General features: G+C 45.6%; 1 protein-coding gene across 1 annotated transcript; it reads right to left on the bottom strand.

Moving 5' to 3' along the window:
* Window positions 1-2,119: 2,119 nt before the first annotated feature.
* LOC144511727 (acidic mammalian chitinase-like) lies at window positions 2,120-37,050 on the bottom strand. The gene is made up of 8 exons (XM_078241950.1): window positions 36,824-37,050; window positions 35,816-35,872; window positions 17,149-17,314; window positions 16,143-16,267; window positions 13,450-13,573; window positions 13,151-13,333; window positions 7,952-8,068; window positions 2,120-2,299 (listed from the first exon to the last, which is right to left on the bottom strand). The coding sequence occupies exons 1-8, from the start codon at window positions 37,048-37,050 to the stop codon at window positions 2,120-2,122; spliced, it is 1,179 nt and encodes a 392-aa protein (XP_078098076.1).
* Window positions 37,051-62,077: the final 25,027 nt, after the last annotated feature.

The raw sequence follows: 62,077 nt of genomic DNA, 5'->3' as shown, positions 1-62,077 counted from the left end.
GGGGGTGGATAATGGGGACACACACAGATCACTGTCCCCCTTATCCACCCCCCCACTACCCAGTCCAATCGTCACCCCTGTCCCCCTCCCCCCCCACCGATCACCCGCAGAGTGGCAGTGGATCCCCCTGCACCCCCCCCCCCCACCAGAGATCCATCTGCCCCCCCCCCACCAGAGATTCATCTGCCCCCCCCCGAGATACATCTTACCCGCCTCCCTCCTCCCCCCCCGGAGAATGGTCTGGCCTCACTCCCCCCCCTCCCCATACAACGATCTGGCTCACTCCCGCCCGCCCCCCCCGACGATGGTCTGGCCCACTCCCCACCCCCATACAATGATCTGGCTCACTCCCGCCCCCCCAGATGACGATCTGGACTCACTCCCCCCCTCCCCCCGACAACGAACTTGCCTCACTCCCCCCTCCCAGGGAATGGTCTGGCCTCACTCCCCCTCCCCTCCAGAGGAACATCTGACCCGCCTCCTCCACCCCCCACCACCAGACAATGATCAGCCCTCCCCCCCATCACCAAATGATCAGCCCTCCCCCCCACCACCAGACAATGCTCTGCCCTCCCCCCCCATCCCCGCCAGAGATACATCTGACCTCACTCCCTTCCTCCTCCCCCCAACCAGAGAATGATCTGACCTGCCTCCCTCCTCCACCCCCCCAACCAGACAACGATCTGACCTCACTCCCCTCCTCCCCCCCAATCAGAGAGTGCTTTGACCCACCTCCCTCCTCCCCACCCCCCACTGACCTGAGCCGGAGAGCCGTTGGAAGCTCGGAATGCGCTCCTCAGAGGCTGGAACGCCCGAGTCAGATTTTTATTAAGCAGGTCCGTTACGACGCGGTTCCGGATTGGCAAACGCGGTGGTAAAGGGGGAAATGCTGATAAAGTTGGGCGGGCAGTTCATTATTTCAATTTAAATGCATGCAAATGCATTTAAATCGCCATTGTGCCCGTTTTGGGCGCGGATCGAATCGCCGCCATTCCCGGGTTTCGGTAAAGTGGCAATCCACGCAGATGGGTGCAGATCGCGATAATGGCCTCACACCCGACTTTACCATGTTTTTGCACCCGAAAACGGGCGCGAGGCAATGGTAAAATAGGGCCCAGGGCATTTGTGGGATTGTTGCTTGTGTAGGCTCGATGGGCCGAATGGCCTCTTTGTGCACTGTGGGTATTCTATGATTCTTCCAAACTCCAGGGAATATAGGCCGGGTCTCCTCAATCACTCCTCAATTGGATAATCCCTTCATCCCAGGAATCAGTCTAATGAACCTTTGTTGTTCAAAGATGTGCGGGTTAGGTTGATTAGCCATGCTAAAAATAAAACTGCCCTTAGTGTCCTGAGATGCGTAGGTTAGAGGGATTGGTGGGTAAATCTGTAGGGATATGGGGGTAGGGCCTGGGTGGGATTGTGGTCGGTGCAGACTCGAAGGGCCGAATGGCCTCTTTCTGTACTGTAGGGTTTCATGATTCTATGATACTCCCTCTCGGATAAATCCTTCATTCCTTAGGTAAGGGGATCAAATCTGCACCCAGTATCTCTTGTGCATAATTATAGTAAAATTTCTTTACTGTGATATGCCATGTAAGAAAAGCTAATGTGCCATTCATCTTCTCTTAGTTCTTTGCAATAATACTACTCAACCTTGCAAGACCTTTCAGCTGAACAGTCAGCATAAAATGTAGCCGTTAGGAAGGAGTTGGATTAGTGAGATAATTGGACCAAGGCTGGTGATTCAATGCAGTATCATGAGGACTCCCACGGAATGGTTACTCAGCTAGTGAATAAGGTATTGTTTGTTACAAGTCCTGGTTGTCAATGTTTGGGAACCCAGCACTTCTATAGAGCTTTTGGAAATTCATTGCAGCACAAATTCAAGTTTAGTTGGTTGTCTTACAATTACTTATTCATTCAGGCCATTAGATGTCCCCTGGAGGCAGGCCCTTAGTTTATTGTTTGTTTTACCCTGAGTTGTTTCCAATGTCAGTTTTCTGTCAGTGAAAGATTGCCAGTGCCTTTTATTCTCAGGGGCAGGACAAGTTGACCTCAGCTGGAATGGGAAGCCAACCCATGTTGTTGGCCTAAACTTGAACCACTTGCTCACCATCTAGCCAGTGGAGCTTTCTGGCCCTGAGAATAATTTATACAAACCACTGATGTTAAGCAGTGTCTTCAATGTGTTGATCAAAGGGTAAACTCCTTGACTGCATTTAGCTCCACTGAAATCATCCAGATCTAAAGTCCAAACCATGGCACCTCCGAAGTTGTTATCCTTCAACCACTGAACCTACAAATGTAAAGGTATAAAAACACCAGTAAAAAGCATTAAATAAAATGGGCAGCTTATTGGAGACCTAATGCTTTCCCTTGGGGCAGCACGGTAGCACAGTGGTTAGCACTGCTGCCTCACTGCGCCAGGGACCTGGGTTCAATTCTCAGCTTGGGTCACTGTCTGTGTGGAGTTTGTACGTTCTCCCCGTGTCTGCGTGGGTTTCCTCCGGGTGCTCCGGTTTCCTCCCACATTCTGAAAGAAGTGCTGGTTAGGTGCATTGACCCGAACAGGCGCCAGATTGTGGTGACTCGGGGAATTTCACGGTAACTTCATTGCAGTGTTAATGTAAGCCTTACTTGTGGCTAATAAATAAACTTTAACTTTTGTAAAAAATATAGTGCCTTTTAAATATATTTATTCATTTTGTGGTTAAATGGACAACAGCCTGAGAAATTAGGTGCAACTTAATACAGCTAAAACTGCTTCCACGAGGTTACCACAAGCCAAACGCCAACAGGGACACATAGCAGAACTATGTCGAACAGGGGTGATTCACTTTAACAGACAAATCATCATGACCCGACACCAGAACCGAGACCTCTTATATATTGAATAGAGAGGCTCAAATTTTATAATGGAAAGGTTGTTATGGTCCAAAACCCATCAGGAGGTATTCAGCCAGAAGACATTATGATTGTGTATTCCCTAGTTTCAGCCTGACTCCCTGTTATTAACCATCTACTAAAAGAGACATGTACAACTAGGATAGCCTGGGCTAACCTCATTGGGTGTTGTGACCCTCCTCACCCTGTCACCCCATTGGAATATTCAAAGAAGGAAGGGGCAAGTTTCAAGACAAACTCCAGCGAAGATGCCATCAAAGCTATTGTGACCTGGGACGATGCAAGAGAGCATGCGAGATCCACCTTCGTGCTAAGAGGACCCTAAGTTCATCTGTCACTGTGAGCTCAGTGAATCGAATCCAACAGCCCAATTGATTTCACCAGATCGGGTAGTATCTATTTCGCAGGCAATTAGCCTACTTTGGGGAAACATAGAAACATAGAAAAACTACAGCACAAACAGGCCCTTCGGCCCACAAGTTGTGCCGAACACATCCCTACCTTCTAGACCTACCTATTACCCTCCATCCTATTACGCTCCATGTACTCATCCAGGAGTCTCTTAAAAGACCCTATTGAGTTCGCCTCCACCACCACTGACGGCAGCCGATTCCACTCGCCCACCACCCTCTGTGTGAAAAACTTACCCCTAACATCTCCCCTGTACCTATCCCCCAGCACCCAAAACCTGTGTCCTCTCGTAGCAGACATTTCCACCCTGGGAAAAAGCCTCTGAGAGCCCACCCGATCTATGCCTCTCAACATCTTATACACCTCTATTGGGTCTCCTCTCATCCTTCGTCTCTTCAAGGAGAAAAGACCGAGCTCCCTCAGCCTATCCTCATAAGGCATGCCAGTCAATCCAGGCAACATCCTTGTAAATCTCCTCTGCACCCTTTCAATCTTTTCCACATCCTTCCTATAGTGAGGCGACCAGAACTGAGCACAGTACTCCAAGTGGGGTCTGACCAGGGTCTTATATAGCTGCATCATTATCCCCGGACTCCTAAACTCAATCCCTCGATTGATAAAGGCCAGCACACCATACGCCTTCTTAACCACCTCCTCCACCTGCGGGGCCGATTTCAGAGTCCTATGGACCCAGACCCCAAGGTCCTTCTGATCCTCTACCGTACTAAGAGTCTTTCCCTTTATATTGTACTCCTTCATCCCATTTGACTTACCAAAATGGACCACGACGCATTTATCTGGGTTGAAGTCCATCTGCCACTTCTCCGCCCAGTCTTGCATCCTATCTATGTCCCTCTGTAACTTCTGACATCCCTCCAGACTATCCACAACCCCACCAACCTTCGTGTCGTCGGCAAACTTACCAACCCATCCCTCAGCTTCCTCATCCAGGTCATTTATGAAAATGACAAACAGCAAGGGTCCCAGAACAGATCCCTGGGGCACACCACTGGTGACCGACCTCCATTTAGAAAAAGACCCATCTATACCCACTCTCTGCCTCCTTTGGGCAAGCCAGTTCTGGATCCACCGGGCAGCAGCCCCTTGGATCCCATGCCCTCTCACTTTTTCTAGAAGCCTTGCATGGGGGACCTTATCGAACGCCTTGCTAAAATCCATATAAACCACATCTACCGCCTTCCCTTCGTCAATGTGTTTAGTCACATTTTCGAAGAACTCCACCAGGCTCGTAAGGCACGATCTGCCCTTGACAAAGCCATGCTGAGTATTCTTGAGCATACTAAACCTCTCTAAATGCTCATATATCCTGTCCCTCAGGATCTTCTCCATCAATTTACCAACCACTGAGGTTAGACTCACCGGTCGGTAATTACCTGGGCTTTCCCTATTCCCCTTCTTGAAGATTGGAACCACATCCGCAATCCTCCAATCCTCCGGCACCTCTCCTGTCTCCATCGACGACGCAAAGATCATCGCCAAAGGCTCTGCAATCTCTTCCCTCGCCTCCCACAGTAACCTGGGGTACATCCCATCTGGACCCGGTGACTTATCTATCTTGATGCCATTCAAAGATTCCAGCACAACCTCTTTCTTAAAGTCCACATACTCAATCCTTTCAGTCCACCGCACGCCCGCAGTACATCCACCCAGGTCCTCCTCCTCTGTGAAAACCTAGGCAAAATACTCATTGAGCACCTCTGCCATTTCTACTGGTTCCGTACAGACTTTCCCGCCTTCACCTTTTATAGGCCCTATTCTGTCCTTTTACTCTTCACATATTTATCGAACACCTTAGGGTTCTCCTTAATCCTACCTGCCAGGGCCTTCTCGTGACCCCTTCTGGCTCTCCTAATTTCCTTCTTCAGTCCCTTCCTACAAGCCGTATACTCTTCTAAATCCCTATCTTCGCCAAGCTCTCTGAGCCTTTTGTACGCTTTCCTTTTCTTCTCGACTAGGTCCTGCACAGCTTTCGTGCACCACGGTTCATTTAACCGACCAACACCTCCCTGTCTGCTCGGAACGTTGTCCTGTAGAACTCTAGACAGACATTCCTTGAAAAACTGCCACCTCTCTTCAGTACATTTCCCCGAGAATACCTCCTTCCAATTTATTCCTCTAATTTGCTGTCTAATGTCTTCATATTTCCCCAGACTCCATATAAACACTTTCCTAGCTTGCCTGATCCTCTCTTTTTCCAATGCAAGCCTCAAGGAGATAGAGTTATGATTGCTATCCCCAAGATGCTCTCCCACTGAGAGATCTGACACCTGTCCAGGTTCATTGGTCAGTATCAGATCAAGTACAGCCTCTCCTCTTGTAGGCTTGTCCACATGCTGTGTCAGGAAACCCTCCTGAACACACCTAATGAACTCTTCCCCATCCAATCCCCTTACCCTAGGGATATTCCAATCTATGTTTGGGAAATTAAAGTCTCCCATCACAACAACTCTGCTATTACTGCATCTCTCCAGGATCTGTTTCCCTATCTGCTCCTCCACCTCCTTGTTACTATTGGGCGGCCTGTAGAAAACTCCCAGCAAAGTGACCGGCCCCTTCCCACTCTGAACTTCGGAGACTCGGTGGACAATCCCTCTACAGCATACACCTTCTCTACAGCTGTGACACTATCCCTAATCAGCAGTGCCACACCACCCCCTCTCTTGCCTCCCTCCCTGTCCTTCCTGAAACATCTGAATCCCGGCACCTGGAGTATCCAGTCCTGTCCCTGAGACATCCAAGTCTCCGTAATGGCCACCACATCATATTTCCAGGTATCGATCCACACTCTGAGCTCATACCCTTTATTCACTATACTCCTGGCATTAAAGTAAACACATCTCAATCCTTTGGTCTGAGCTCTCCCCTTCTCTATTCCCTGTCCATCCGCCCTCTTGCACTGCCTATAACCCTTCTCTGTTTGCGAGCTACCTTCCTCACTCTCAGTCACCTCATTTCGATCCCCTCCCCCCAACCTATCTAGTTTAAACTCTCCCCAGTAGCCTTAGCCAACCTTCCCGCCAGGATATTGGTCCCCCTGGGATTTAAGTGCCACCCGTTTTTTGTGTACAGGTCACACCTGCCCCTAAAGAGATCCCAGTGGTCCAGGAACCTGAACCCCTGCCCCCTGCACCAGTCCCTCAGCCACACATTCATCCTCCACCTCACTCCATTCCTGTCCTCACCTTCCCGTGGCATAGGCAGCAATCCTGAGATTACTACCTTTGCTTTCCTCCTTCTCAGCTGTCTCCCTAATTCCCTATACTCTTTTTTCATGACCCCTTCCCCCTTGCTACCCACATCAGCGGTACCAATATGTACCGCTACCTCCAGCTCCTCTCCCTCCCACCCCAGCGACATCCTGGATCCCAGCCCCAGGGAGGTTGACCACCATGCGAGAATCCCGCCTGCCTCCGCAAAATCGCCTGTCCGTCCCCCTGATTGTCGAGTCCCCGATTAATACTGCCTTCCTCCTCTTTTCCTTAGCCCTCTGAGTTACAGGGCTGGACTCCACCCCGGAGACACGGCTACTGCTGCTTCCCCCAGATGGGCTGTCCCCCCCCAACAGTACTCAGGCAGGAGTGCTTGTTGTGTAGGGGCACACCCACCGGGGTGCTCTCAATCACCTGAGCTTTACCCTTCCTGGCCGTCACCCACTTGGCCTCCTCCCGTGGCCCTTGTGTGACCACCTGATGATAGCTCTTGTCTATCACCTCCTCATTCTCCCTTAACAGATCCTCGAGCTGCTGTTCCAGCTCCCTAACACGGCCCCTCAGGAACCGCAGCTTGACACACCCCTCACAGATGTGGATGTCCGGGAGGCCAGGTGCCTCCAGGACCTCCCACATACTGCACTGCGAACAACACACTGGCTTAACACTCATATTTCACCCTTTCTACCAAGGTACACAGAGAAAAGTAAATTAGAAATTTAAAAAAAAGAAACTCACCCCTGCTCGCCCTTCCCCCGAAGCCCTGTGAGCCAAAGCCCTTACAGCTTTCACTCTGCTTCCCACTCACTCCCCTGCCCACTCAAAAGTGTGACCTGCTTTTATACCCTCCAAAAACCTTCCCAGGCTTCTCCTGGGCCTACTTCCTGTTTTGGATAAAAAAAACCCTCCGATTTCTTTACACAAATTTAACTGAAAAATAAATAAATAAATCACATGCACAAACACACTGCCTTACCCTCAGCCTGCTCCTGTGGAAAGTTAGCTGAATTTATTGTGTAAGGAGTGCTTTTAACAAAGATAAGTTTGAACCACCGTAAAAGCACTGGAGTAAATGTGTGATAAACTGGTCGAAGTGTTGGTATAGAATATTTCACAGACAACAGTTTTTGACATTCCTCTCCTATACATCTGAAAAATATTCCTAATCATTGAGGGCGGGTAAAAGGAAGGAAACCCCAGACATTTGTATATTGTTTTGAAATTTCCGCCTCCCTTGCAGAGGAGGAACAACACATCAGTAAAAATTGGACTCTATTAACAAACAGATCATTCAGAAAAGCTCCATTGATTAACACTTATTAATAAATACAATTATTTAACGGTGATCTATGATGGTCTTGGCTGGTATAGGACTGCATATAGAATAGACTTATAGTACGTACTTTAGTTGTATAGCTCTGCTGATTGTCATATCCAACCCACTGATTGTCTTTGAATGCATAAGGAACCTGCTGGTCTCCGATCATCACTGAGGTAGCAGTTTTCAAAAACGTACAGATCTGTTAATGAAAATCAATAAACATTGTTAACACATTGAACAGGTTCATGAGGTTTGCCCTTAGTATCAGTCCCATTTGCACTCAATATTTAGTCAATACCCTTTGTTAATTAATAAACAATATGTAATTGTAGCAACAGTTATTACAATAAAAGAAATATTGAATAGTTAATGAGTGTGGTTTTATCTTTGTAATGCTGATGGTGAGAATCAGTCACAAAGGGATGAGGGATTTATCGACCCTTTAAATCTTTTTTAAAGATACATACTGTAGAGGTTTTCAATTGTCATAATCCAAGATACAAAACGTATTATTGTTTGTGCCTTTCTAATAAAGATTATAAGCAAGGTGACAGAGGACTATTGAAATCCTTGTTCCTTTCCCAATTGTAATCAATACATTTTTGAGAGGAAGATGTGTGTTTTAAACCTCTGAGTGTGTGGGTGTTATGATTCAAGTCAGAAACTCTGAAGTGTTTTATGGAGCCTGCCTGCATCATATGTTTTGCACCTTGAATTTGGCTAGGATAAGCATGATATGTTTCACCTCAGGTATGATAGAAATGACCCACTAGGGAGTTTTTAATCAAACAAAGTTTATTTAAGAATATAGTTAACATGTATGGAAAGACAATTAGCAATAACCTTTATCAATTACAAACAAGAACAAAACAACCATGATATTGTATAAACCTTAACAGCTAAACACCGTTCCAATGAAGCAAATCCCATAAACAAAACCTTTACTATAGGTTTAACACAGCAAAGACTAATGCTCACGTGATATTGGAACTGAGTCCTTTGGTTGGAGAATTGAAACCCTGACTTCTCAGTCTTGTAACTTCTAGCAGTCCTCTGGATACACTCAGAACAGTTTGAAGTCAGAACAGCTTCCCAGAACACCAGGGAGAAACTCTGGTCAAGCTACCAAGAGAAGATTCTCTACTCCAGGAAGGCAATAAGCCTTGCTTTCAGCTAACCAGCAGAATTTCCAAAACCAGGGAGAGAGAGAGAGAGACTGCTTTCAGGCTGATGTCCATTCACTTCTAAAACTCCAATTGCAGCCAAACAAGAACAGAAAATGAAACCTTGAATTCCTTAGGAAGGAAAAAAAAGTCCAGAACCCAGGACCTTCTTCCTAACAATGCAGGGTCATAAAACAACTCAGAGTATAAAATAAACAAACCCCACTTAAACCACTGAAGGAGCAATAAAAGGGCTTCTACAATTAGCCTGGCAGCAACAAAACCAAAACAGCTTATAGCTGCAGAGGTCATGATTTTTAAAAATTATTTAAAGGTACACTAACATCACAGTGGGCAATCTGAATAGTCTGTAACAAGCTTTTTTGCCTGGGTGCAAATGAAGAAAGAGGATTGTTTATTTCATGCAGCAAGCTCAAAATTTAACGTAGTGGGCTCTTACTCACACAGTCACACACAGAAACACACTCAAGAAGAATATAGTTGAAGAGAATAGTGTAATTTTACAGCTTATAAGCAAAAAGAATAGTTCATAAATCACATGGCTGCCTTGCTCTAGAAAACATGCATCTGATAAGTTCATTTATTAGTGTCACAAGGAGGCTTACATTAACACCAGAATGGAGTTACTGTGAAAATCCCCTAGTTGCCACACTCTGGCGCCTGTTCGGGTACACTGAGGGAGAATTTTGTATGGCCAATGCATCTAACCAGCACATCTTTCGGACTGTGGGAGGAAATCGGAGCACCTGGAGGAAACCCATGCAGACACAGGGATAATGTGCAGACTCTGCACAGACAGCCACTCAAGCTGGGAATCGAACCCAGGTTCCTGGCGCTGTGAAGCAGCAGTGCTAACAACTGTGCCACTATGCTGCCTCATTCCCTATGTGTATTTTAGGCGAATGTCAAAGCTGAAATCATAGGCTAGAATTTCCAGCCCGTCCTGTCTGCGGAATCTTCCAGCCTCACCAAAGCCAACCTCTGCTATGGGTTTCCCGGTGACAGGGCAGGCGAAACCTGCAAATGACCATTGACTTTGGTGAGCCCGGAAGGTGGAGAGGTATGTGTGGTGGTGGTGTGTAATGGCGGTAGAGTGGCGAAGTGTGGTGTTGCTGGTTTCTGGTCAATATGCTAGTCTCAAAGGGATGGACTTTCTAAGGGTCATGAAGTTAGTTGTCACCTTGTTACCAGGAGATGAGTTTATTCTATTGGTGGAGCTGAAAAGGAACAGGCTTGGAAGCCTTCAAATGTTCCAGCCTCTGATTCCTCTGAGGCATATGTCTCACTGCCCTTTCTGCCCTGTCACTCATTCTGAAGGCAGCATTTATAGATTGGGTGATGTGGTGGCACAGTAGCTAGCACTGCTGCCTCACAGTGCCAGGAACCTGGGTTCGATTCCACCCTTGGTTGACTGTCTGTGTGGAGTTTGCATGTTCTCCCTGTGTTTGTGTGGGTTTCCTCCGGGTGCTCTGGTTTCCTCCCATAGTCCAAAGACGTGCAGGTTAGGTGGTTTGGCCATGGTAAATGCGTGGGGTTATGGGGAGAAGATGGGGGGGTTATGGTGATAGAGTGGGTGCTGGCCCTGGGTAAGATGCTCTTTCAGAGCATTGTGCTGACTTGATGGGCCAAATGGTCTCCTTATGCGAAGGAGGGATTCTATGATTCTATTAAAGAGGACAAACATGGTTCCCTTGCAATATGATTCCTCACAATTGCAGTTTCCATTCCAAATAGCTGGGTGGTCTTGAGTTTATTCAGCAAATCCCAATTTATTGCCTTAAGATATTTATCCTGAAGGGTTTTAGACAAGCACTTTCCTTGTTTCAGAAAGACCCATTCTATTTGGGAATATCTTTTGATGGTCTCAGGATGGATGTAGTTGATGGCTCCTGGACTGTGAGACAGTGTTCGAATACACAAGTCAGGTCTGACCTTTGGTGTCCAGTTATGCAGCACATTGTTCACATTTTAGAGGAAAAAGCCACTTTGAAAAGTCCACATTGAATAAGGTCTTAGAAGTTAGAAATATGATGTATCTTTACTGGACATGGCGATATCTTATATATTATCACATGTATACAGATGCAATATTTACTTTATTATAATATATCATTTCAGCGCAGGCATGAATATATTCATTTTCTTTAAACTATTGTTCTTTTGAAATGGACTCTGATGAACTGTAAGATGTCCACCAAAGAGTCACCTGACTTTTGCGACTTCAACAGCCTGGCAAGCTTTCTGGAAAGTTCCAAATAAGATTATAATGGGTATGCCTAATGGACTCCCCTGAATGGACATGATAAAAACAGCATCCTTCTGTGAAATTTCACTCCTGCTATTGTCAAGGTTTACTCGAAAAATAAGGACAATTAACCCCCTGAATCTCTGACTCTACGTTTGCCTGGTAACAAAGGAAAGCTATCGAGACAGATGATCTAAAATGAAGCACAGAAATCTTTATCCACCAAGAGGGTGTCTTCACAATGCAAGACCATAACTTGTATTCCATTGTCTATCAATGGCCATTCATCATGTGATTGAAACTGCCCTCTGATTTTTAAATCCTTTTATCCAAAAGCTGAAAGGCTGTGGGCCCAATTTTACCATCAAGTGAACCACCAAGTTACCATGGCGCACTTTTGAGCGCGGAAATTTGGGCGTGAGGCAAGTAGTGTGATCTGCGACTGCCTCCGTGCCCGTTTCCCCCTTTACCAAGGGCCTAAAATGGCCACCATCGGTAGCACGCCCGAAACGGGCATGACGTCAAGTTAAATGTATTTGCATGCATTTAAATTGACTGAATAGGCTAGACAGCCAAACTTAACAGCATTTCCCCCTTTACCACTGCATTCACCTATCCAGATTTGGCATGAAACAGACATGGTCCGCAAAAGTCCGATTCGGGCGCTCCAGCTTCTGAGGAGGTAAGTTTAGAGCTTCTGGTGGCTCTCTGATTCAGATCGGTGGTGGGACTCAGATCGGTGGTGGGGATGGGTCTGATGGCTCACTGGTGGTGGGGGGAGAGAGGCGGATCCGATGGCTCTCTGGTGGGGAGAGAGGGAGGTGGGTCAGATCGCTCTCAGGTGAGGGGGGAGGGAGGCAAGTCAGATAGCTCCCTGGTAGGGGGGGAGGAGGGTCAGATAGCTCTCTGGTGGGGGGTAGAGGGGTCCGTTGCCACTCTGAGTGTGATCGGTGGGGGGGAAGGGGGGCAGAGGGTTGTGATCTTTTTGGGTAGAGGAGGGGGATAAGGGAGTCAGTTATGTTGTGGGGGTGGGGCAATGTCTGTGGGGGTCAGGGGGAGGTATTAACTGGCCTGGGAGCGATGTGGCAGGAGAGCGTTTTTCAATTTTCTTTTACTGCGCATGTGCAGTTGAAGGCTCTGATCAGAGCTGCAGTGTTTCGGGTGCGATAAGCTCCGCCCACAGGCTTCTGCAGCGCAATTCAGAATTGCTGCTTTTTTTCAGGCAGAGTGCGAATATGGGGAAGCCTGAGAAGGGGTCTAAAAGTCGGATCTGAAACACTCCCAAATTCAGCACTTAGAATCAAAATGGTAAAATCAGGCCCTGTGGAGTCTGCAGCATGCCAACAACATCACTGCTACAATGAGAGGCCGTGTTTTCTTTGCTTTTCAAGACCGGTGAGCCTCAAAGTCTTTTAGAAGCCTCCTCCAATCTGTTTTGAACAGCTCTCAGTTCTCCTGTAAGAGATTCCAGCTCTGGTTACAGCAGCCATTAGGACCTGTCTACACAATCTGCTGAGCCATCATGAACTTGGAAGGAACACTGCAGTTAACCCGACTTGAACCCAGCCATCCGGGGGGGTGGGAGAGCTCGGGTGTGGGTGGGAAGGTGGTGAGGTGGGCAGCCGTCCTATCTTACGTTTCCCTCCCCCCAATGACCCCCCTGCTGAAAATGGGGGCACGCAAAATGCAATCACTTGACAGGGGCTCCGAACCCCCCAGTTGACCCTGATGTAAGGGTTATGAAGCATTGTGAGGAAAATCCTGGCCTATGTTTCCATGCAATTGAATACTGAATAATTTTTATTCACGACAAGCTTCAGAAAAGCGATAAACAAATGTCATTTGCAATTACCTCATAGTAAGCCCAGAATCCATCCTCCTTAGTCAATTGCCCAGGCTGACCAGCTCCAGATACTGGGGCACCAACACCTGTTTGGGAAGTGCTGAGGGTGAAGCTACGTCCATATGTCGGAAATCCAATGATTAGTTTCTCTGCTGGGGTTCCACCATCTTTCCAGTATTTTGCAGCATAGTCCTGCAAGATAATTTAGCTTTGATGCTGAGGTTTTACAAAGAGTGTTTTCTTATGTCTTATCAGGAAACTATTCCAGCGATAATGAAGAAGGATAAGACATAGTTACATATACTTACAACATTAAAGTAAACAAATTTTCCTTGGTCTGCAGAGCCATGGTACAAGGGGCTGTTGTGTCCAGTGACATCATCCCAGGCCCCATGAAAATCATACGTCATCACACAGATAAAGTCTAGAAATCTGTCGAAAAAGGTCACTGCATGAAACATTACAATGCAAAGCTCTTTTTAATAGTTGGTTCCAACAGACTGATTCTCAGTCAGAATTCTAGGTTTGCATCCTATCTTTGACTATTGGAGATAAGACAACAAGTTTCTTTATTTCTCAATGTAGCCACCAGATGGCAATGTTCACTCGGTTGGTAAATCATAGAATCCCTCCAGCGCAGAAGGAGGCCATTTGGCCCATCGGGCCTGCACCGACAACAATCTCACCCCGGCTATAACCCCACGTATTTACCCTGCTAATCCCCCTTGACATTAAGGGGTAATTTAGCATGGCCAATCAACCCATCCTGCACATTTTTTGGAGCGTGAGAGGAAACTGGAACACCCCGAAGGAAACCCATGCAGACATGGGGAGAATGTGCAAACTCCACAGAAAATCACCAAGGCTGGATTTGAATCCGGCTCCTTGGCACTGTGAGGTAGCAGTGCTAACCTCAGTGCCACTTTGCCACCCCAATCGTATCTCAGACAGTGGCCAAGCGGCCTCATTCTTCACAGTCAAACCTCCCCCTCCCCAGAGATCTGCGACATTGGGAAGTTTGACATATGTGACCAGACTGGAACTAAAATAAAGTAATTAAGCAGGGCTACGAATTGGCAAGTGCTGTTTTTAGGTGGAGTAGTTGGGGGTGGTTGTGTCAATTTGCAAACACTCTATGATTGTTCAGATGGCGGTAAGCACAACTTAAATTTGGTGTTGCCTCCTCTTGTAACTGAGTGTAGCTTTGGACTGAGTGGGTTCCTTGTTGTTGGCTGCCTGAATGCTCAGCAAGGGGCAATCGGCTGGACTAATATAATCCGCTGGGTGCATAAGAATATAATATCTAGGAGCAGGAGGAGGCCATTCAGTCCCTCGAGCCTGCTCCGCCATTCAATGCAATCAATGGCCTCAATTCCACTTTCCTGCCCATTCTCAATAACCCTTCAACCCATTACTAATTAAAGATCTGTCCATCTCCTCCTTAAATTTACTCAATGTCCCAGCATCCACTGCAGTCTGGGGTAGTGAATTCCACAGATTCACCCCGTGTGAGGGATGTAATTTCTCCTCATCTCTGTTTTAAATCTGCGACCTCTTATCCTAAATCTATGATCTCTCATTCTAGATTGCCCCACAAGAGGAAGCATCTGCTTTATCTCTACTTTGTCAATACCTTTTATCATCTTATATACCTCAGTTAAATCTCCTCTCATTATTTTAAACTCTAGAGACTATAGGCTTAAACTGCTCAATTCCTGCAGGGAGTGCAGATAGAGGAGCCAAGCTTCTGACACCACAAGCAGCCTGTCTGTACAGGAGAGGGGGAAGAGAAGCAGGGCAATAGTAATAGGAGATTCTATAGTCAGGGGTACAGATAGGTACTGCTGTGGCCATCAGTGTGACTCCAGGATGGTACGTTGCCTCCCTGGTGCTTGGGTCTGGGATGTCACTGAACGGCTGTGGGGCATTTTGAAGGGGGAAGGTGATAAGGTAGAGGTCATGGTACATGTTGGTATCAATGACATAGATGGAAAGAGGGATGAGGTCTTGCATCAAGAATTCAGGGAGTTAGGCAGTAGACTAAAAAACAAGATCTCTTGGGTTGTAATCTTGGGATTACTCCCAGTGCCATGTGTTAGCGAGCACACAAATAGGAGGATAGTACAGATGAATGCATGGTTTAAGAGTTGGTGCAGGAGGGACGGTTTTAGATTCCTGGATCAATGGGACCATTTCTGGGGAAAGTGGGACTTGTACAAGCATAAGTTGCAAAGATTCCACAGGATTCCTAGCCTCTGACCTGCTCTTGTAGCCATTGTATTTATATGGCTAGTCCAGTTCAGTCTCAGGTCAATGGGCCCTCCAAGGATGTTGATAGTGGGGGATTCAGTGATAATAATACCATTGAATGTCAAATGGAGCAGATTAGATTCTCTCCTGTTGGAGATGGTCATTGCCTGCCACGTGTATGGTGTGAATGTTACTTGTCACTTATCAGCCCAAACCCAAATGTTGGCCAAGTCTTGTTACATTTGGACATGGACTGCTTCAGTATCTGAGGAGTCGCGAATGGTGTTGAACACTGTGCAATCATCAGCAAACATCCCCACTTCTAACCTTATGATGGAGGGAAGGTCGCTGATGAAGCATCTGAAGATGGTTGGGCCTTGGACACTACCATGAGGAACTCCTGCAGCGATAACCTTGGACTGAGAACATTGGCCTTCAATCACGACATTCATCTTCCTTTGTGCTAGGTATGACTCCAACCAACAAGAAGATTTCCCTCCTGAATCCCACTGACTCCAGTTTTGGTCGGGGTCCTTGCTGTCACATCCAGTCAAATACTGCCTTAGCATCAAGAGCAGTCAATCCACCACCTCCCCCGCCCCATCCCTGTGCGCGCGCGCATGTGCACACACACACACACACACACACACACACACACACACACACCTCTTATTCACAATATATGAAACAATCCACAATGAAAGCTTTCCCATGGGTTGTATGTTTCAATCTCTCAACAAACTTCACTTACTTTGAAATCTCAGCTATCTCATATCCAGCATCGATAGTCTGCTTACCAGCAGCAACTGCAGCAGTGAGCAGGAGTCTGTTCTTCCCTGTAGATTCAGCTTCTGTTTTAAAGCCCTGTAGCAATTCCTACAAATGATGAGTACATTTTGATTTTTAATGATGATAAACATTATCCAGAATATAATTACCGTAATCATGGCTCCTGTGGTATTCTGCCTCTCTTTAATTGCTGTCATTGGATATGTATATGACAGGGGTTGTTTTCAGTCAGTTGGCTGGAAGACTTGCTTGTGACACAGAGCGACGCTAACAGCACGGGCTTCACCTTCAGTAGGACTGGAAGATCCCAGCGGTGGAAAGGGCTGGAAAATCCCACCCGTAACATCCACTGAATCACAGAACCATAGAGTGCAGAAGAGGCCCTTTAGCCCATTGAGTCTGCACCAACATATGAGAAATACCTACTCTACCTAATCCCATTCACCAGCACTTGGCCCATAGCCTTGAATGTTATGATGTGCCGATTGCTCATCCAGGTACTTTTTAAAGGTTGTGAGGCAACCCATCTCCACCACCCTCCCAGGCAGTGCAATCCAGACAGTCATCACCCTCTAGGTAAAAACATTTTTCCTCACATCTCCCCTAGACCTCCTGCACCCCACCTTGAACTTGTGTCCCCTCATGAGTGACCCTTCAAATAAGGGGAACGGCTGCTCCCTATCCACTTTGTCCATGCCCCTCATAATGTTGTACACCTCAATCAGGGAGCCCCTCAGTCGTCTCTGCTCCAATGAAAACAACCCAAGACTATCCAACCTCTCTTCATAACTTAAATGAGGAACTCAACATGAACAGATCAACAAAGATCTTATTGAATTGCAGAGAAGGCACGTGGGGCCAATTCTGCACCAATTTTTGTATGTTCGTAGCAAAGAAACATAAAATGTTGTCGCTGAAGAAGCTGTCTATTATAACATTAAATTAAATGTTAGGTTTACACCTTTCACCTTGACCAAGAGTGTGTAACGGCCTTTGTCTCCTGCCGGACTCTCTCGAGAGCCTGGATACTCCCAGTCCAGGTCTAATCCATCAAATCTGTGGTTCCGCAGAAAGGAGATTACGGAAGTGATGAATGTTGTCCGGGTTTGCTGTGTAGCTACCATACTGGTAAATCTAATTCCCGAGAACAAATTGGAAATAGAGAAAGGATTAAATTTATAAATATCCTAATATATTTATTTCCTGCTCCTTTGAACACTTAACATGCTCATGCTAACCTCCACTGTTTAACTGTTTAGTTTCTGCATTGTTTAAAAGAACAGCACAGAGAAATTTACTATTAGAGCTTTACAGATTAATATTGTCCTATGTTCTGACATTTCTGTCATCGCCTCAAAGTACTTACCGAATCATTTTATACTTAAATATAAAATTAAATATTAAACATGTGCAGTGGTAAATCTCTACCTTGGGTTTATTTTACATTCTGACGTTATGAGGCTAAATTTTGGGCAGATTGGAACCCAAACATGAAGTGATGCAGTGGTTTCAGAGCTGTGTTGTCAAATTTCAGATTGTTGCAATCTAGTTAGGAACTGTTACCATTTAAAAAGAAATCGAAATACCTCATTTTGACCAATAGAACTATGGCACAAGAATTCACTTTTTAACAGAACAAATTTTGGTGTAAATAAAGACTTAAACAAAATAAGCACTATTAATGATATGGTTTATAATTATATCCATTATGCACTCAGGTTTACTTTCTACTTCCCCCAAGAATTCTCTGAGAAAACATTTCAACCTTAAAGTTATATCCTTTTGCAGGGATCACATACATGTAAGTATGCCTCCATGGTATTTTTCTCAGCTCTAGATTATTATCAGAGGTAAAACTTTAATTTACCTTTTCTTGACTTAGCCTGTCTCAGTGCCTTGTTCTGGTTACTTTTCCAATACTTACAAGCTAATTTGCTGTTAATTTTCTTTTGCAATAAAACACTGTGAGACCCACTATAGATTCTCCAACTAGCTTCAAACGAGGCAATTTTCCATCTTCTATTCCTTACAAAATTCAAACAGCAATTATGACGCACCCATCTGCCACCTGGTTAATGATGAAGTTAATATTTTACTCTGCTTAGTGTCCAACGGGCCACCTAAAATGGCGATTTGTAAAGCACTCTGGGACAATTGGGCAAGAACAAAAACAGCAGGCTGCCGCCTAAAGGACAGAGATAAACAGGCTGCAACTCAGACGGCTGAATACACAGGATATGGGTCATCTCCAGGACAAAAGGGACTTTCTGGTCAAACTGAGTTGTTTACCAGACATAGGGCGCCGTAACCCCTTATTTGGGAGGGAGGTGTGTGTCTTACGTGCCCCCAGCCCCTACAGACATGGCCGTTGGGGACACACCCAGAGATTGGGGTGGCAGCACCCGATTGGACTTTATCGATCAGGGCGATCAAGCCCTGATCTATTGATTGGCAATGGCCAAAAGGGGCACGAAACCCAATGGGGTATAACGGGTGCTGTGCAACCAAGAATCTCTCTCTCTCTCTCTCAGACCCCACGAATGAACTACAACAACGGTGACCGTCGCCAGCAACGACCAGCACGAGGAGAGCCACCACACCCGAGAAGGAAGGAAGACCAGAGCCAGACTGTCAGACCAGACCAAAGGACCAGACTACGCAGAGGACGACCGAGACCAAAGCACAGATAAAGGCCAATATCTGCTTGGGTACTTGCCAGTCACGCAAAGTTAAGTCAAGGTCTAGTATTGGACTTGAACTTTAGTATTTTCTGTAAGATAACTTATTGTTGGTTGGTTGGGTGATTATTGATTGGGTGTTTAAATAAATATTGGTTGTACTAACAAGAAGTCTACTCGCAATTCTTTGTCCATCGTATAAGGGTTAAAAGAGACTGTGCGGCAGGCACAACAATTGGCGACTCTGGTGGGACATCGACAAGAAGTAACTTTGTTGCTCCGACAGAATCTATATTGAACGATTATTTAAAACTCAGAGCCAACAGGTGTAAACTCCTTCTTGGACAAATAACTGCTTTCGGGAAATTGTTTATTGTGCATGCATTGTTACTAATAAGGAGGATAGGGTAAACTCTGTAGGTTTACACTAGAATCCGGAGGGATTGGGACCGGAACATAGCCCAAAGCCATACCCGCAATCTGATCAACTCCCTACCCCTTGTCATTGAATATAGAATGGCAGGAAACAGCACAGAGACAGAGAAGTGTCCCATATGGGAAACAAAAATCAGGGAATATATTAAGAAGAAAGGGTGGCCCCTATGGGCAGAATCTTGCGCCAATACTGAGACGGGACCGGGATCCCTAGGGCAGAAGTATTGGGACGAACAGAGGAAAGTTCAGGGAAAACAGGCAGACTGTGAGAAAGTGACTGCCATTGTGAGCTGCTTAGGACAGCTGCTAGGAACAGAAAAGGAATTAAACACAGTTCGTAAGGAACTGGAGGAATCGAAGCAGGCACAGGAGGAAAAGGAGGAGGAGATTAAGAAACAGCAGCAGGAGAGGATAGAACAAATAAGAGCCGAAAAGGACAGAGAGGTAGATGAATTAAAGAAAACCAACCAGGCAAATTTATTACATCTGGGCAATTTTCAAACCCAGTTTGAAACCCAGAGAGCCGACCAAGACACCCAGCGCGCTGTCTTGGCGAAAGGTGAAGCCGAGCAGGCGGTAGCACGATTGGAAGCTAAGTGCACCGATCTGCAGGCAGCAATAAAAGCGCTACATCAAGCCAGTAAAGAACAGAGACAGGCAACTGCTGACCACTCCAAATGCCAGTGAGAAATTTCACGGCTGGAATCCCTATTATCGGTTCAAAATGGATTTATGTGAACCTTCGGGACAGAAGAGGAAGAGGGGATAGAGACTGTGGATTGGGGAGAGTTAAAGGAGAATGCTAAACTTTATGTTACGTGAACCGAGGGTTGGGGTCCACCACCATCTTTCCCAGGGGAAGTCATACCCATCGCGCCCCCAGATTCACCTCCAGTACCGATGCACCCAATGACGACTGAACGTCGGGTAGGAGAGTCTCAGGGCCCAGCTGTTACATACACGACCCCGTTTATGGTGGCACAATTGGCTGAGATTGCAAATAAAATCACAGCCTTTGAACCATCGGCTGATCCATACAGTTTCTTTGAGGATGTTAGGCAGCAGAAGATAAAGGTGAAAGGAAAGAAGTGAAGCTGATAGTCATGTGCTTAAGCAAGTCTGTACATAGAACATAGAACATAGAACATTACAGCGCAGAACAGGCCCTTCGGCCCACGATGTTGCACCGACCAGTTAAAAAAAAAAACTGTGACCCTCCAACCTAAACCAATTTCTTTTCGTCCATGAACCTATCTACGGATCTCTTAAACACCCCCAAACTAGGCGCATTTACAACTGATGCTGGCAGGGCATTCCAATCCCTCACCACCCTCTGGGTAAAGAACCTACCCCTGACATCGGTTCTATAACTACCCCCCCTCAATTTAAAGCCATGCCCCCTCGTGCTGGATTTCTCCATCAGAGGAAAAAGGCTATCACTATCCACCCTATCTAAACCTCTAATCATCTTATATGTTTCAATAAGATCCCCTCTTAGCCGCCGCCTTTCCAGCGAAAACAATCCCAAATCCCTCAGCCTCTCCTCATAGGATCTCCCCTCCATACCAGGCAACATCCTGGTAAACCTCCTCTGCACCCTCTCCAAAGCCTCCACATCCTTCCTGTAATGTGGGGACCAGAACTGCACACAGTACTCCAAGTGCGGCCGCACCAGAGTTGTGTACAGTTGCAACATAACGCTACGACTCCTAAATTCAATCCCCCTACCAATAAACGCCAAGACACCATATGCCTTCTTAACAACCTTATCTACTTGATTCCCAACTTTCAGGGATCTATGCACACATACACCTAGATCCCTCTGCTCCTCCACACTATTCAAAGTCCTCCCGTTAGCCCTATACTCAACACATCTGTTATTCCTACCAAAGTGAATTACCTCACACTTCTCCGCATTAAACTCCATCCGCCACCTCTCGGCCCAACTTTGCAACCTGTCTAAGTCTTCCTGCAAACTACGACACCCTTCCTCACTGTCTACCACACCACCGACTTTGGTGTCATCAGCAAATTTGCTAATCCACCCAACTATACCCTCATCCAGATCTGTACGGTCTGCCCTGCCAGCCCCTCAAAATGTCAGGGAAGGAACCTTAAACAAAATTAAGGAAGTGATATTGACTGAGGTAGGGTTTAATAAAGGGGATCCTGTAGATGGGTTAAGTAAATGTAGTATGAGTTTTAACAACACCAGGTTAAAGTCCAACATGCTACCTGGTGTTGTTAAAACTCTTAATGTGTTTACCCCAGTCCAACGCCGGCATCTCCACATCTTAAATAAATGTAGACAGAGGAAAGGGTCCGACTGCCTTTGCCGGTCGTTTATGGATCCACTTCACGCGAGTGTATAGGGAATTAGATTGGGCTAGATTAAATGAGGCTGATTCATCCAAATGGGCTAGGACATTAGTGTCACACACCACAGAGGAAGGCAAGAAAGCCTGCGCTAATTTTGCCCCCGCAGAGACCACACACAATGAAGCATGTGTTCTCCGACAATTAGCTCGAGCCTGGGAACAGGAAGTTCAGGGAGTCCCAATGTCACGGTCAGAAAGGGAGGCGAGAATGCTTCCAATGAGGGCTAGCCAGGGTCCAGTATGGAGAAACGAGGGTAGAGGGGATCACCAACACCAGAGAGGTACAGCTCCACCTTACACAGCAGCCCCGGGGAGAGATAGAGGGACATGTTTTAATTGCGGGCAGCCAGGACACTTTGCCCGAGATTGTGGGAGACCCCCGCCACCATATACATGGTCCCCGAGACTACCAGGACCACCGGCTCCACCAGTTAGGCCAGCTCCTAGGTCTGAGAGAGAGCACCGCCCACCACTGATAGAAGGTCCCGGTCACTCCATGCATACCGTAAGCACGAGCCCACCACTATATCCAACTGTCCCCGCCTATGGAACCCTAGATTAAACGGTGCCCAGCCTCCCCAACCTGGGTCTGTAGCACCAGGTGGGATAGCGTAGGGAGACCCCTAGCTAACGGTGAGGTAAGAGGCCACCTCGAAGAATTCCTTTGGGATATCGGAGGCTTCCGAACTACCCTGAATGTATCAAAATTAAAAACAGACATCCCTTGGCCAACTATGGGCACAATTACACTCAGTGGATTCCCAGGACACATGCAGGAGGGACGCATCACAGCCCCTGTATAGGTCCGCCTAGGTAGCATGGCGTGTGACCATCCGATGGTGTTAGTTGATCTTCCCCCAAATGTTGAACGCATCCTTGGGTCCGATTGCATGAATAAATGTAATCTTTCATTTGACCCAGCTAATCGATGCATTTGGCAGATGGCGATGATTAGCCGAGCGCCATCAGTCATTCCAGTCGGGACATATGCTAATAGGGTTAGCACAATAGGGGAATTCTGGTTTGATCTCTTAACGATTAGCAGCGATCCAGCCATCAGGGAGGCGATTCAAAGAAACAATGGGGTGTTTGCGCGGCATAAACATGATTGTGGCCAGATACCTGGGGAGGTGTTAATTGAAGGGCCGGACCCGAAACCACAGAGACGATACGGTTTTCCCAGACAGGCACAGGGGGAGGTGGCCAAAGTAATTGATAGTCTATTACAGCAGGGGGTGTTGAGACGAATGGCATCCACAAATAATGTGCCGATATGGCCTGTGAAAAAGGTAGATGGATCATGGAGGTTAATGGTCGAATATAGGGAATTAAATAAAGTTACCCCACTCATGGCCCCCACAGTAGCCACAAGCCCCGTCACCATGATGAGGCAGGGAGCCCAGGCAAAATTTTTCACGGTACTAGATATCAGTAACGGCTTCTGGTCCATCCCTTTAAATCGGTCTTGCCAGTACAAGTTTGCCTTTACCTTCCAGAGACAGCAATACATTTGGACTTGCCTACCACAGGGTTTCCATAATTCCCCGTCCATCTTCCACAGGCGACTAGCTACCGGGCTAGAAAAGTTTTCCCGACCCGAGTGCTTGGTCCAATATGTAGGTGATTTATTGTTACAGACTAACACCAAAAAGGAGCATATAACATTGCTGGATAAATTATTTGCACTACTCCACTCATTAGGCTGCAAAGTCAACATGAAAAAGACCCAAATTTTGCAACCCAAGGTTATATACCTAGTACAGTGATTACCCATGGGAAGAGGGAGATCGAACAGAAAAGGATAGACTCCATAGTGCACCTCCCACTGCCCCGAGATGTGAGTGCCCTCCAATCTTTCCTAGGTCTAGTAGGGTACTGTCGGAACCATATAGACGGCTTCGTCACCAAGGCAGCCCCACTTTCCGAATTGCGGAAGAATAACGTGACCTGGAAGTGGACTGCGCAACACACAGCTGCAGTAACTGATTTAAAGCGCGCCCTCACCACGGCGCCAGCCTTACTAGTCCCTGACCCAGATCTACAATACGCCTTAGAAGTTGCAGCCACTGACCACACACTTTCAGCAGTATTATTACAAAAAAGACATGGTAGACCAGGCCCAGTAGCCTACGCCTCATGACTATTGGACCCAGTCGAACAGGGCTTCTCCGGGTGTGAACGACACCTGCTTGCGGTATTTTGGGCCAGACAACATTTCACCTATATCACCGGACTGAACACAATAACCGTTCTCACTGAACACACCCCAACCCAGCTTCTGCTGGATGGCTTCCTTAAAGACGGCTCAGTAAGCCAGGTCTGCGCTGCCCATTGGACACTACTGCTGCAGGGTAGGGACATCACTGTAAAGCGAACCAAAGTGCCCACATTCCTGGCAGATAATTTAAATTATGGGGGAGATCGCATGAGTGTTAGGTTATAACTACGAAGGACCCCACAGGTCCGTTTATCCCGAAACAACAGGAGAGACGATCAGGGACAAAACAGAGAGCCACCCAATGGAGAGACTCAGCCATGAGAATTTAAGTAGACGGTTCATCCACCATAGAGAATGGGACCAGAATCACAGGATGGATGTGGCATTTATGTGGAAAATCAACAGGGACAGCCACTAATAAAACTCACCCTCAAACTACCCAGCCATTTGAGTGCTCAAGCTGTCGAACTAGCAGCAGTCACATACTTAGTGAGTCACCCAGACTTATTTCCAACCCCCGCCAACATACACTCCGATAGCATGTACGTGTGCAACAGCCTGACTGAGTTCCTACCGTTATGGGAAGCCAGAGGCTTCGTCTCTGCGGACAGAAAGCCCCTACCATCAGCCCCCTTATTAAAATATGTTCTGCAGGCCACCGAAGGGCGCACATATGGAATTATTAAGGTTAGAAGCCACCACAAGACCTCCCCACCTGGTAACTGTAAGGCTGATGTACTAGCCAAGGCCGGTGCTCGTACGGGACAGTTTTGGCAGCCACCTGTAGGAGAGCAAGTAAACGCTGTGGCCATCTGCCAAACTAATATAGCTGACCTGGTCCAGGTGCAGCGCACTGACAGTTCCCTAAAACACATTTTAGAAAGTATCTACTCAGCCCCATATGAGAAATGGAAAGACAAAATACAGATTCAGGATGGTTTGATATTAAAGGCAGGCACATACCCAGGACAGAAATCAGCTCATCGACCAGTACCATGACAGACATGGCCATCAGGGCATAGAGACAACAACCAAGCGATTAAAAGAATTATGTTGGTGGCCCAAACTGCACGATGATGTTGCCCATTATATCGACAATTGTTTAATTTGTGCCCAGAACAACCCCGATGGGTATGCCAGAAAAGTGGAGCAAAGGCACTCGTAGAAGGCCTCTAGACAAATCTCCAAATTGATTATATCGGCCCACTACCGCCATGTAGGAATGGATTTAAATACATCCTGGTAATAATAGACACTTTCACCAGATGGGTCGAGGCATTCCCCACTAGATCCAACACAGCTAAGGCCACCGCAAAGATATTAGCTCAGCAGGTATTTACACGATGGGGTCTTCCCCGCAGCATAGAGTCCGACCAAGGGACACATTTCACCTGGTGGGTGATGCAGAACGTTATGGCTATGTTTGGCATCAAGCAGAAATTCCATATCGCCTACCATCCACAATCCAGTGGAATCGCAGAGCGCATGAACCGAACGCTAAAAGGGATCATTAGAAAGACAGTGCAGCAAAACAACACAACATGGGATTCAGTACTTCCCTTTGCCCTCATGCAACACCGTTTCCAGTTCTACTGGATTCACCCCCCCACACATTAATGACTGGCCGACCTATGAGGGGAGCTGAATATTTATTGGGGTTTGACTTAACTGAGCCTGCTATCACAGCGCTCACCCACAAGAAAGCCGTCCAGCAGCTAACCGAAAACATTAAAGCAGCCCAGTTAGCCGCGGCTGTCCGATTAGGAGTTAAAAGGAAACGGAGCAAGGCATATTTCGATAAAAGGGTACACCCGGTAGAATATACGGTTGGCCAGCAGGTAATGATTTCCCTCTACAACCCCAGTTCTTTCTTGTCCCCGAGATATGCAGGTCCGTACACCATCACCGACAAAGTAAGCCCCTCAGTGTATAAGGTCCTGGTCGCCAACGGGAAAACTGGTTGGTTCCACGTCAATCAACTGAAAGCTTATGAGACTCAGAATAATCACTTCCACCATTTCACATTAGAGACAGGGGAGAATGACACTAGGCGACCGGAATGGCCTCACCCAGAAATGTATTTCCTCGGACACCTTCTCATCCTCTTTCAGGCTCAGACCAGACCCTTACCTCTACCACACTACAGCCCAGAGCCTCGTCCACACCTGAAGTGCCCCTAGGGGTACTGATTGACCCAGACATAACAGGAGACTTGCGCACCCTAGAGGACTGGCACGACTTGCCAGATATCGGCCCCCGCAGCATTATGGATTCCCCCATAAACATAAGCCTTAACAGCCCCAGACCCAACAGTGAGGCCCTGACTAAAGGACACCGGGTTTTTGTGATGGGGACACCCGGTGCTGCATCCCCCGCATGGGTAAGGGACCAGACACATAGATTAATTGGACTGGAAGACAAGGATGAAGGACCCCCAAACCCTGATTCAAACGCAGACCTCACAGAGCAGTCCAACGAATAGACACGGGTATGGAGACCAGGTGAGGAGATAATGATGGAACCCCATGAGACAAATGATTCAGAAGATGAGTCTCTGTTGGGCAATTTGTTAACGGGAATGCTAAATAAAGGAATCTAAGGTGCTCCAAATGATGAAATTCAGCCTGCAGTATAGACCAATGCAAGGTACAAGAATCTCTGATGGAAGCACCCACTTAAAATAAAAACCCCGCAACCTGTCGGTCCACCATGACCGACCGACAGTAAAATGTCCACGATTAAGTACAATCGACTCGTTTCTCATACCATTTGTACACTGCTAGTACGCTTAACCGGGTTATTTATACAATCCGACGCCGTGCTCTTTCGCCACCTTTCTCTAATTAAGACATCATTAAGGCAACTATGCAAATCTTTGAGGAAGCTATGCTAAATTTTAACATCATTGAGGCTGCTCTGCTAAATTTTAAAATCGTCAAGGCGAGTGGGCTACATTTTCAACTCTTAGACGCACTTGTGCTAAATTTTAAATGCGGCCCGCCTTCAAACTCCAAGACACTCATAGAACGGATACCTCTTCAGGTCATTACAGACCGACTCCAGTGCTATTCGAATCCCTATTGGCTAACGGTGACTGCCGCTAGAATAAAACTGGCCGCCTTGATTTTACTGGCCAGTTAAACAAGCTCTTTTCCGACCACCCCACGACTCGTCCATTTAACGATCTGAACAAAAATTTGCTCAGTAGTGGTTCACAATTAGAATTTTAAAAAACTACGACATGCAAATGACAATTGATATACCCGGGTCCTCCTGACCACACCACTGTCAATAGTGTTCAGAAAAAAAAGGGAGGGGACATGGACAGTTTAAATATATGTATATACATCAAATATTGGATGCGATAACAGCAGAAATTGCATTGATCTCCTCAGGACAACGACAGACGACGACAGAGATGCAACCTACAATCTACCTCATTGGACTCATCATCAGGATAAGTACACAGGACACTCCAAGCAAGGTGAACTTGTGGTATCCCGGTTACTTATAGTTTACCCCATTTGACGCGGGGGAATGTGAGGAGGGTGTGTTATGGGTGCATCCCGATAAGAGTATAATGTTTGGGTGTACCAACCAGCGGCTGATACACAAAAAACCAAATGACAGTTCAACTGGACGTTATCTGAGTGTCACCGTAGCAGGGGATTGGTGGGGATTTTCAAATAATGGGTGCCTGAAATTGGATGTCTAGCCAACAGCACAGAAAAAGGATTAGAGCTCGGGCAGCGGTGCCCCAGGACACTCATAGAGGGGAACTTTGCATTGTATGAAATAAGAAGCCAACCCCAAACCCATCCCACTCGATTTGTCCTGAAGCCACCCCCGGACCACAGAATGAATTGATACTAAAACACACAGGGAAAACCCTGTATGACAACATCCATTACGAATTGGTACCTGTGGTGGTGGATATAGCTGGGACCCAACTGCCAGAGTGGTGCTCTCCCAACTGAAGAGACTATACCTCCACTTAACTCGCAGACTGTTAGGACGGAAAATAGGAATGGATGAAAGACAGGAAAGATCCAAGAGGGAGTGAGTCAATGACATGGCCATAGCATACGTGGCAGGGATAGCAACCATCAACGCCTTTGATTTAGCTGACCTGGACAATAAGCTTAGGATTCCAACCCAACAGGTTAAACAGACACTAAGTTCTATCAATGAGGACAATCGGCAAGATGGTGAAGGAGAACTGACTGCGAACGCAGCCAGCAGCCACATGGTAGCTGTATTAGAAGAACATGCCAAGACAATCAATCAAATTATCAAGGAAAAATTAGAGGATGATGACCGACAACAGAACCGGACTTTATGTAGTGTATGGACAGTGGATGATAGAACAGCTAAGGGAAAACCTAGAACAGGTACGCAGTGGACAGGTTCCATCTTGGATTAGTGACGAACAGATGGAACACCTATTTACGGGTAAGAAACACCCTGAGTTATCTGGCTGCCAGATGCGACAGTTGACCAAAGTCTGGTTCAATGACGACTGCAAAAGGACGCCAGGGAAAGCCCTGGAAATGATATTAGGGCTTCCCATAATCACTGACGACCGGGTTGGACTGAGGGTCTTTGAAGTGGAAAATATAGGGACTATCCATGAGGATACTTGGATAGGGTACGACGGCACTTTACTCTATGCAGTGGAGAAAGAAGGGAGACTCATAGGCACTACTCTGGACAGATGTCAGCAAACTGACGAAATAATTGCATGCCCATACCCAGTTGACTTAAATGAGCATGCACTGTGTGGCTTCAGAACAAACACTAGTCTAAATTGCTCAGCAGAAGCTCGTAGCCTGGACACAGACATAACTCGGGTGGCTTACAAGGGGGCAGGGAGATACTGTCTTACCACCTCCCTGAAACAATATCAGTATAGCGCGACACATTGCGACATTACTAACACTACATTCTGCACCAAACCAGACATACCAGCCAGGGTGGGCCCCATTCAACTAATAGACATCCATAAGACAGAGAGGGTAGATTTGAACGCCACTGACGAGCTCCGACAGACTCCAGGGGAGTACCATGAGAAATATGACAAAAGCCTAAAACCCCTGCCGGAGGAGTTGAACAAGATTCGGGTAAAATTGGCTACAGCCCGCAAAACCTTCACCAAAGTAATACAGCAGACCCAAGAGGTGAAAAGGGGAATTAAAGAAATTAAAGTCACCTTTGGAATTGGGGCTCAAACATCCAAATCCACCCATTTGTCCACATATTGTCAGACCTGGTGGTATTACTGATTTTGTTCACCATGGTATATCTAATCATCCTCACAGTCCAATTCAGCTGATGGAAAAAGAGGATCACCCGGAGGCAGGACGTAGGGTCCGCCCTTGAACCATGGTCCCCTCTAATTCAGTAGAGCAATGTTTACAGGAAGCCTGCCATTTTGCAATTTGTACTAATGAGCCGTTGGAAATCCTACAACCAAAATGTGCCTCAGATCTGCGAATACTTTATTGTAATGTTTATTTGAATGTTGGTTTATAATTAGCTTATTGTAATAATGGTGTTTAGAATATGTGGTTGTTTATACTTGTAGAGTGTTGCTGTCTGTAGCTTTTGGAATGTCAATATGTTGTAGGGATGTATTATTACTGTGCATACCAATACCTGAGCCTTGCTTGACTGTTGAGTGATTGGGGAATTCCTGCCAGATACTGGTCCTGAGTTTGTGATCCATTACGCTTCGCGTTCAGGATCAAAGGGGAGACTGTGGCCAAATGGGCCACCTAAAATGGTGATTTGTAAAGCACTCTGGGACAATTGGGCAAGAACGAAAACAGCAGGCTGCCTCCTAAAAGACAGAGATAAACAGGCTGCAACTCAGACGTCTGAATACACAGGATATGGGTCATCTCCAGGACAAAAGGGACTTTCTGGTCAAACTGAGTTGTTTAGCAGACATAGGGGTGCCGTAATCCCTTATTTGGGAGGGTGGTGTGTGTCCTATGTGCCCCCAGCACCTACAGACATGGCCGTTGGGGATACACCCAGGGATTGGTGTGGCAGCATCCGATTGGACTTTATCGATCAGGGCGATCAAGTCCTGATCGATTGATTGGCCAAAAGGGGCGCAAAACCCAATAGGGTATAAAGGGTGCTGCGCAACCAAGAGTCTCTCTCTCTCTCTGACCCCATGAACGAACTACAACAACGGTGACCATCGCCAGCAACAATCAGCACGAGGAGAGTCACCACACCCGAGAAGGAAGGAAGACCAGAGCCAGAGTGCCAGACCAGTCCAAAGGACCAGACTACGCAGAGGACTACTGAGACCAGCGTACAGATAAAGGCCAATGTCTGCTTGGGTACTTGCCAGTCACGCAAAGTTAAGTCAAGGTCTAGTATTGGGCTTGAACTTTAGTGTTTTCTGTAAGATAACTTATTGTTGGTTGGGTGGGTGATTATTGATTGTGTGTTTAAATAAATTTTTGTTGTACTAACAAGAAGTCTACTCACAATTCTTTGTCCATCGTATAAGGGTTAAAACAGACTGTGCGGCAGGCACAACACTTCCATCTTCTATTCCTTACAAAATTCAACCTGCAATTATGATGCACCCATCTGCCACCTGGTTAATGATGAAGTTAATGTTTTACTCTGCTTACAGTATAGGTATGTCAGTCATTGGCCAACTTCTCTCAGTGATCTGCAAACCACACAAGATCCAACCTGCAACTAACAATCACTCACAGCAAACCACCAGATAAATTGAAACCACAAAGCCTTCCTAAGCTCCACCTATCTCCATGATGTTATAGCCTGCTCTGGACTATTCTCAAACTGAGTTTTAAGTTAACTAACTCTGATTTACAATTTATTTTTCGGTCTATTGAAGTAAATAGGTTTTATGACTATTCGGCATTCAACTTAGCTCAAACTCCCCAAAAAAGTCTCTCTGGATTAGACTTCTTTGATGTGGAGATGCCGGAGTTGGACTGGGGTAAGCACAGTAAGAAGTCTCACAACACCAGGTTAAAGTCCAACAGGTTTATTTGGTAGCAAATACCATAAGCTTTCGGAGCGCTGCTCCTTCATCAGATGGAGTGGAAATGTGCTCTCAAACAGCTTTGCCAGCTGTGCAGTCACCTGTAGTTCTCCAGTAAAGTAAGCCCATCTGCTGTTTTATGCTCTTATCTTTGCGACCTCTTAACACAACATGGTTCCAATTGTTTAAGTGTAGTGGATTCTAAGCTGCTTTAATTGCATTGATCTGATTTGTTTGCAGCTGATCTTTAACTCTTAAGACCAAAAAATAAATGAACAGTGAACTTGATATTTACAAGTTTTTTTCTGGCTTTTCTGGAAAATCTTTTTGGTGGGGCTCTTGATTGGGCATCATGTAGCTCATAAAGCTCCCTCCCGAAGGTAAATTCCAACCACACTAGAAAACTCCCATGCCCATAATTGTCCCCACCACCTCCTTCACCAGGGTCTGCCTGTTTGGCCTCGATAAGCCCTGACACTACTAACCTGCACTTGCCTTGAAGTCAGAAGATGGTGAGTTCAAGTTCTACCATAGAGGCTTGAGTATCTAATCTAGTCTGACACCTCGGTGCAATTCTCAGGGGGTGCGGCTTGTTGGAAGTGCTGACATGCCAATGAGACATTAATCTGAGGTCCTGCCTGACCTCTCAAATAACTTTAAAAATCCAATGGTACTATCTTAATAATAGTGAGTTCATTTAGTGACCGGGCCAGCATTTATCCCTTTTCTCTCAACCAAAAGTGCTCTCATGTCCACATGTCTGTCCTTGACCTACTGCCATGTTCCAGTGAAACTGGCACAAGTTGGAGCAACAGCATCTCATCTTCCAGCTGGGCACTTTGCAGCCTTTGGGACTCAACATTGAGTTCAGGATCTTTAAATCTTGACCTCTCTCCTCCATCTTAAACCCCTTTTCAAAAAATAACTATTATGCATCTCCATGCTCAAAATCGGAGTTCTGATCTTACAGGCCCCTTACCAGTGGAGTGGCATGAAACAGGCCACGAGACTGTGGAACGCTCATTTTAATACATTAGTGAGCGCTCTCTCCAGGACTACCCCCTCACTGGGTATTCAGAGGAAATCAGTGTGATGTAATGCTGGCACCATTTACAACAGGTCCAACTGGCCGTGAACCTCTGGTGGAGGTAAAGATAAGTATAGGGCAGGGTAGGGCAGTTGATGTCATATACATGGATTTTAGTAAGGCGTTTGAAAAGGTCCCCCATGGTCGGCTTATGATGAAAGTAAGGAGGTGTGGGATAGAGGGAAAGTTGGCCGATTGGATAGGTAACTGGCTATCTGATCGAAGACAGAGGGTGGTGGTGGATGGAAAATTTTCGGATTGGAGGCAGGTTGCTAGCGGAGTGCCACAGGGATCAGTGCTTGGTCCTCTGCTCTTTGTGATTTTTATTAATGACATAGAGGAGGGGGCTGAAGGGTGGATCAGTAAATTTGCTGATGACACCAAGATTGGTGGAGTAGTGGATGAGGTGGAGGGCTGTTGTAGGCTGCAAAGAGACATAGATAGGATGCAAAGCTGGGCTGAAAAATGGCAAATGGAGTTTAACCCTGATAAATGTGAGGTGATTCATTTTGGTAGGACTAATTTAAATGTGGATTACAGGGTCAAAGGTAGGGTTCTGAAGACTGTGGAGGAACAGAGAGATCTTGGGGTCCATATCCACAGATCTCTAAAGGTTGCCACTCAAGTGGATAGAGCTGTGAAGAAGGCCTATAGTGTGTTAGCTTTTATTAACAGGGGGTTGAAGTTTAAGAGCCGTGGGGATATGCTGCAACTGTACAGGACCTTGGTGAGACCACATTTGGAATATTGTGTGCAGTTCTGGTCACCTCACTATCAGAAGGATGTGGAAGCGCTGGAAAGAGTGCAGAGGAGATTTACCAGGATGCTGCCTGGTTTGGAGGGTAGGTCTTATGAGGAAAGGTTGAGGGAGCTAGGGCTGTTCTCTCTGGAGCGGAGGAGGCTGAGGGGAGACTTAATAGAGGTTTATAAAATGATGAAGGGGATAGATAGAGTGAACGTTCAAAGACTATTTCCTCGGGTGGATGGAGCTATTACACGGGGGCATAACTATAGGGTTCATGTTGGGAGATATAGGAAGGATATCAGAGGTAGGTTCTTTACGCAGAGAGTGGTTGGGGTGTGGAATGGACTGCCTGCAGTGATAGTGGAGTCAGACACTTTAGGAACATTTAAGCGGTTATTGGATAGGCACATGGAGCACACCAGGATGATAGGGAGTGGAATAGCTTGATCTTGGTTTCAGATAAAGCTCGGCACAACATCGTGGGCCGAAGGGCCTGTTCTGAGCTGTACTGTTCTATGTTCTATGTTCATAGCCCCCAGGGAGAGGGACATGGCTGGGCAATGGCCTGGCAATGCCTCATAGCACAATTTGGCACTGCCAGGTGAACACCATGCCATAAAATACTTGTAGTGTACATAGAATTTACAAACTAAGAGCATATTGCAATAACTGATTTAAAAATCAAAATACGTTGGTGGCGTGCTGGGCAAATGGATGCGTGCAAGTCACTGGATTTCTGCGCATGCGCAGACCAGTGCACATTCATCAACCAGTGCACATTCATCAACCAGTGCTCGTGCACAAGCAGTATCACTGGCCACCTTGCATGGTCATATTGTTTCATCAGGAGACACAGGGCTTTTTAAAAGGGACACTGTTGATCTTTAAGATTGCTGCCACAGGTCACCTGACATTTGGAACTGCAAGTTAGCTAAGCTTCTGGGAACTTCTAAAAGGTGAATTGCAATGAATATGCCTCGACCACATTTTTAGAGCTTACCCCAAACAGGTGATAAGGCCTCAGATTTTCTGTCTCTAGGACTATCAGGTAACAAAAGACAGCTAATGGGGGGAATCTTACCAAAGAAAGTGGCAGAATATTGGTTCTGGTAAGAAAAATGGCATGTTTCTCCCCAGAGTTTTGTATCCAGATTGTACCACAATCTGTCACAAGAAAACAGCTGAGCGAGTTCCACACTGTCATATAGGAGAGCGGGGCTTTAATATGCCAGCCAGGTCCTGCTGCACTGACATTGGCGGGGGGTTATGTTAAAAGGGCACCTGATCAGAGCAATGATATCTCCCACACTCCACTGTGGAGCTTTCAGGGACTCCCCCCTCCTGGGTAAGGAGCTCCACCCTTCACCCCCCTGCCCCACATGCCCCCATGATTGGAGCCAGCATTGACCCCTGGCGATGGAAGCTGTCACCCCCTCCCTTCTCCACAAACGACTTTCCCTGTTCCCCCGAACATCACGCACCTTCCCGCCCCCACCAGCTAGTGCCAGCACTCCCACCCCCATCCCCCTGAATATCGGACCCTGTTACCCCCCAACAGTCAGTGCTGGCAGCCCCCCTTCTCCTTGAACATTGGACCCTATGTCCCCCAGCAGTCAGTGCTGGCACACCCCTCCCTCGAACATTGGACCCTTTCCCCCCAACCCCTCACCCAAACAGCCATCGCTGGTAACCCCAGCTTTCATGCCCACTCCCAATCACCACTACATAAAATGAATTCCCCTTTCCTCGCCCACATGAAGCTGCCACTAGGGTCTGCCCCTGTCACTGCCTCCTGGCATTGTTGACTCTGCCAGGTTAGCATGTGCATGGTGCCTACCTGGCAGTGCTAACCTTTGCGGGGGACATTGAAAGGCCACTGCCATGTCCATGTATGTCCCTCATTCCTGGGGGATGTGCACACCTTTATGCCCCCAGGGATATGTCCACAACAGGTTCATGTCTGGGTATTACATCACCAATATTACATCACTTTCGCATAGTTTGAAAGCATGGTGGGGGCTCAATATCTGGCAGGGAGGTATGTGTTTTAACACATACGACAACGTATGTGTTAAAATACTGTACTATACATGTGCAACACCATGCATTCCTGGCTGAGATAACTTGCAAAACAAAAGACATCACTAAATATAACAGAAATACAATACTGTACAATGTAATTCTTTTGAAGAATTATGGTACACTCACCTACAGGACAGTACTTTTAAATTGACCAGGTTCCACCCGTTGGGGGGAAGTTAGTCAGTGCAGCTAGCCATCCTGATTGCCTCCACGGAGCAATGTCTGCCAGCAGATGGACTGCAGTGTGAGTTAAGCAGCACTGCCAGCAGCGGAGCTCAGAATGGAGCATCAACAACAGAATACTGGGGACTGAAGTAAACAGAGGCTGGGTGGTAAGGGCAGGAGGTAAGCCGGGGCGGGATGCAAAGCTGTAGTGGGAGGAATAGGGACTGACAGTAGGATCGGAGGCGCTGTGGGAAAGGCCATGTGAGCAGGCAAGTTCACATTTGAGTGACGAACAATGTTAAAGTGAAACGGTGAATGCTAAACCGACACTGTTTTATTCATGATGTTGAAGTGAAACAATGTCAAGCAAGGCAAGGTTAAGCAAGGACCTACTGTAGCGATAAACCTTTCTGGGAAAAGTGCATGAGAATAAATAAATCACCTGGTTTAAAAATCCATGGTAGTGGTCATGACTTTGTAAAAACTGACTACACACATATGGTGGTGGGGATTGAGGGCGTGGGGGGAAGGGTGGTGGTTTGGGCACACAGCTTATCTAAAATAAACCACACTGACAATGGACAGAAGAATTAGTGGCTTCAGTCTGCCTCCCTCCCTTTAGGTAACTACGTCTATTGGAGAAATCTAATAAGAAGCCTGGAATTACTTAAGCTTGGTGTCTGGTTGCCACAATCTGTTTCACAATTGCCAACTTCATTTTGTTACTTAATCGTAGCATGCTATGTGTAAAATCTTGGCTCTCACTGAAAGTTGGGGCTTTTTTTGTGAAAATTGACTATATTACAGATATTACCTGCTGGTACCAAAGTTCCAACCTCCTACAGCTATGAGTGTTTTCAGATTATTATTTCTGTTGAGAAAAAGAATAGAAACAATTATTTTCATTATTGCAGTGAGATAGGTGCATGTGAGAGGAACATTTACTTTCTCTCCACCATTATATTAGTTATCATGGCCACAACATTTTGTTAAGTAGCACAATGTGAGAAAATGCTGTAGATGGAGAAAGAACAGCTACAACAACGATTTTAACAGCAATAATGACAATATTGGCTTTAAAGGGTAATTCTGATTGAGAGTTAAGCATGCTGGGATTTTTGGTCAACTTATAATTAAAAACAGATGCAGGTCATAAAGTTGTTTTGAGCCATGACCTGGTCTGGGAACTGTGATCCTAAGCTGCGTTGTTCTGATCAAATATGGGAAGTTGTTTACTTTGAGTTAGACCCAATGGCACCGAGGTTTATGGGTTCTATGTGAGCTACATGTTTTCTGAAACAAGCATAATGGAATAATTTACAATTAATTTCATTGGCTGTTCAAGCAATGTGATCGATTTCCAGCTACATCATTGGCTAGGTGCCAGAGAATCTTCTGGAAGAACAGGAGAAGTTTAAGAGCCTTTGTCTGCAGTGATAACTCTAGAGATCAAACATTGCCCAGAAGTGTGCCCTGAAGAACATTAGAGAATGCCACAAGGATAGATTTTACAAGGGGAACGGACCTGGTTTGTTCTTTCTAAAGCAGGTAGTACCTATTTTCAGTTAAAGAATTAGAGGTAAAGCTCAGTAAAGAGTTAAAGTGTTGCGACTGTTTTGAGTTTGAGTTGGGTACCTAAAGTGTTAAATAAAGGAAGATGGTTAAATTAATTTTAATCATGGGTCGATTCCTGTCCATGTTTGTCACATTAAACTGGAATACTTGAAAGAGTTTGAATTAGTAGCTGAATAATAACGCAAAATTGTAAAATGTGTCCAAGGTTTGTAACTAACGTAAGTTCAAAGCGAATGATGTGGCTTACTTATTTTTCAGATCATTGAATCTCCGGTACATGGGTTCATCGTTCCATTCATAAGTGGCAATTTCATTGTTTGCCAAGCTGCCAAAGGCGTAAATCAGGTGGGTGCACATGCAGGGGTCAATATTTTCTGGAAAGAATTTACCACCTTCCGGTCTGTACTGAGCCCAGTTTGTGTAATAACAAACCAGCTTGTAGGTGGTGGCTGCTGTGTGAAGAAAACATTGCATTTTGATCAGTACAGCCGAAAATAGACTTGTCACAGAAAAATCACAATAAGAATTCACCACCTATGAGCAGCCGGATTTAAAATTCCTGAAAATTACTCATAGTAAATTGTACAGAACCAATCACTCCTTTATTTGTGGTCTCGTAGTCAATTCTTTCATAAATTAAAAATATATTTGAAATTTTTCAAAACATTCCTTTCAGTGTTGGTATGATGGCACAGTGGTTAGCACTGCTGTCTCACAGCACCAGGGCTCAATTCCGACCTCGGGTGTCTGTCTGTGTGGAGTTTGCACATTCTACCCATTTCTGTGTGGGTTTCTTCCGGGTGCTCCGGTTTCCTCCCACAGTCCAAAGATGTGCAGGTTAGGTGGATTGGCCATATTCAATTGCCCTTTGTGTCCAAAGATGTGTATATTAGATGGATTAGCCATGGTAAAATGTGCAGAATTATGAGGATAGGGCAGAGGAGAGGGCCTGAGTAAGACACTGTCAGAGTGCCGGTGCAGATTCAATGGGCCAAATGGCCTCCTTTTGGACACTCATAGAAGCGATTCTATGAGTGTCCAAAAAAGAAGCTTAATTTTCATAGCATCCATGATGCCCTGCCAAAGGGTATAATTAGTGTAACGAATTAGGTGCAGGGGTAGGCATGGTGGGGCAAGGCCAGTGTTCTGGACAAAACTGGATTCTAGCACACTGCTTTTATAAACAAGCGCAAGGGACCTCGAAAATTCTAGCTCTGATCATAATTTGGGTTAAAAATTCCACAATCTTTTGCACTGACTATGTCAATTTCAGCTGGACAAAAGCAATGGAACGAAATGGAAACTCCAGCCATCAGCAAATTACATTCATCCAAGTTCCTCAATAAGTAATGGGGTCCACTTGGTTTAATGCTTTGGAAAGCTAAGAGGTTTACTTTAACTCTGCATGATTGTAACAAATTGAGCACTATCGATTCAGCCGACCATTATATCCCTTTCCCGACTTTCATTAATTTCAATGTTTAAACCAAACACAAATTCTCAAGCTGCAATGGTGGGATTAATACTTGAGTAAAATACTCACTGCATTACCATTCCCTGGATCACTGAAATGCATTGCTTTATATAAACTTGTACTATGGATGTACAATGGCTTACCCAGTATTACTTGCTGTACAAAGACGAAACTCGCTAAAGTAAAAATAAATACACATGAATTAATATCACATGGATAAAAATGGTGTTAAATACCTCTAAAATGTTAGTGTTAAAACAATGGGATGATTCTCCAACCTCGTCATGCCGTTAGTAGATTGCGCCTGTCCTGGAGAATATTGTGCGGGCCTAAAAATCTGTTTTGCGCCCAGCGCCAAACAGTTTGCGAGTCTCCCAGCCCCTTCCTAATAGCGCGAATCGGCTCGTGCCCAGAAAGGGCGAGGCTGATTAGCATATTTAAAGTAGCATTTAAATATGCATAGCCCATTCCAATCTCAGTGCAGCAAATTCACTGGCCGTTGGCCATGGCGTGATAGCAGCGAGAATCAGTACTGGCCTCATCGAGTCATAGTGGTTTACAGCTTGGAAACAGGTCCTTTGGTTCAACTTCTCCATGCCGCCCACTAAGCTAGTCCCAGTTGCCTCCATTTGGACCATATCTTTGATACCCATGTAACTGTCTAAGTGCTTTTTAAAGGGCAAAATTATACCCATCTCTACTACTGCCTCTGGCAGTTCGTTCCAGACACTCACCACCTCCATGTGAAAAAATTGCCCCTCTAGACCCTTTTGTATTTCTCCCTCTCACCTTAAAACTCTGCCCTCTAATTTTAGACTCCCTTATCTTTGGGAAAAAGTGTTGACTACCTAGCTGATCTATGCACCTCATTATTTTATAGATTTCTATGAGATCATCCCTAAGCCTCCTACGCTCCAGGGAAACAAGTCCCAGTCCAGTAAAAAAGTCCACTAGTGGAGACCTGGCATGATGGTCATTCTGGGGAGCATGGTGCTTTAGAGGCCACTGAAGCCCCCAGATGGTTGGAGGCATGGCCGGGCTGTGCAACTAGCAATGGTTGTGCCCAAACTGCACACCGGTTGAACAGCTCCCCAGTGCTGTTCAGTTACCGCCAGGATGTCAGTTGGGCACCGCCAATGTGCTACGGGTAGTGCTGAGAGGGTAGGACCTGAGCGGGGGCCATTCCGGGGGGAGGAGAGGAGGTTTATGCAAAGGGGGGGAGGAACATCTTACAAGGTAAGTCATGCAGGGGTGGATTGTGAAGGCAACCTTGATGGGGGCATGTTGGATGTACCGATGGGGACCAGTTTGGAGGGCCCCAATGCCCTAATGCTCGCGACCTGTGTTGGGGAGGGGGGAGGGGAACATGCTGCTGATGAGGTGGGTTCCAATGCCCCTGGGGCACGGAGGAGGTCTCCCATTGCACTCTTGAGAATGGCACCCATGTGCTCTGAAGCGGCTCACCAGCATGTTCAGTGCCCCCCCACCCCCCTCTCCCACCTGCCCTTTCAATACTGGCACAAAATTCCCAAGTCTCTAAAAAAATGACTGAGTGTGAAAGGATTGCAGTGCAGAGCACGCCAGAGAGACCGGCGTGGATCATTCTATTATTCTTGCTGTTATGACACTTAGAATTTTTTTGGGAGAAATCCGTCCAGCATATTAAAAACTAATTTAAGTTCATAATTTCATTCGATTGTCAATAAAAAAGCGCATGCTAACGTCTAAATCAATTGCTATACTGTATAATTTAATTTCAATGTTTTGATGTTGATTTTTTTCCAAATAAATCAACTCCAGAGTGTGAACAGCTTGTGAAAATCTAGTCAAACTGGATATATAAGAATAATTTCCTGAGTAGGCATTGAGGAAACCCAACCAGTCCCAGCACACTCTGGGCAATCACAGGATGATGCCCGCACAGACGGTGATGCCACATTCTGGATGAGATGTTAAACTGTTCCAGCGTCTGTCTGTTACTGTGGGTGTAAACAATCCCAGGGCACTATGTGAACAACACCCACATGAACAGACAGAAGGTGAGAAACGAGTGACCCTCTGATGAAATCAATCGTCTGGTTATGTGGGCGTATTTACCACTTCAGATAGCCCGAAATATAAATAATCCAATACAAAATATCCAACACTGACCAGTCAAGAGAAGTGTCTTGCCCATCCTAGAGTTTTGAAGCTGTTCAGTCACTGGTTTTTCATTCAGTGGTACCTCTGATGACGAGTGCTCAACGTTAAAAAATTGATCTGCGGAATAAATCATTGAAAAGTAATTTGCAAGGAAATATTATCTTAAACCAATTGGATCTACTTAATTTCAATGGGACAGTATGGGAGAGGTAGGAGGTGTTGCAGAATGGGGAGCCATCGCGGGGGCGGGGGAGGACACAGAGGGATGTGGCTGGGATGTGAGGAGAGGGAGGAGTGGAGTTTGGGTATGAGGGAGGAGGAAGGGTGGTGAGGGGGGTGGCAGGCAGGGAGGAAGCTGGGAAGGTGGCAAGGGAGAGGGCAGCATGGGATGGGTGGGAGTGGAGAGATGGTATGCGAAGGAGGAAGGGAGTTGGTATGGGAGGCAGGGATAGTGTGGGAGGAGGGGTTGGGATGGCCTATGAGATGTGGAATGGCAAATGGGGTTGGGATATGAAAGAGTTAAAAATCATATTAGTTTAAAAATCACATCAGCTGCTGGCTGCTAAAATTCTACAGAGAAAATTCTGCTGAGAAACCATTGGCCTTAGCTACAGATAACAGACAAGGAACATGGCTGTATTAATTATAAGGGAGACTTACTTTATACAATGTGCACACAAGAATTCAATTGAACACTGTACAGCTGCAGCTCTTGTAATCACTGGTTAAACATATTTTCATCATATTTATATCTGGAAGTTAGTGGATAAATAGAAAAAAATACATACTTTCTGAAAGCATCATTCCGTAGATGTGCTCAAATTATAATTGGACAATTATACTCATTTATTAAAATATCGTAACTCCAGGAGTCAGATGTAAAGGAACAATGCTTTACTGCACAAAATAAAGTAAAGCAAAACCACAAATCTGTGGTGAACACAAACAGGTCCCAACCAGGATAATAAAATAATGGACCCACTCAGGGGCCTGCTTTATACAGGGTTCGGTTTAGGATCTCCATCTGATGAGTTAATTACCAATCCCCAGGGAGCTCATATTCAATGAGTACCACAAGGAGGTCAATCAAAGACACCCCATGCACATATACATTATGTAATCCCAATATTATTTGTGAATGGAGTTAGATAATGCTTCGAAACAAATATACGTACACTTTTGATTGGTAGTTGCTATTTGCTTGTAGTTGAGCTACAGGGTATAATTGCCGTTGTATTTCCCTGTTCAGGTAGTCTGTGAGCCCCCGCCCTCCCCCCCTAATCCCTCCCCACCCCTCCCCTCCCCGCCCCGTGGCCAGCAGACCTTTTTTCTATAGCTCGAATAAAGATCTTGAACTCGAACTCTGAAGTTGTCTGGTCAGTTGCGAGGAGTGAGGTACGCTATAGTCGAATAGCTGTGAAACTCCCACAAGAGGCTGGAATGAGAGATATGGCAGCATAGGAAGAAGGTGTGGATAGGGATGGGAATAGGGCACTTTGAGAGAGATGAGAAGAATCTGATCATTATGATTTGAGAGGGAAGGATGGAATGGCAAGCAATGGGGATTTAAAGGAGTATTTTTGCAATAAAAACATGTTCACCACAGATGTCTGGCAGGTAAAAGCAAGACTTGTGTTGAAAGACCAGTGCATCCGCCTTCTGTGATACAAAGTGCTTTATCAGTTTATGGAATAATTCAGGAACTTATTAGGCAACATCTCAGTTTCCATTGGAATGCAATTCTTACAATATAGAGTGCATTCTACAGCATTGAGTATATAACGGTTATTATCCTGGTTGTGTCCACCACAGGCTTGTGGTTTTGCTTTACTTTATTTTGTGCAATAAAGCACATAAAGCAATAAAGCACAGTGGCAGAGTGGTTAGCACTGTTGCCTCATAGCGCCAGGCATCCGGATTCGATTCCCGGCTTGGGTCATTGTCGGTGTGAAGTTTACACATTCTCCCCGTGTCTGCATGGGTTTCCTCTGGGTGCTCCGATTTCCTCCCACAGTCCAAGGATATGTGGGTTAGGTGGATTGGCCATGCTAAATTGCCCCTTAGTGTCAGGGGGACTAGCTAGAGTAAATGCATGGGGTTATGGGGATAGGACCTGGGTGGGATGGTGGTCAGTGCAGACTCGATGGGCCGAATGGCCACCTTCTATACTGTAGGATTCTATAATTCTATAACCACGTGTAATACTTTGTTAACTCATCCAATGTTTGCCTTGGCTGAAAAGCAGATGAACCACATCTGAATGGATGATGTTAACAATCTGGAATGTTAGACATGGTGAAACAGGAGATCACCAAAATTAAATTATTGCTGACAGATGGCACACATGGGTGATTGGTCAGATTAATTTACAGAGTGGCTTTGCAACCAATGTAGTCATCCTTACCCTTCAGTTCCTGCAAGCTACCACTCTGCCTTCCCTCTTCTGCATTCTTGAACATGTTGGTGCCTCCCAAATCCATGCCATCTTTCCTCATCAAGGGTTTATCCTCCCACCTTCCAAAATTCAGGAGCTCATGTTAAATGAAGTGTGCTGGATCTAAGTATCAAGAATTCCTGTTTGACTTCTGGACCCACTAAAATTATATCACTATTGGCCATGTAAAGACTAATACACCCACTGGCGATGACCACGGCTGCAGGAATGATCTTTGACAAGGACCCATGAGTAAAGTATGGAAGATAGAAGTCCAATATTGCAACCGCAGGAGTGTGGTGAACTGGATAAGGATGACCAGAGCTGTCACAGGCACCATCATTCCTTTGTTCTATGTTAATGATAGATAATCTTATGGTAAGCAACATAACTCTGCATCTGCCTCCATGCTGACACTGAGTCAATGGGCACTGCTCTTCTATGCCTTCTCACTGTCAGCAGCTCCGTAAGTGACACATAGCAGTGTAAGTGGCCCTTATAAGATAAGAGTATTCTGCAGAGAAAGGGTTAGTATGGGACTGGAGAACAATATCACCCACAGTAATGATGTAGAGAGTCACATGAAAGACTGCGAAGAAGAGTTTGGAAGGAGCCGCCATGAAAACCTCACCCATGCACCGTTGTATCGTGGATATGTACATAGTTAGGGATCACCAATAAATGATTCATGTGAATTCCAAAATCTCCATTAAACACCAAGCTACCTTTACAACAGTTCAGTGGAGAATGCACCAGCCAGGCTGTGCTTCACCATTCCATGTTGCTCCCAGCAATAATGGTGCAGATTGCCATTCCTGTATATTGTCAGCATCAGAATTACTGCCTGCAGTATGTGGAAGTGTTTGCCATTTACACTGGGTGCAGCATGAATAGCAGTGCTTTGGCCATCAGACTCAGGAAGAACAGTCGCAAGGGGAGGGGCGAGGTGGGCAGTGGAGTAAAAGCCAAGGGTCGAAGAGAGAATGTTTATCATTGGGAAGGGGAGGAAGAGGAGAGATGCCATACCTGATGGAAAAGGATGAGGAGTGGTGAAGGAGTTTCAAGTTTGAGCTCACTGTGCCCAGAGAAGCTAGAGTGCATCAATGAAGGAGATGAGTGATGGAGGGCTGGGGAATAGTGGGCATGAGAGCATGAGGTTAGAGGTTGTATTAGTTAAAAATGCATGAACCATGAGGTATATAATTGCTGAAAATTAACAGGAATGCATTATGTTTAATGTAACAATTCAAGGCAGGAATGCTCCTGAGCGTCTGCCAATAGTAGCTGTAATCCCCCTTTCTCATCATAAGGACTGACACTGAGGCAAGCGTGATTGTGGAGTGGTGTAGGGAAGGAATTCCGGAAATTAGGAGTGTTGGCTATTGAAGGCATGAGCATTAATGGTGGAGAATTGAAAATTGGGATTCAAATGTCCAGAAATGGGGGAGCACAGATACCTTGGGGGAGAGGGGGGATTGTGGGGCTGGAACTTACAGAGTTAGGGAGGGATGAGGCCATGGAGAGATTTGAAACCAAGGATGAGAAATTTACAATCAAGTGATTGCTTGACTATGAGGCAATGTAGACCAGTGAGCACAAGAGTGAATGGACTTTGTGTGAGTTAAGACACAGACAGTTGAGGCTTGCATGACCTCAAGCTTATGAAGTGTAAGGTGTGGGAGACAACCCAGGAGAGCACTGGAATAGTCAAGTCCAGAGGTAACTAAGATATTTTTCGACATCAGTTATGCTGAGATATGGGAGAAATTGGACGATATTTTAAAAATGTTCATTAATGGGACATGGGCGTCGCTGGCTGGCCAGTATTTATTGCCCATCCCTAGTCACCTGAGGGCAGTTGAGAGTAAACCACATTGCTGTGGCTCTGGAGTCTGGTAGGCCAGACCAGGTAAAGATGGCAGATTGCCTTCCCTAAAGAACTTTAGTGAACCAGGTGGGTTTTTCCAACAATTGACAATGGTTTCATGGTCAGCAGTCGATTCTTAATTCCAAATATTTTTTATTGAATTCAAATTTCACCATCTGCTGTGGTGGGATTCAAACCCAGATCCCCAGGATATTAGTTGAATTTTCTGGATTGATGGTCTCGCGATAATACCACTAGGCCATTGCCTCCCCCCCAGGAGTATACGACTCATTGTTGAGAGTGATTTTCCAGCATTTTCTCTTTTGGTTCCATCATAAAACTCCTGCACCAGAATTCTATCACCTCACCTGCCATTCCCAGCCCCATCCACACCTGAAGAAGAAGGTGTGGATAGGGATGGGAATGGGACATGTTGAGAACGATAAAAATAATCAGATCATTATGGTTTGAGAGGGAAGGATGGAATGGCAAGCGATGAGGATTTAAAGAAGTATTTTTACAATAAAAATATTAGGTTCACCACAGATGTCTGGCAAGTTGAAGCAAGAGTTGTGTTGAAAGGCTAGTGCATCCACATTCTGTGTTACAACTTCAGTTATATCAAACCTCAGAACTCGTGATGAGAAAAGGGGATTACAGCTACTATTGGCAGATGCTCAGGCGCATTCCTGCCTTGAATTGTTACATTAAACACAATGCATTCCTGTTAATTTTCAGCAATTATATACTTCATGGTTAATGCATTTTAACGAATACAACCTCTAACCTCATGCTCTCACATCCACCATTCCCCAGCCCTCCATCACTCATCTCCTTCATTGCGGCACAATAAGTTCAAACTTGAAACTCCTTCACCACTCCTCATCCTTTTTCATCGAGTATGGCACCTCTCCTCTTCCTCCCCTTCCCAATGATAAACATTCTCTCTTCGACCCTTGTCTTTCACTCCACTGCCCACCTACGACTTGCGACTGTTCTTCCTGAGTCTGATGGCCAAAGCACTGCTATTCATGCTGCATCCAGTGTAAATGGCAAACACTTCCACTTCCACATATTGCAGGCAGTAATTCTGATGCTAACAATATACAGAAATGGCAATCTGCACCAATACTGCTGGGAGCAACATGGAATGGTGAAGCAGAGCCTGTCAAATGCATTCCCCACTGAACTGTTGTAAAGGTAGCTTGGTGTTTCAAGGAGAGTTTGGAGGCTTTTATGTTTCAACATAAACCATTTATTGGTGATCCCTAACTGTGTACATATCCAAGATACAACTGTGCATGGATGAGGTTTTCATGGTGGCTCCTTCCAAACTCTCCTTCACAGTCTATCATGTGACTCTCTACATCATTACTGTGGGTGATACTGTTCTCCAGTCCCATAGTAATCTTTTCTCTGCAGAATACTCTTATACTACTATGTGTCACTGATGGAGCTGATAGAGCTGCTGACAGTGGGAAGATGTAGAACAGCAGTGCCCATCGGCTCGGGGTCAGCATGGAGACAGATGCAGAATTATGTTGCTTACCATAAGATTACCTATCATTAACATACTACAAAGGAATAATGGTGCAATGACAGCTTTGGTCATCCTTATCCAGTTCACCACACTCTCTGCAGTTGCAATGTTGGACTTCTATCTTCCATACTTTACTCATGAACCCTTGTCAAAGATCATTCCTGTAAGCAGTTGTGGTCATTGCCAGTGGGTGTATGTCTTTACATGACCAATAGTGATATAATTTTAGTGGGTCCAGAAGTCAAACAGGAATTCTTAATACTTGGATCCAGCACACTTAATTTAACATGTGCTTTCACATGAGCTCCTGAATTTTGGAAGGTGGGAGGATAAACCGTTGGTGAGGAAAGATGGCATGGATTTGGGAGGCACCAACATGTTCAAGAATGTAGGAGATGGAGGGAAGAGTGATAGCTTGCAAGAACTGAAGGGTAATGGTGACTACATTGGTTTTAAAGGGGAAGGGACAGGATCTAAGGAGAGGGAACCATTTACAATCTCAGCTATGAACCACTTAGCAAAATGTGTGCTCGACAATTTGACTAGTGTTTCCTCAAGACATGGGATTTCCACACTTCAGCTTTAGTAATCAGCTGAGGTGTTAAGAGAAATGGATTGCCTCCTGTTGATGTTAATAGGACCAGGTTGCAAAGCCACTCTGTAAATTAATCTGACCAATCACCCATGTGTGCCATCTGTCAGCAATAATTTAATTTTGGTGACCTCCTGTTTCGCCATGTCTAACATTCAAGATTATTAACATCATCCATTCAGCTATGGTTCATCTGCTTTTCAGCCAAGGCAAACATTGGATGAGTCAACAAAGTATTACACGTGGTTATATATTCAATGCTGCAGAATGCACCCTATATTGCAAGAATTGTCTACAGGCATTCCAAAGGAAACTGAGGTGTTGTCTAATAAGTTCCTGAATTATTACATAAACTGACAAAGCACTTTGTAATACAGAATGTGGATTCACTAATCTTTCAACACAACTCTTGCTTAAACTTGCCAGACATCTGTGGTGAACCTAGTATTTTTATTGTAAAAATACTTCTTTAAATCCTCATCGCTTGCCATTCCATCCTTCCCTCTCAAACCATAATGATCTGATTATTTTTATCTTTCTCAACATGTCCCATTCCCATCCCTATCCACACCTTCTTCTTCAGATGTGGATGGGAATGGGACACTTTGAGAGTGATTTTCCAGCATTTTCTCTTTTGGTTCCATCATAAAACTCCTGCACCGGAATTCTATCACCTCACCTGCCATGGAATCAGAATGGGCAAGGGGTGGACAATGGAAATGTCCGTTGACTTCGGGCGAGAATTTTCGGTCTCACTCGAGTGAGGCCATAAAATCCCATCCATGAAATCCAATGTAATTAAAAAAGGAAAGTTATTCAGTGATCCTGGAGCAGTGTGTGTCCTTGTTATTAGGCTTCTTATTCAGTAGTTCCTTCAACTCGATAGAAGTTGTTTTTTGAGCGGTCACCATTTTTTTAGGTTGCAATAGATTTTTTGAAGTTGTGCACCAATGATGATGCGTTAGCAAGCAGGCCATTGATTAAGATCATCTAGAACCACTGACGATTTGTAAAAATTCTACATTTTTCAGGAGCTGGTCATTTTGTCCCACTGAAACAACATTGTCAATTCCTTGCCTTCACTATTTAGATTTTTATTCAAGCTTTCGTGCACTTACTTTTTTTTCTTCCCTCCAATACCGGGGAAAAGATGTTGTGGATATTGAGAGCTTCAGTTCCAAATACCTTGTCACAATCCACTTTTATGTGTCACAATCAGGGCCATTATTGAGTCACCTGCTTGGGGATGGATCAGCCAGTGGGGGTGGGCGGGGGGGGGGGGGGGGGGGGAGCGGGGTGCATGCCTGTTCTATCAAAGTTGTTAGTCAGCAATTGGTTAGCTTTGTGCATTGTTGGAACATTCATATTTCAAGCCATGCATTTACACAACTTTGTGAATAGATTGTTCTCCCCCAGGTTTGTGGAGAAGAGACCCTGACTTAGAAAACCTATAACTACGATGACCAGGACACAAGTACACAGATCAGCCACTCTTTACAGGTTTGATGTGCTTCCGTGCAATTAATGTTTTTTGATTCGTTCTTGGGACATGGACATTACTGGTTGGTCAGCATTTATTGCCCATCTGTAGTTGCCCTTATTCAGAGGGCAGTTGAGAGCTGACCATATTGCTGTGGCTCTGGAGTTACATGTAGGCCAGACCAGGTAAAGACGGCAGATTTCCTTCCCTAAAGGACATTAGTGAACCAGGTGGGTTTTTCCAAAAATCGACAATGGTTTCATAATCATTAGTAGATTCTTAATTCTCGATTTATTTTACGAAGTTCAAATTCCACCAACTGCTGTGGCGTGATTCAAACTGGGACCCCAGAATATTAGCTGAGTTCCTGGATTAATAGTCCAGCGATAATGCCACTAGGCCAGCAACTTGGAGAGATTCACAGATTAAATAGTAGTGTCTGGTGAGATACATGTGGCCCATTAAAACAGCAGAGTTAAAGCAGTTTATCAATATTCTTCAGCTAAGACTGCATTGCTAAACATTTCCACTGCTTTTCCACTGTTTTTCTAACAGTTTGGGAAGCAGAGAGGTGGAGTTGGTTGGCGCAGAGTAGCTTCTTTGCAGTAAGCATCAGGCACTGCGCGGTGCAGTTCTGAGACATGACAGTGCCATCACTGTGGGGCATGTGTGGTTACAGGGCGAGGAGTTTAGAGAGGCAGTTTGCATATTCAATGTGGACATCAGAATTTAGAATTTAAAAAAAATATATATGACACCAGGAAGTGAGGTGTTGGTCACTGGAAGCACATAGAAACTGATTTGTCAACATATTATACACTACTGAGGAAACGGGCATGGAGTCTACGGAAATAGGGCAAACAGGTAGGGAGGTCATGGAACCTTTACAGATTAAAGGGGAGGAGGTGCTTGCTGTCTTGAGGCAAATCAGAGTGGATAAATCCCCAGGACCGGACAGGGTATTCCCACGGACCTTGAGGGAAGCTAGTGTTGAACTTGCAGGGGCCCTGGCAGACATATTTAAAATGTCAGTATTCACGGGGGAGGTGCCGGATGATTGGAGGGTGGCTCATGTTGTTCCGTTGTTTAAAAAAGGTTCCAAAAGAAATCCGGGAAATTATAGGCCAGTAAGTTTGACGTCGGTGGTGGGCAAGTTATTGGAAGGTGTGATAAGGGATAGGTCTACAAATATTTGGATAGACAGGGACTTATTAGGGAGAGTCAACATGGCTTTGTGCGTGGTAGGTCATGTTTGACCAATCTATTAGAGTTTTTCGAGGAGGTTACCAGGAAAGTGGATGAAAGGAAGGCGGTGGATGTTGTCTACCTGGATTTCAGCAAGGCCTTTGACAAGGTCCCTCATGGGAGGTTAGTTAGGAAGGTTCAGTCACTAGGTATACATGGGGAGGTAGTAAATTGGATTAGACACTGGCTCAATGGAAGAAGCCAGAGAGTGGTTGTGGAGGATTGCTTCTCTGAGTGGAGGCCTGTGACTAGTGGTGTGCCGCAGGGATCGGTGTTGGGTCCATTGTTGTTTGTCATCTATATCAATGATCTGGATGATAATGTGGTAAATTGGATCAGCAAGTTTGCTGATGATACAAAGATTGGAGGTGTAGTGGACAGTGAGGAAGGTTTTCAAAGCTTGCAGAGGGATTTGGACCAACTAGGAAAATGGGCTGAAAAATGGCAAATGGAATTTAACGCAGACAAGTGTGAGATATTGCACATTGGAAGGACAAACCAAAGTAGAACGTACAGGGTAAATGGTAGGACTCTGAAGAGTGCAGTTGAACAGAGGGATTTGGGAATACAGGTACAGAATTCCCTAAAAGTGATGTCACAGGTGGATAGGGTCGTAAAGAATGCCTTTGGTACATTGGCCTTTATAAATCGGAGTATCAAGTATAAAAGTTGGAGTGTTATGGTAAGGTTATATAAGGCATTGGTGAGGCCGAATTTGGAGTATTGTGTACAGTTTTGGTCACCTAGTTACAGGAAGGATGTAAATAAGGTTGAAAGAGTGTAGAGAAGGCTCACAAGGATGTTGCCGGGACTTGAGAAGCTGAGTTACAGAGAGAGATTGAATAGGTTGGGACTTTATTCCCTGGAGCGTAGAAGATTGAGGGGAGATTTGATAGAGGTGTATAAGATTTTGATGGGTATAGATAGAGTGAATGCAAGCAGGCTTTTTCCGCTGAGGCTAGGGGAGAAAAAAACCAGAGGGCATGGGTTAAGGGTGAAAGGAGAAAAGTTTAAAGGGAATATTAGGGGGGGCTTCTTCACGCAGAGAGTGGTGGGAGTGTGGAATGAGCTGCTGGATAAAGCGGTAAATGTGGGGTCACTTTTAACATTTAAGAAAAACTTGGACGGGTTCATGGATGAGAGGGGTGTGGAGGGATATGGTCCAAGTGCAGGTCAGTGGGACTGGGCAAAAAATGGTTCGGCACAGACAAGAAGGGCCAAAAGGCCTGTTTCTGAGCTGTAATTTTCTATGGTTCTATGGTACAGCAATAGGATGTTGTTGAATCTTAGTGGGGTTACAACTGGTAACTGCATGGCAGCTGGAAGAATTTAAACTTGGAGGGTCCAATCTTACCAAAAAGAAGTCAAAGTGCCGAACGAGCTTGAAAATGGGAGAGAATCACGCCCATTTATTTTGAGCGAGCTCTCAGACTCAATCGTACGGCACTTAGAGCAAAAAAAAGCAAAGCATGATACACACCAGTATGGGGAGTGATGGAGTCTATTCTCACCAAGAAGCCTGCTATTGACTGCGAGGAGCACTATTGCGCATGCACCTTGATCTCTCAGTGTTCTGTGTATGTAGTACATTGAGAGATCTGTTACTCCCCTCAAATCCCTGGATATCAGCCCCAGTCCTCGATTGCTGGCCTCCCCAACTTATCACTGGCCACCTCAGCTGATCACTGGCCTCCTCAGCCAACCACTGTCTTCCCTGACTGATCACTGCCCCGTCCGATCTGCAATTGAATGTACCCCTCTGCTTCCCTGTCATTGCCCGCCCCAATCATCTCCCTGCCCCCATCATGACCTCACCCCCTCCCATTATGCCCCACCCCCTGGCACTGCCCAGTGCCCAGTGGGCACTGCCAGGGTGCCAGGCTGGCAGTGTCAGAGTTAATGGTGTTTGCTACCAAATAAACCTGTTGGACTTTAACCTGGTGTTGTTAAAACTCTGACTGTGTTCACCCCAGTCCAACGCCGGCATCTCCACATCGTGTCAGAGTGACCGGTGAGCAATTGCAGGGTGGCAGGCTAGCAATGAAATGGTCCCAGCCTGACACGGCCCAAGTGGCACTGCCCCTGCCCCCAACCACCTGGGGGGCCTCTGTGGCCTCCAACCTCACTGATGAGGCCATTACGACAGGTCCCCGTTGCTGAGGATCATACGTGATCCTCGCCAGATGATTCTGTCCTGGGCTCACTAATAAATCAGCCTCGCAACTCACACCGCCAATCCATGGCCGGTAAGATCGTGAGAGATGAGAAACTGGGCATGCACATGGTTTTTAGCCTCTCTCTTGATCTTACCAGCTTGCTACGCCAATCGACCGGTGTGACCGATCACCCCTGAAATCTGGAACAGAAAACTAGTTGCAGTAATGATGACCATGAAACCATTGCAGAAAGTTGTAAAGACCCATCTGTGTTTCTAATGCTGAGCTTACCTGGTCTGGCCTACATGTGACTCCAGACCCACAATGTGGTTGCTCTGCAATGGCCTAGCAAGCCATTCAGTTATATCAAACCTTCAACTATCTTAGCCATCCACTCTTGAGCTAAATTCCTTTTAATCTTTCTTCACTCCCAACAGAGCCTCCTTTTCTCCTTCCCCTTTGTCCATTGCTTCTGTCACCTTCCCAGTTACTCTTCTCATGTTGCTTGATATCCTTTTTCATTTTTGTGGTGAGCTTTTTGAGTTCAATATGTGTGCTGGAATTTTACCATCCCGCCCACCACAGGAATCGAAGCGGGCGATGGACGGACAATAGAAAATCTCACCGCGGGTGAGATTTTACGGTTTCGGGACGAGCGAGGCTGTAAAATCCCATGGTGTCAGTACAATTTTTGTGATGTAGAAATTCTTGATATCAGCTGTAAATTTGTATTTTTATACATTTTTTTCCATTTCTCCTCTTGTTGCAATATATTTTTGCTTTGAGTGAACCAAATCTGAAAAGATAATGAAAGTCTTTGTCAAGATAATGAAATCCAAATCATTAAAATACATTTTACCTTTTGTTTTATAGGGTGCGATCTATCATCATTTATAACATCGCCAAATAAGATATTGATGTTACGACAAGCCTAATGGGTTTTATCCCTCCCCATGTGATCCTCATAGGCATTACAATTGTGGCTATGGGGAAAGTAACATTCTGATTTGTGCTGGTAAAGTACACTATGAGGATAATTATCATTGTCGCAACTATAAACAAACACAACTCTAATAAATAGATTAGATTACAAATGTTGCATTAAAAATGAAAAATTAAAGCTTGTAAAATTAAAATGAATCTGATCATGAGCTAGTTTGTGATTTTGTTTCCAGAACTCAATGTAGTAATGTGTAAATGCTACGTCGTAACCATGGCTGCATTTTAATTTAATAAAGTGATTGTTATAATACATAGAAACATAGAAGATAGGAGCAGGAGGAGGCCATTTGGCCCTTTGAGCCTGCTCCGCCATTCATCACGATCATGGCTGATCATCCAACTCAAAAGCCTAATCCTGCTTTCTCCCCTTAACCTTTGATCCCATTTTCCCCAAGTGCTATATCTCGCCTCTTGAATACATTCAATGTTTTAGCATCAACTACTTCTTGTGGTAATGAATTCCACTGACTCACAACTCCTTGGGTGAAGAAATGTCTCCTCATCTCTGTCTTAAATAGTCTGCCCCGAATCCTCACACCGTGACCTCTGGTTCTGGATTCCCCCACCATTGGGAACATCCTCCCTGCATCTACCCTGTCTAGACCTGTTAGAATTTTAGAAGTCTCAATGAAATCTCCCCTCATTCATCTGAACTCCAGCAAAAACAATCCTAACCCAGTCTATCTCTCCTCATGCATCAGCCCTGCCATCCCCAGGGTACATTACCTAGTCATGAGACTGGGGAAACAGAGGCTGGCTACATGCATGGCCTCAACTGATCAAGTGAACAGTAATGAAGCTCCACTCATGTTATGCGCGAGAGTGTTCCAACCTGTGTTTTTTTTAATGGATATTAGCGAGAAGTGCTTGCGGAAACAGGGAAAACTCAGACCTCTCTTCTGTTAAACAACAAATTAAAAAGTATTTAATAAAGTAGAAGAAAGAAAATAAAACACTACAATCTTATACTTTGACAAATAAACAGTAAGCACTTAGTCCCTCAAAGACTGAAACCCAATTTCCCCTGTAATCTTAAACTCTGCTGGGACCCCTCTTTTCCCAAACAGTAACCATAAACCTATTGGTCAAATCTAGCCAGTGATTACTACACCGTTCAGTTTAAGTGACCAGGACTTGGGAATGGTCTTCGGTTAGCGAAGACAATGACCTTTTGCACAAAGTGGTTTTGTCTTTAGTAATCATCTCTAACTGAGCTGTTTCCTGAGGATGGCTGCCCCACTCCCTTGCTCTTCTGCTGCCTTCAGCCCCTAATCTCTGGCTGAACCTGGGATGGCTGCCTCTCTGTCTCTCTTGCTGCTGCTTCTTTACACCTCATTTGTATATAAACTGCTTCTTGGCTCTCAGCACAATTATTATTAAATGTATCAATTACAAAGAATACACTGTTCCCTATTATTTCCTTTTCCTTAGTTGCTGCCTCACAAAATACATTGCAGTCTGGTTTTAATTGTGCAAAAAAAATCATTTTAATAGCATCCTATTATTTTGTGACAGAACACAAGCAATTCCAAATAAAAACTGGGAGGTGAAGGTAGCAAAGAAGATGGCAGGCAGGCATCTCCCTTTGTCCAATTAAACTCTTAGGTTGACAATTAATGGTACGGCAGATGGGTATTTAGCCACCTTTGATTTGATGTTTTAAGTTTCACTTGTGATTTATTTTTGTTTAACCCCTTAAGGGGCTGACCATTAATTTGTCCCTTAGTTTATTTGATTTGTTTAAATTGTTTATTGATTTGCCTCAAAATAGGGTATGTAGCCACCAGGGGAAGCCACCCAGTAAAAGGCAATATAGGAACAGCCACCTTGTAAATAGAAGTCACAGGACATTTGGAAGACCATCACTTACAAAGGACAATCCTGATCATCTTGGGCCTGCAGGAATCCACGTTGCACAAATAATATTCGAACACTGTTGGTGTCTGAGAGTTAAATTTGCATTAGGGAAATGCACTGGGGTCAGAAACACGAGAAATAGTTTGAATTTAAAGAGGTCTCCTTACATGTTGCCATCCTTGAGTGGGATCCAGTTCATAGCATTCATAGAATCCCTGCAGTGCAGGAGGGGGCCATTCGGCCCATCAAGCCTGCACCGACAACAATCCTATCCAGGCACTAAGCCTGTAACCCCCAAGTATTTTATCCATTAATCCCCTTGACACTAAGGGGCAATTTAGCATGGACAATCAACCTAACTTGCACATCTTTGGAGTGTGGGAGGAAACCGGAGCACCCGGAGGAAACCCATGCAGACACGGGGAGAACGTGCAAACTCCGCACAGATGGTGACCCAAGCCAGGAATCGAACCCGGGTCCCTGGCACTGTGAGGCAGCAGTGCTAACCATTGTGCCACCATGCTGCCCAGAAGTTAAAGTGCAGTAAAATTTAGGTTGAATTTTCAGACACAGTCTGATCAGGACTGATATTCTATACAACCAAGTGAACATCAGGACAAAGAAACAGGAGGAGGACAAATAGCCATTCAATTAAATAATGTGAGGGCAGAATTTTACTTGCAGGCAAGCAACTGGCAGATGGACCCCTAAATTATGGCATAGGCTGCCAATCCACCAACTCCTGCCTTGATTCTACATGAGGCATGGGAGGCACGATTGAAGTCCTTAAGTTCCCCACCTGCTTTGATACAATGGTCAGTGGTTGTTGAGTCCATGCCTATATAAGGTTATAGATGGGCGGCACGGTGGTTAACACTGCTGCCTCACAGCGCCAGGGACCTGCTTGGGTCACTGTCTGTGTGGAGTTTACACATTCTCCCTATGTCAGCGTGGGTTTCCTCCAGTTTCCTCTCACAGACTGAAAGACGTGCTGGTTAGGTGCATTGACCCGAACAGGCGCCGGAATGTGGCGACTGGGGGAATTTCACAGTAACTTCATTGCAGTGTTAATGTAAGCCTTACTTGTGACTAATAAGTAAACTTTAAAAACTTTAGATTGCACTTTCTTAAAAATGTTTTACTTCAGTTTTGTTACTTCTGTGTCACACTCCTGATCTATGGGCACCCAGTTCAGAGTGGGGTGGGGAAAGAGGAAGATCTGCTTGTGAACCTGCCATTGAGCCTGGCCAAACTTGGCATAAACAGGTCAAGGCTGTGGGTGAACGAGGGGCTTGTCGGGCCTGACTGTCTGCCCTTCTACCGCGGCTTTGGTCACAATTGGATGTCCCTGGAGAGGGAGCATGCAATATCTGCCAACACCATTGTGGCCTTCCATGCCTGGGAGGAACAATAAGGACTGGAGTGTTTTATTGACCTCTCTAATCACATTTCGATGACCTCCCAAAGCCTGTCCACCATCTGCAAGGCACAAGCCAGGAGTGTTATGGAATAGTCTCCACTTGCCTGGATGAGTGCAGCTCCAACAATACTCAAGATGCTCAAAACCATCCAGGGCAAAGTAGCCCACATGACTGACACCCCCATCCACCACCTTCAAAATCCACTCCCTCTCCCACTGACACACAATGGCAGCAGAGAGCACAACGTACAAAATGCACTGCAGCAACTAATCAAGACTTCTTTGACAGCACCTTCCGAACCCGTGACCTCGACCACATAGAAGGACAAGGACAACAGATGCACAGAAACACCACCACCTGCAAGTTGCTCTACAAGGTACACACTATCCTGACTTGGAACTATATCACCTTTCCTTCACTGTCGCTGGTCAAAACCCTGGAGTTTACTCCCTAACAGCATTACGGGTGCACCTACACCACATGGGCTGCAGTAGTTCAAGAAGATGCCCCCGACCACCTTCTCAAGAGCAATTAGGAATGGGCAATAAATGCTGGCTGAGCGAGCGAGGCCCATATCCCATGAAAATTTTTTTTAAATGCCAACTGCAGAATTGGTGATGCACTCTCAAATGGCATGGCCACTGCCAGCGTAAACTCCCAAGTGCCTCTGCTCCCGCACACTTTTTAGAATTTTACCCTTTATTTATATTGACCTGTAACTTCCGGCCCGAATGCTGGGTTAAGTCGATTGTTCCCCATCCATGCGCTTCGGGACAACACAGGAGTCTTAGCGCATGCGCATTTATATTGAAAGCATGCTTTTTATAAACCTCCAATGCGGGTCCTAATGAATCAGCGCTGCGCTGAAGCAGCACAATATACTTTCCTGTGACTGCGCAAACTTGGTCTGCTTGCCCAGGTGTTATGTGAGTTTTCACGTGAAAAGTTTTACGTTTTTTTTTCTGATCTATCAGTGAGCAGAGAAGCAGGAGATCTCTCTCGGAGTTTTGAGGTTGGTATGCTTAACAACATTTCAATTTAAGTGCTTTGTTTATGTTATTCCTTACAAGCCTCGGTAGTGAATTAAGAAACGTAATTTATTTCAATTTCCGTTGTGTGACCTTACAAGCCTCAATAACGAAATACATAAACAATTTAATAATGTAGTTTATGTAGATCCTTACAAGCCTGAGTAATTACTTTAAATGTCTTCAGAAAGTTTAATGCCTTAGTTGATGTTTGCAAGTCTCCTGTAAACTGATGTGAACTTCCTCTCTGACAGGTATTTAGAATCCTGAGCAGACTGTAAATCTGGAGTCATGTCCCACAAGCATTCAGGCCTCACACTATTAGCAATGTGTATAAGAATCACTGGTGCTTTTATGCGACTTCAGTGTAGGTGCAGACATCATGAATGAAGAGTCAGGCTACGTCTTCGCCTGACGAGGAGGCAAATCCATTACCCACCCGTGAGAGTGTACAGGCCAAGGACATCATATGAAATGATGTCAGAGGAGATGTGCGCCCGGAGACTGCACTTCAGCAAGGAAGCAATGGGACGCCCTTGTGAAATGTTGACAGAAGACCTGAAACCCAACTCGAACTGCCGCACTGCTTCCACATTGGAGATGAAAGTCACAACAGCACTGACTTTTTTGGCATTCTGGGTCCTTTCAACATGGCATCAGTGACATTTGTAACATTTCACAAAATGCTGCGAGGACCTGCATTCACCAGGTAATTAATACAATTTTTCATAGGTCTAAGTTTATTAATTTTGACACATCCCCTGCAAAGATGAAGAAGAGATCCATCACATTCCACAGGATTGCTGGTTTTCTAAAGGTAATTGGAGCTGTTGATGGAACACATATTGCATTGAAGACACCAAAAGATCTCACTTCTTCGTTTATCAACAAGAATGGATTCCATTCTTTAAATGCCATGATAGTGTGTGATGCACAAATGAGGATCCTCAGTATAAAGGCAAAATGACCGGGGCAAAGCCATGATTAATTTGTTCTTGAGAGTTCAATGTTATAACAGACCATGACAACATCACCTTGAATTACAGGATGATTACTGGATGATAAAAGATCCCCACTGAGAACACGGTTTATGACACTATTCCGCAAGACCAACAATGAAACACAGGGACGTTACAATCGTGCTCATATAGCAACACGTCAGGAGGTGGAGAGGACAATTGGTGGATTGAAGTTATGTTTTATTATCTGCTGAAGGAACTCATTTTGCTGTCTCAGCAGCTCATTCTGCTGCTCCAAACTCTGGGCCTGATTTTACCATTTTGAGTCTAAGTGTCGAATCCGGGCATCAAATAGATCCGCGGCTGGAATCCTCTTTCCAGTGCACCCATTCGTGTTTTGCCGGCTCCGCTCTGATTCGCGCTGTGGGTGGGGCTTAGCATTGGTGGACCGATCAGAGCTCTGAACTGTGCATGCGCAATTCGAAAAAAATCTGACAGCGCGCCCGGGCGCGAAATAAAAAAAAGCAGAAAGCGGAGAGAGTGGCTCTCTGACGGTCATCCTCTGGTCGGGGGTGGGGGGGGTGGGAGGGAGCAGGAGGGAGGTGGGAGAAGGAGGGGATGGGACCCAGATTATCCTCTGGTCGGGGGGGGGGGTCCGCTGCCAGTCTGCAGCCGATCAGTGGGGCGGGAGGGGGCAGGGGGGTCCGCCGCCACTCTGCGGGCGATCCCTCCTCCCCACCGGAGGAACGAATCCCTCCTGCCGGAGTGGATGTGCGGCCATGCCATCCCACAAAACCTTCAGGATGAAGCGATGTCTCCGGCAGCCAAAATTCCAGCGCTGTCAGCTCTGCATTGGAAATCGGCGTGGAACGGCATAATATATGCAGGCCCTCATTTGAATATGTTTTAAATGCCATTAGTGGGCCTGGAACTGAAATCTCTGGGCTTGCTTGCCTCTCTCCCCCCGCCAGGCATATTTAACTCCAGCGGGGTCTAGTATAGCTCCCCACTTGTGGGGAGCTGGCAGTCTGACCCCACTGGAGTGAAGGGGGTGTGCAATTGAGGGTTGGGTGCCCAGAGAGGGGGGTGCCCCTTGGGCATTGCCAGTCTAGCAGTGGCCGCCCGGGCCCCCCATGGGGGTCAGGGCCTCTGGGGAGCGATTGGTATGGGTGGAAAGTCCTGCTGCCACTCTGCACTTTGGGCTGAGTGACAGAGGGAGGGGCTGGCCATCGGGATGGGGGGAGGGGTGACAGCCTGCTGTGGGAGGGGCTGCGGGGGGTGGGGGGTCAGTATTGCGGGGGGCCAGGGTTCAAGGTTGCGGGTGGGTGGGTTGGGGGATTGGAGGGGGGATCGGGAGATCGGAGCTGCAGGGATAGGGGCGGCTTGAAGCTGGCCCGAGCATGTTCGGGGGGCCAGCGATGGTGCTGTGGCGGGTGTCGCACAGCTGGCAATACAGGAGTTGTGGGGCTGGCCAGCGATCAAGCTGACCAGCAATCGGAAAACGAGAGATGCAGCAATTCTAATCCATAAAGACAATCGCCCTGTTCTCTCTAGGTTATAGCTGACCTTCATGTATAGATTTTTTAACTGTCCGTTGATCCTCGACGATATATATGCAGCCTACTGGGATGATCACAGTTTCATTTTAAACTTCTTATTTTCTATCCCTGATTTAGGCTTATACCATTTACTTCTTGGAAGAGTTGGTGTCCAGAATTCTCCACCTTTCATGCCCTGTCGCTAATAAGAACGGAGAACTTGGCGCTCAGTCAAATCTCCCAGCTGCAGGCGAGGTCAGAGAATCTAGCCCGTGAATTGTGTCCTTAACCCAAATTTCAACTCCTCATTCGCAAACTCTGTTCCAATATCAAAATCAGCCCCAGCCATCAGGTCCTTTTTGGATATACAGGGATTGCTGGACTCACGACTTTTTCTATACCTATCAGAAAGATAATTCTCATTTTAATCTTCTGCCCACCACACTTGCTCGTGTATTGACTGTTCTTTCCTTGACAAGAGGCTATCCCGTTTATTCAGCCTTGCACACACAATAGTTTTTGTGATCTCTGATCACGCCTCTGAATTTCAGCGATATGATTCCATGTTTGACCTGTTTCTCATCCAGCATTGCGACTCATCTGGCTGACCTGGATTTTACTAAATTCATTTCCTCACAAATAGATACTTATACAGAACATAATGCTACTCCGGATATTTTCTTTGCTACAGTTTGGGAAAGTGTGAAGCCTTACCTATGCAGACAAATGATTGTATACACTGCTCAACTTAACAAACACAATCGCTCAAAATTGTCTCACTTGATTGCAAGTTATTGATACATAACCACTAGTGTCTAACCTATCAAATCAAATTGACTTAAAAGGTTCTCCATCTCTCTTTTTTTCACTGCCTGTTTCTTGTGAATATTCCTTACAAATTATAACAACTCCTGTGTCCTTTATTGTTCTAGACCAAATTTTATCTCTTTTAATTTAATTCTAATTAATTCTATCCTGATTGTTTCAAAGTCAGTTCCTCTATGGAGTACGTGCCAGTGTCTTGATGAATTAACAATTTTGTTCCACTCTACTGGACCCATTAACCATTTCATGCCATACCATTTGTCAAGTAGTTGTACATTACTCAGACCCAGTCTTCAGTGCAGGTTCACCATATAATTCCCAAACATTGAGCCAGCCCATTTTGGAACTGATGTACTATTAGTCACTGATGCACTATCAATCGAGCCGAGACTAGTTGAGAGCAAGACAAACAGGCTTTTATTGGCAAGAACTTGGAGCCATCCCTATTGGTGATCGGGTCTGAACTGAGAGCAAGGGGGAGGAGTCACCGCCTTTATACCCAGACCAGGGGGAGGAGACTTGGGCGGAACCGACAGGGATGTGCCACATATACAGGTAATGAGAAATACTAACTACAGTGGTTAACCACCAGAGATAACAGATAACAGTGGTTTACCACAGTCACTACACATGTAACATATCTGCATACATATGTTGTGTCCCGATATCATGCTGCATGTTCTGCACTCTCATGTGACCTAATCAAAAGGTGAGGCAATAGTGTCATGGTATTGTCAATAGAATAGTAATCCAGAGACCCAGGACCAAGATCCAGGGATCTGGGTACAAATCCCACCATGGCAGATGGTGAAATTTGAATTCAATAAAAAAAAATGTAAGAGTGACCATGAAACCATTGCTGTAAAAACCCATCTGGTTCACTTATGTCCTTTAGGGAAGGAAATCTGCCATCCTTACCTGGTCTGGCCTACATGTGACTCCACATTGTGGTTGACTCTCAAATGCCCTCTGAAATGGAGGGCAGTTAGGGATGAGCAATAAATGCTGGCCCAGCTAGCGAAGCCCACATCCCTTGAGTGAATTAAAAAAAGATCTGGAATGGTGGAAAGAGGAACTAGTGTTAAAAAAACTAAATTGAAACATTCTGCATAGTTTATCCCACTCAACGGACTAATAAGCTATCACAGTGCAAGGGAAAGTTAAAGACAGAAATTGTACCGTAATTAATCAATTAATCAGTTACAAATCATGAAAGAGTAAATGCTATACTTTTATTTTCTTATAGATTGTCTCTTGAGATTATGTTTTGTGTAGCCTATGGCCTTTTATTTGGACTTGCCTTGATAGGCACATTCATTGTGGATGGAATATTTTCATCCACAACACCCAGGGTGGCAAAACTTGGTAAAAGCTATTGCCATGATCTGATTTTCCTCCCGTTCTCCTTGCTCTATGCACTAGTCCTCCACAGGTGATAGCAGGCAATGTAGGAACTGCAGAAGTTTAGGAGCTGCACAGGAGATATTAAAAGCACTTGCTCTATGGGGTATGTAAGCAGTGTGTTCGAGAAGTGGCAAGTTTGGAGAGTAGACCAGAGACATGAAGTATGTATAATATGTGATTGATATAATGAGAAAGAACCCAAGACTTATTGGGCAGGGTTTTCCAGCCATGTTCGCCCCGAAACGGGAAAACCCACCCGAGGTCAACAGACCTTTCCATGATCTGCCCCTCACCCGCTACGATTCGGTGGCGGGCAAAATGAGAAAATATGCCCCATTGGGTCTGATTTATAAGACAGAAATATGATTGAGACATGGAAAAAAATTGGGAACACTTGACATGCATACAGAATAAAGGCAGTATGCTTGCTTAGCTGGTGGGAGGAACATCATTTCAGTAATTATACATGTATAGGTGGAGAATAGATTTCCAGTAGCTATTATTGAACAGTAAATAGGAGCAAAGTCTGTGTACAAC

Source organism: Mustelus asterias, chromosome 25 (genome assembly GCF_964213995.1).
Source record: "Mustelus asterias chromosome 25, sMusAst1.hap1.1, whole genome shotgun sequence".
NCBI lineage: Eukaryota > Metazoa > Chordata > Chondrichthyes > Carcharhiniformes > Triakidae > Mustelus > Mustelus asterias.
The sequence above is the reverse complement of the archived record's forward strand: the minus strand, read 5'-3'. Positions and strand labels throughout refer to the sequence as shown.

Coding starts and splice junctions, on each gene's coding strand:
- LOC144511727 (XM_078241950.1), bottom strand. CDS start 37,050: ATGCAATGTTTTCTTCACACAGCAGCCACCACCTACAAGCTGGTTTGT. Junction 16,268..17,148: donor GTTACACACTCTTGGTCAAG/GTGAAAGGTGTA, acceptor CATCATTTGTAG/GAATTGCTACAGGGCTTTAA. Junction 2,300..7,951: donor AGCAGAGCTATACAACTAAA/GTACGTACTATA, acceptor TTACATTTGTAG/GTTCAGTGGTTGAAGGATAA.